Source organism: Eutrema salsugineum, unplaced genomic scaffold, assembly GCF_000478725.1.
Source record: "Eutrema salsugineum unplaced genomic scaffold, Eutsalg1_0 scaffold_11, whole genome shotgun sequence".
Taxonomy (NCBI): Eukaryota; Viridiplantae; Streptophyta; class Magnoliopsida; order Brassicales; family Brassicaceae; genus Eutrema; species Eutrema salsugineum.
Genome location: NW_006256901.1, coordinates 6,661,452 through 6,733,540, shown reverse-complemented (window position 1 = coordinate 6,733,540; position 72,089 = coordinate 6,661,452). Strand labels below are relative to the sequence as shown.

The following is a 72,089-nucleotide window of genomic DNA, read 5'->3' as shown; positions in this document are numbered from 1 at the left end:
GAAGCTTCCCGCAATCAACCTCGTATCGGGCCACAAAGGTATTGGAGTTAATACATGGAGACCTTTGCGGACCCATCCAACCACCCACAGCAGCACAGAAACGGTACATATTTGTACTAATCGACGATCATTCTCGGTACATGTGGAATATTTTGCTGAAGGAGAAAAGCGATGCGTTTGAAAGATTTAAAGGATTCAAAGCCGCTGTTGAGCAAGAAACAGGAACAAGCATCAAAACGTTTCGTACAGATAGAGGAGGAGAGTTTGTATCTCAGGAATTTCAAGCTTTTTGCAAAACTTCAGGCATCTAACTGCTCCTTATTCACCCCAACAGAACGGTGTGGTAGAAAAGAGAAATAGAACACTAATGGAGATGAGCAGAAGTATTCTAAAACACATGAGAGTACGGAATTACCTCTGGGGAGAAGCTGTTAGACATGCTACTTATTTAAGCACCATAGTTGCAACACGATCTTTGGAATCGCAAACTCCATACGAAGTCTATAAAGGGATGAAGCCTAATGTTGAGCACATGCGTGTATTCGGATGTGTGGCATACGCGAAGATAGAGGCTCCACATCTTAAGAAACTTGATGATAGATCTCGAAATCTTGTACACTTGGGAACAGAACCTGGAACAAAAGCTTATCGGCTTTTGGATCCAACTAATCGCATAGTCATAGTGAACAGGGATGTCATCTTCGACGAAAACAAAGTCTGGAAGTGGAATGCTTCAGGAGAAAATAATCGGGAACCAGGAATGTTCTCCTTTAGCCTTGGTAGGTTTGGAAATCATGGGATAAGCAACATTTATGATGACATAGAAACAGAGGAGAGCAGAACCCCTGATGAAAACAGAGTCGAAGAAGACGATACTGTAGCAGATGAAGGAACCGATGGGGAAGCAGAACATTTGTCATATTTTGAAACAGAGTCTCCCTCGGTTCATGATGTTGTGAGTCCAGAACAAGAACAAGTGGGTTCAGTTCCTCTGAGGAGATCTACTTGACGGGTCAAAAGACCAGGGTACTTGAAAGATTTCGTTTGTCTAGCAGAAGTGGATTATGAAGGAGAGTATCTGCTTCTAGCCATTAATGATGAACCGTGGGATTTTGAAGAAGCAAACAAAACAGAAGCCTGGAGAAAAGCTTGCAATGAAGAAATTTCATCAATTGTCAAGAACAAAACATGGAGCTTGGTTGATCTACCCATAGGAGCCAAACCAATCGGATTGAAGTGGGTTTTTAGACTCAAGCGCAATTCTGATGGAAGTATCAACAAGTACAAAGCGAGGCTATTTGCAAAAGGCTATGTACAAATACATGGGATAGATTTTGACGAAGTTTTTGCGTTTTTACATGGAGAATTAAGAGAAGAAGTGTATGTTACTCAGCCAGAGGGCTTTGTAATCAAAGAGAGTGAGGAGCAGGTGTATAAACTACACAAGGCACTCTATGGTCTGAGGCAAGCACCAAGGGCATGTAACAACAAGCTTAGCAAGATACTAAGAGAGTTAAGCTTTGTAAAGTGCTCAAAGGAACCCTCTTTATACTGGAAACGAGATAAAGGGGATCTTCTTCTTGTTGCTGTCTATGTCGATGATTTATTGGTTACAGGCTCTAGCTTGAGTACAATTCTTGAGTTTAAAAGGGGAATGGCGACTAAGTTCGAGATGAGTGATCTCGGCAAACTCACATATTATCTTGGAATAGAAGTACTGCAACATGAGAATGGCATTATGTTAAAGCAAGAGAGATACGCAAGAAAGATTCTTGAGGAAGCTGGAATGAACAACTGTAATGCAGCACAAGTGCCTATGGATCCAGGCCTTCGATTGTCTAAAGCTAAGGAAGAAAAGAATTTGATGAGTCGAATTACAGGAGGAACATTGGGTGTCTCAGATATCTGTTACAAACAAGGCCTGATCTCTCCTACAGCGTTTGTATATTGAGCAGATATATGACGGAGCCAAAAGAGTCCCATGGAGCAGCATTAAAACATGTTTTAAGGTATCTTAAGGGGACTTTGGCTCATGGTCTGTCGTTCAAGCGAGAGGCAAAACCGGGTTTGATAGGATACAGCGATAGTACTCTCGGTGTAGACTTAGACGATGGAAGGAGCACGTCAGGGAACATCTTTTACCTCAATGAATGCCCGATTACTTGGGCCTCACAGAAGCAAGAGACTATTGCTCTGTCATCATGTGAATCGGAGTTTATGGCGGCTACGGAAGCAGCAAAACAAGCAATCTGGTTGCAGGAATTGTTTAGTGAGATTTTTGGATCAACAAGTGAAAGAGTGATTCTTCGGGTTCACAACACATTCCATGATCACAGTAAACACATTCACCGGCGATACCGTTTTATACGAGAATGTGTTGAGAACGAGCTAATCGAAGTCGAACATATTCCGGGAACAGAGCAGAAAGCAGACATTCAAACCAAAGCACTTGGGAGGATCAAGTTCAAAGAAATGAGGGAGCTTATTGGGATTCAAGACTTGTCAAAAAAGGATTTCAAGCTTAAGGGGGAGAATGTTGGAATAAGCTTGATCAAAGCTTGAACAACAAGTTTTCTAAAGAGTTTAGGAAAAGAAAAGTTCTAGGAGTTATCTAGAATATTCTTAGGAGTTATCTAAGAAAAGGAAAAGTTGTTTATCTACTAGGTTTAGGAGTTGTGTCTTTAGTCTCTATATAAGAGTTGCCAAAGTTGTAGTAAACCTTATGAGTTGAGAGAGAGAGATTAAGGAGAGCTTTAGGTTTTGAGTGATTTTCCTAAAGATAATAAAAGAAGTTGCTTTTATTCAATCCTTGATCTGAGTTCTTGATTTAATACTTCCCACTATCAACAATCGGGGCCGCCTGTGGGATATAACAAGTTAAAATAACAAGTAACCTTAGGATCCGTAAACTAAAAAAGTTTGACGATGTCAGGGATACTCGACGATACCAATCCTCCGACCTCAACTTGGCTAGAACCAACACTGAGACTCATCACAACAACACCAACACCAGGGAACCACCGCCACCACCTGACACAACGGCAGCTACAAACACCGAAGAAGTGGGTCAGACCACAATCTTACAAGCAATATCCGCACAATTTTAGGAGCTCGTCAAAAATAACGATGAATGTTTCGTCACATAATAACACCGTATTTTGACCACTTTTATGGATCATAAGTATGTCTTATGCAGGTTTTTTAACTCTGTTTTCAATGGTTTTTAAAGTGTTTTCAATGTTTTAGATTTTCAAAAAACGTTTTACGAAACTTGGGCAAAAATATGCAATTTGGAACAAATGAGCAATTTTGGATAAATGCAGACCGTCATAAGTATACCAAGCGATGAAGACTTTCTCACCGTCTGATCACCTCCAAAATTTGTGACAACATAGAGGATACAACTAGCTTTCTAATGCACTTAATTTGGAGACAATCCAACGGTTAGATCTTCAGATATACTCGATGAAATAAAGTTAGAAAATGCAGTCTCGGAAGATGGCACAAGCCAAGACCGCGGCCAACGGCTATTTCCTCATGGGTAGAAGCACCGCGACCGCGGCCAGTAGTCGTTCACTTCCCAGACGACCTAATTAAAGCCCAAATCGATTCCTCTTATTATTTTTGAAGTCCTAAGTGTCCAGGACAACTCCAGAAGCTATAAATACCCTCTCTAGGTCATTCTAAGAGAGGAGATCGAAGGAGAGACAGACATAGGGAGAGATAGAGATTTTCGTGCCACACAAACCCTAGGAGGACGCCGTCTTTGAAGGAGGAGCCGCTGCTGGAGAGCATCATCGCACCTCCATCGTTGCCTCTGTTCTTCGTTCTTCTTCTTGTTTTCTTTAATTTCCTGAAACTTTCAATACTTTATGATGCTTTGTTACAATATGTTTGAGTAGTTTCCCAGTTGGGTTTAAAGGAATTTTTCAAAGGGAATTCCGTGTGTCTTATCTATGAATCGATAGATTTAGGATTTATAATCTTCTATATGCTCTTCGTTTGCCTTTGATTTTACTTTGTGATTCTTTGCTGGCCACTTAGAAGCCGATCTGATATGATATGTTGCAAAAGCTTTCATTGATTGTCTGAACTAGGGTGAAACGAGCAATGATTCTATAGGATTGGAAACCTACCTGTAGTTGAGCTGTGAATGTTGATGAGTCTTGTTCTGCTATTGCATCTACTCCTTTCCAGGATCAGAGTGGAAACCTACTGATCAGAGTTGCGAGAGACATTTGTTTAGTGCTGCGAAAGCAGGCTGTTCATACTTCCGTGCCTCGAGTTATAGAATATACTTAGTTGATTACCTTTATCGCTTATTTAAAATCAACATAGCCTAGTCCATAAATTCCTGAGATACCCTTGAGCCCAGCCTTTGTTTTTAATTGTTTAAAGCCTTATTTCCAATCGATTTTTACCTGCTTTCACTTGCTTTCATTTTCAATTGCTTTTTACTTGCTTTTTAGTTTAGATTTAGTGACAACCAAAACCCAAAACCAAAACCCAAACCTGTTTAGTTCTAGTCTGATTTAAGCATTGCTGTGAATTCGTACTGAAACAACTAAGTCTCTGTGGATCAATACCCTAAATACTATAGCGCACATCTGTGCACTTGCAGACATTTATGAGTTATAAATTTAAAACCTGAAGCTTAGTAAAACCGACCAACCCCGTTTACAATCGCATCAAGTTTTTGGCGCCGTTGTTGGGGACTTTGATTTGTTTCGTTACGAATCCCAGCATAAATCCGTTAGAGCAATTGTTTACTTTTACTTTTTCTTTTGAATTTTTCAGGTTCCTCAGCGATGGGAGACCAGGAACATGTTCCTGGGACTCTTGGTGAGCCACCATATCGTGTGGATGGTGATCCAAGCGACAATGACCTGACTGATGATGAGTTTGAAGAACCGATATATGATGACAATGAGCTAATCAGATCGGCAAAACATGAAGATGATGATGAACTGATTGGAAGTTTTGACTCACTTGAGAAGTTCTTAGGAGATCGAAGAGCTACTCAACCAGCCTTACCAGAGGATGGTAAAACCAAAATTAAGGTACCATACATCCACCTAGTTCAACAAAATCAATTATATGGTTATTCATCCGAACACCCGATGGACCATATCGAGACGTTCGAAGAATTTTGTGCAACCATTACAGCAAATGGGGATTACCACAAGTGTAGTCTTTTCCCTTTCTCTTTGAGAGACAATGCCAGAAAATGGCTAAAATCTTTAGAACTTGCTTCACTAAAAACGTGGGCAACATAAGAAAAAGGAATGAGATGCCTCAAAATTTTATTCACGAAGTCAAAATTTTTTGATGTCTGGGGAATAGATTTTATGGTACCGTTCCCAACTTCTTTTGGAAACCAATACATCTTAGTAGCAGTAGACTACGTCTCTAAGTGGGTTGAAGCAGTCGCTAGTCCCACCAACGATGCAATGAAGCTGTTTAAATCTGTAATATTCCCGTGTTTTGAAGTTCCAAGAATTGTAATATGCGATGGAGGATCACACTTCATCAACAAGGTTTTCAAAAATCTTCTAAGAAAAAATAGAGTTACGCATAAAATTGCTTCTCCATACCATCCCCAAACTAGCGTTCAGGTAGAAATCTCAAACAGAGAAATCAAGTCGATTTTACAGAAAACAACTGCAGTTCATCGCAAGGATTGGTCTACCAAGCTTGACGACGCACTATGGGCGTATCGAACAGCTTTCGAGACGCCATTAGGAACACCACCATTCAACCTAGTTTATGGAAAAGCATGTCACCTTCCAGTAGAACTTGAGTATAAAGTGCAATGGGCTATTAAGGAGATGAACATGAATTCGAAAACAGCTGGAGAAAGAAGACGACTTCAACTTCACGAGCTAGAAGAAATCCGACCTAATGCTTTGAAAACTTGAAGATCTACAAGGAGAAGACTAAAGCATATCATGATAAGAAGATAATTCATCGAACTTTTGCTCCTAATGATAAAGTTCTTCTTTTCAATTCTCGTCTTAATCTTTTTCCAGGAGAATTACGTTCAAGATGGTCAGGACCCTTCACGATAAAGGAAGTCAAGCCATATAGAGCCATTGTCCTCTGGGACAAAAACCGGAAACTCATTTACAGTGAATGGACAACGTGTCAAGCCATATCTGGCTGAAGAAAGAGAAGACGAGAGAGAACTGATGCTTTTTATTGATCCATCATCGGCCAATGATGAGATCAAGGAGTGTCACGACCCTGGATAAGTCTAATCGAGCAACAATGTCAAGCTAACGACTTGAAACAAGCGCTTAGTGGGAGGTAACCCACTTGGTATTTTATTTATTTCCCATTGACCTTTAATTTCTATTTCCATTGCTTTATTTTTGTTTCATTCCATTTCAGGTTTTTACTAAGGAAGAACAAATACAAAAGACAAGCAGCATTCTCCGGCACGATAAGTACACTTATACATTTCAATTTTCTATTTTCTTTACCATTTTTTCCAAGATTTATCACACTGAGGACAGTATGAAATAAGTCTGGGGGAGGATGTTCATCCGTTACTAATGAAATTTGATTTGTTTTGAGTTTGTTTTGGACACACATAAAATTTTTCAAAAAGTTTTTTCAAAATATTTTTCAAAAAAAAAAAGGTTTTTCAAAATGTTTTAAAGTTTTCAAACCAGGAACACAATAAACATTTCTATGATGAATTAGACCAGTGTGTTTCTACGTTATTTCCTCGGTTTTTGCTCTTTTTGTGATTTAGGCCTAGACTAGGTGGTAGCTAGAATACTTGGCACTACAAACTCCCACCAGAGGACTTCTATTCATGGAGATTCTTTCTGACAAGATATACTAGCTCATTTATCTGGACTTAATTTTGACTTAATTTTCTCACTAAAGCATTAGATCAGGGAAACGAATCATACATTCAGGACTCCTTTATCTGTTTTACCACTCTTTGTTGATCATGAATGGCTAGTTCATCTTTAGCTAGTTCCCCACCGAACCTAACCTCTTTCAAACCACATACACTCTTATTCTTCATATGTGCAAAAACGTTAGAGAGAAAGAGGATCAGCGCAGTTTTCCGTCACTGAAGACGGAGACCTGCGATTTTACTGGAATCATTCAACAAAAGGAGAAAACTCAGTTTTCCTCGGAAAAACTTCAAAATCTTGGTACAATTTTGTCCCTTAGACTCCCTCTCCTATAAAAGGTGTTTTCCCTTTCCAAATTAAAAAAAAAAAAAAAAAAAGAGGGGAAAGGAAATTTAAAACTTTAGAGAGTTTAGGAGGATCGAATTCTAGCACTGAGGCAACTTGATTTGAATTATATGGAGTTTTGGAGATTATCTTTCTGATTCCCGGAAAAGATCCAAGTCTGGGGGAATAGCTGTTTACAACAAAGGAGGAAGGATTATGCAACAACATTTAGCAAGGAGAAGTGACTGAAAATTGCGGACATCAACAGGTCCACTCTCTCTTGCGGATTTGCATAGTATCTTGCATCCTCCATATCTTCAGGTAACCCGAAACACTTTAACTCCAACACTTAAATAGCCTTAATGCCAAACACCGTCTACGCTGAGTAATGATTTTGATGAGAATTCACTATTAAACTTAAGGAATGTAGAGAGCTAGTTGACTGGAAGTTAGATCTAAGTGTGTAGATTTTCGCATGAGGGATTAACGGACTAGTTTGCTTGAATTTTGGTGAGAATTTTCTATAGATGTTTCACGATAAGTTACAGTTTAGAAGGACGGTCACTGAGATATTGTTTAGTTCGTGAGATTTTTAAAAAAATTCTTTCCTGACTTGATCTGCGTTTTTTTAGGACAAACAAAAAGGTAAGTCTGGGAGAGTTGAGAACACTATATTTTGACCACTTTTATGGATCATAATTATGTCTTATACAGGTTTTTTAACTCTGTTTTCAATGGTTTTTAAAGTGTTTTCAATTTTTTAGAGTATCAAACGACTTTTTAGGAAACTTGGGTAAAAAATATGCAATTTGGAACAAATGAGCAATTTTGGATAAATGCAGGCCGTCAGAAGTATGGCAAGCGATGAAGACCTTCTCACAGTCCGATCACCTCCAAAATTTGTGACAACAAAGAGGATACAACCAGCTTTCTAATGCACTTAGTTTGGAGACAATCCAACGGTTAGATCTTCAGATATAGTCGATGCAATAAAGACAGAAAATGTAGTCTCGTAAGATGGCACAAGCCGAGACCGCAGCCATAGGCTATTTCCCCACGGGTAGAAGCACCGCGACCGCGGCCAGTAGTCGTTCACTTCCCAGACGACCTAATTAAAGCTTAAGTCAATTCCTCTTATTCTTTTTGAAGCCTAAGTGTTCAGGACAACTCCAGAAGCTTTAAATACCCTCTTTAGGTCATTCTATAAGAGGAGATCGAAGGAGAGACAGACATAGAGAGAGATAGTGCCACACAAACCCTAGGAGGCCACCGTCTTTGAAGGAGGAGCTGCCTCTGGAGAGCATCATCGCGCCTCCATCGTCGCCTCTGTTCTTCGTTCTTCTTCCTTGTTTTCTTTAATTTCCTGCAACTTTCAATACTCTATGATGCTTTGTTACAATATGTTTGAGTAGTTTCCCAGTTGGGTTTAAAGGGATTTTTCAAAGGGAATTTCGTGTGTCTTATCAATGAATCAATAGATTTAGGATTTATAATCTTCTAGATGCTCTTCGTTTGCCTTTGATTTTACTGTGCGATTCTTTGCTGGCCACTTAGAAGCCGATCTGATATGATATGTTGCAAAAAGCTTTCATTGATTGTCTGAACTAGAGTGAAACGAACAATGATTCTATAGAAGTGGAAACCTACCTGTAGTTGAGTTGTGAATGTTGATGAGTCTTGTTCTGCTATTGCATCTACTTCCTTACAGGATCAGAGTGGAAACCTACTGATCAGGGTTGCGAGAGACATTTGTTTAGTTCTGCGAAAGTAGGCATTTCATACTTCCGTTCCTCGAGTTCTAGAACATACTTAGTTGATTACCTTTATCACTTGTTTAAAATCAACATAGCCTAGTCAATGAATTCATGAGATACCCTTGAGCCCAGCGTTTGTTTTTAATTGTTTACAGCCTTATATTTCCAATCGATTTTTACCTGCTTTCACTTGCTTTCATTTTCAATTGCTTTTACTTGCTTTTTAGTTTAGATTTAGTGAAAACCAAAACCCAAAACCAAAACCCAAACCTGTTTAGTTCTAGCCTGATTTTAAGCATTGCCGTGAATTCGTATTGAAACAACTAAGTCTCTATGGATCGATACCCTAAGTACTATAGCGCACATCTGTGCACTTGCAGACATTTATGAGTTATAAATTTAAAACCTGAAGCTTAGTAAAACCGACCAACCCCGTTTACAATCGCATCAAGTTTTTGGCGCCGTTGCCGGGGACTTTGATTTGTTTCGTTACGAATCCCAACTTAAATTTGTTAGAACAATTGTTTACTTTTACTTTTTTTTTTGAATTTTTCAGGTTTCTCAGCGATGGGAGAGGACTCTTGGTGATCCACCATATTGTGTGGATGGTGATCCAAGCGACGATGACCTGACTGATGATGAGTTTTAAGAACCGATCTATGATGACAATGAGCTAATTGGATCGGCAAAACATGAAGATGATGATGAACTGATTGGAAATTTCGACTCACTTGAGAAGTTCTTAGGAGATCGAAGAGCTATTCAACCAGCCTTACCAGAGGATGCTAAAACCGAAATTAAGGTACCATACATCCACCTAGTTCAAAAAAATCAATTCTATGGTTATTCATCCGAACACCCGATGGACCATATCGAGACGTTCAAAGAATTATGTGCAACCATTACAGCAAATGGGGATTACCACAAGTGTAGTCTTTTCCCATTCTCTTCGAGAGACAATGCCAGCAAATGGCTAAAATCTTTAGAACCTGCTTCACTAAAAACGTAGGCAGCGTGTAGGATGGCTTTCCTAAATCGCTTTTACACTAGAAATTATTCCAATCTCTTAAGGAACAAGATAAGAACTTTTATACAAAAAGAAGATGTAGATCTTTTAGATACTTGTGAGAGATTTAGGGAATACCAAAGAGATTGTCCACATCACGGATATACCGAGGAATACCTGATGGGTATCTTCTATCGAGGCATAACTCCAGAGTTACAACACTCTTTCGACACAGCAAGTAATGGAGACTTCTCAACTAGATCTGTAGAAGATGCTCGTGTTTTCATCAACAATCTTGCAAACAGCATCCGTAATCAAGCAACGTTTGGCAATTCCGCACTTCCTGAGAAAAAAAGAAGAGATTTCGGAAGTCATGAAGTGTCTCCATCACATAATAAGCTCCAAAATTCACCAGGCCACTAGTTCAGCACCTGAAATTGACTACAACATGCAGGCTATGTAGAAAATCCCGTTCACCCATTGCATAGAAAACACACCAGTTCGATATCTCGACAATGTGAAACTTAAGCCGTATGAGAGAAATTTCGACCCATGTCACTTCATGACCACCTTCGGCATCATAATCACCCGCTACACATTCAGCTCGGAACAGGAAAAGGACACGGTGAAATGTCAACTCTTCGTAGAAAACTTTGATGGCATCGCCCTCAATCGGTTATCTCGGCTAGAGGCGAACTCCATTGACAGCTACAACATGCTCTCTACGAAGTTCGTCAAACACTTTTCCATGTTGATCAGATAGAAGACAATAAATTCTGAACTTTGGGGAATTTTCCAAGATTTCATGCATAGGTTCAAAGCCATCACAACTCATTGCAAAATCAGCAATGATGCAGCCCTAGAAATTTCTCCATCAAGCAACATGGTATAAATCTGCCTATCACAAGGAAATAATTAATAACCGACCTCCCACCCTCGAAGATGCACTACACTAAACCAGTTCTTACATCGCAGATAATGAAGAGGAAGCAGAAAAAGATAGGCAGTACGCTCAGCTTAAGCAAGTCAACCCTGTGGAAAAACCTATAGTTGAGTACAACAAAAATCGCCAACAATTCGAACCTCCCATACCAAGACAGTACAGGCATCCTTCAAGCATCAACGTTATCCATCGACAGCGTATTTTTCCGCCGTTCTACAAATTCCACAACCGAGCAGGTCACAATACTTCTAAATGTCATCACCTGAAAGAAATACTGCTTGAACGGTTCTGCTAGGGAGAAATTCCGACTAAGGACATGAGACGATCGGTCAATTGATGCACCATCGGATGACCTAATTAATTGACAAGACAACAAAGAACAACGACAATCCAAGACTAAAGAGCTCGACAAACAGAATCTCGAAAAACCAGGCAAAAATCCGAAACGAGTTGAGAACGAGCAGACTCAAGCCCATAACGCCCAAAAGAGTAAATATGATTATGAGCACCCTTGAAAGCTGTAACTATTCTGTGCGAGCTCTCAAAAAGTACAGTACACAAACAATTACCGTACAACATCAAAATCGTGTTGTCAGCAGTGGAACACCTCATGTTTTCACTGAAGCCGACACAACCAGACTTTTCAAAATCGACAACACCATACCTATTCATGCGCTGGGCTATGGAAATCATCGGATCTCTTTGCCGATCTACCACGCAGAAGCAATACATCTTTGTCATGACCAATTATTTCACCAAGTGGGTAGAAGCTGAATCATACCCTGAAATCCACAGTCTCGGCTTTGGAAAATTTGTATGGATATACATCATATGCCGACATGGATATCCATAGGAGATTGTTATAGATAACGGCTCCCAGTTCGCTTCAACACTTTTCAGTGACTGATGCACAAAATGGAAAGTCTGTTGAAGTTTTCCGCGCCGAGGTTCCCACAAGGTAATGGATAGTCCAAAGCAACAAACAAAGCTATCATAGACGGTCTCAAGAAATGACTGGAATCCAAGAAAGGTAATTGAGCGGACGAGCTCGATACAGTTTTCTGGTCTCATCCCACTATACCACAATGATCTACCGGCCAGTCTCTTTTTTCCTCGCTTACGGTATGGAGGCACGATGTCCATCGAAATTAAGCATACCAAGCATACGGCATACTATGCTAACTCAGAACGCCGACCTCTACAAAGACATGCTCCTAGATAACCTCGACCATTAGTGCTACTCAGGATTCAGAACTACCAGCACCTCGCAGCACGTTACTACAATACAAAAGTATGAGGTCGACACTTTGAAGACGGTGACTTTGTCCTACGAAAAGTTTTCCAGAACACAGAAGAGACAAACTCCGGCAAACTAGATTCAAATTGAAAAGGACCTTATGAAGGTTGTTAAACCAAGAGTTTACCAGCTAATGGCCATGGATGGAACACATTTTCCCCGACCTTGGAAATCAATGAACCTAAAACGCTGGTGCTACTAGCTTAGCAACCAAAAAAAAAATGCTTCGAGCTCTTATGCTCGCCGAGCTCATTCCTTTTATACTCTAAACTATGATTAGATGGATCCCTTTTTATAAGTGTACTTAGGCAGCTCGTCTACGAGTCCAGCTATAACTTAAATAAAATTCCATTTTACAAATATTTAAAACCAAATTCTCGCATTCACAATCTCGTTCGAACTCATCGATAAACACATCGATTTCCTGACAAGTTGTTCGATAAGAATTCCACATGGATGTGACTTATCAAAGCCGACATCCGTCTTTCATACGCTCATATAGTGTCACTGAAACATCAGTGCAATTACAAGCCAAACCCAGTTTCGCAAACTACAAATTTATGTAAACCGAGCTCATCTAGCAAAATTCTGACCCGACCTTGGAAAGCCTTGAGTCTCTATCATGTAAAAACTAATCCACTACGAACTAAAACATGATATTTCTCACGGGTCTTAAGCTGAACTCATAAGTTCACACTCTAATCCGACATCAATCGCAGTTAAGCCAAATTCACAGTAAGCCAAATTCGGAGCATTCGCAAATGAACTCATAAAAAAAAAAGAATGTTTTGGTTCTTACCATCTCAGAGAAATAAACAAGCAAATCAAAATTCATTTTAAAGTAAAAAATTGTGCACAAAAGCCCTCTTAAGCGATAAATTCAAAATAGCACCCTCGAGCAAAGGTTCAAAACAAAGGAAAGAGCAAAGGAAAATTACAAGTACAGAGATATTATTGAGAAGCATGCGACCTAAGCTCATTTACGCGCTCCGAGGTCAGTGCAGGCGACATCGTCCCGAACATGCCAATGCCCAGAGGAACCTTGGTTCCAGCCGGAAGGGCAATGTCCGAATGAAGATTTCAATAAAAAAAAGGAATTAGAAATCTTCTTCCGTTAACACACACAGGGGAAGCATGTCAACCTCAGCCTTTTTTTTAACCCTTTTCTCCTTGACTTTACCGACACACTTCTCTGAAATAATGATCCCCTTTTTCTGCTCCAGAAAGTTGACGAATCCAAGCACACTAATCAACTGGTTAAGCTCCAGAAAGGGCCTCTTCTAAGCTCTCTCCTTGGCGAGATACTGGCGAACCTTTTCTGATATCACCTTGCTTTTTACGACAGCCTCCTTACGAGAAAGGATCTGCCGGAAGTGAGTACCCTGGAGATGAGCTTGTTCAGCCTTCGAGGCAGCTGAATCCTTCGCCAAAGTATTGTACAATCCACTTTAGCCTTTTCAGCTTTGGACGTGGCTAACTCCTTTTAAGCTCGGCAAGAGTGAACTTGGCCCACTCTCTTTGTACCTTCTCACTGGTCCGAAATGCATACAGTTTCTTCACCTTTTCCTCGAGAGTAAGCATCCTTTCTCGTTTCAGGCGGAGCACATGGTCGTAGTCCTAAATGAGTTTGTTGGACTTATTGAATAATAACAAGGGAAGAATAAAAAAATAAAAACACTTACATCGGCAGTAGAGGAGGTTTCTGATCTGGAAAGGAGGCCGGACGGCAATCTGGCTATAAAGCTCAGTACAAGCATCGACATTTTTGAACAAAGGCTCGTCTCGGTCGTAAGAAAAGCTGACCGAATGAACCGCAAGGCTTGGCGACCTTCGCCCCTTTGAAAATCCAGAGTGACCAGACTGCAAAAGCTCCAGCGCTCTCTCTGAAACATCAGCCTCTCCAGAATGGGGAATCAAAGGGTTCCCCCCTCCCCTCGGCGACCTACCTCAAGAGATGGATAGCTACATCCTGGTTTACGACTGTCTCACCCTGACCAGTCTCTTTTTTAGAGACCTTTCTCTTAAAATTCTTCTGATCAATCTCCTTCCCCTTCACCTACTGATGTCTCTCAGCTTTGGCGTCAACCAGTTTAGTAACCAGAGAGACCTCGTACGCAGCAGGGAGTGAGAGAGCGACCCCAAAGTCATCTATCTTGAAGAAAGGAATATCGTTTTTCTCCATATTTTTTTTCCTTTGGCGAGGTCCTTAAGAAGCAAAATTGAACAGTTAGTGAAAAAAATTAAAGGAATTAACGAGCATAGGAATTAGACGAGCTAGCTTTAGCAGCATGTTTGGCTCTTCTGTCAACTTTGTCTTGATAAGCCTCAGTCCAACGAAGTTTCTCTTCTTCACTAAGTCTTGTGGTGTATTTTTTTGTCGAGATTCAAGCAGAGGAGAAAGGCGGGAAGATGACGATCTGAAAACAAGGAAAAGGCAGAGTCAAAACCAAGAATAACTAGTTCAACACAAAGTATAAAAAAGATAGTCTACAAAACCGATCGCTCTATGTTATCCAAAAATAAATGTTCGGGTCTTCGAACGAGCAAAGTTAACCCTAAGGAAGAAGTATTTGGTTTCCCATTAGCTACATTTGTTAGGCTTTACGACTGTAACAGGTCAGCTGTTGGCTTGAATCTGGCCGACATAAACCAGGGCTTGTCCGCTGTAATATTTACCAAAAAAGTTTGCTAAATGACCTCGCAGGTCATTGGGATATTACACGCCCAACCTAAAGTTATCATCCCGAGAATGTTAACTATTGTATCCGGCTAAAACTAAGACAGAACAATCCCTCGTCAATTACAATACTCTATCAGCAAGGATGGGATCCGAAACTTCAGGCTGCAGTGCCAAAAGTAATCTTCATACACCACGATATAGCCATCAAATTTGGTCCAAGGTTTATTCTTCAGCCTTGGAACTACAAAATATATTTCTCCACCTCCTCCAGCCGACATCACAAGCAATCAATGATCAAATCCTTATCTGATCTATATCCAATCAAGGCTGGAGTGATCGATCTCCTCTTGACAAAAGAACAACAAGCAGAAGCAGCCTCGATTGAAGTCAACTCGTCTTTAGCCGTCTGAATAGTCATTTGTTCGTCAAACTCAGCATGTGCCTCTGTCTCACGACTATCGCGATTCATGAGCTCGAGGGAAGTGATCATGCCCAGAGGATTGCTAGGGCCAGCCTACTTGAGATTATCTTGGGCGGCCTCAGAATCGTGAACGGGAATTTCGACAAAATTTTCTCTGGCTGAGCTACTGACATTCGGACTCAATTCTAACAATCCAAAAACAGGGCCTGGAACTATACATGTTTGTGGGCTGGCCGGAATCCCATTAACTGATTCTGGAGAAGATAGGGTTGCCATTTTTAATCTAAAAGAAGTAGAACTCTGGAAACTGAAGAAGAACCGCCTAAAGATTATTTGAAGATTGATCAAATTTCTTTGAAGATCCTCAGTCGGAACAGATAAGTCGTGGCGGACCAGTGCACGAAGAGTTCATATATAAATAAAAACTAGAGAGCGAGTAAAAATCTAAGAGAGAATGGAGAGTGGAATACATTTTATAAGCAAAAGTGAAGTGAAGAATGAGGAGGTGTAATCGCATTTATAGAAGATAACTCCTCGGGTTTTGCATAGAAGGTTGACTTGTTCGATGCCACGTGGCATTGGGTTAATGAAAAAACATCTGCAAAGAAAACACAAACAACAAAAACAACAAAAGTATCAGGGTCAATATCAGCGACCTTGTTCAAACCGAGCCAAAGTTTTCAACAACTTTGGCGAACTCATTCTCAACAACTCCCTCGTCCAACTATGCGAAGGGAGCTTATATATGTCACACCTCGAGTTTAACTTGGTATTAATTGAGATCAGCCCAATTGATCCCAGTTTACGATGGTTCATTTCTGATGAAACCGTTAGGAAGTTCAGCCTCTGGATCCCACATAAATCTGGCCCATTTAGGTCGGCACTGACATCAACAAAAGTACTTTCCTTATCTCCACAGAAAAACGAAATTAGCTCGAGAAAAAAAGGAAAAAGCTCAATCAAGATTTCACCGACTTAAAAGCTTATAAACAGGAAGCTATCCTCCTCACTGGAATTTTGATTTATTCATTCAAAACCCAAGAGATTATTAGCTCCAATTATTACGGCTTTGATTTTTCTGTTCTTATTCTAGCTCGTCAATCTTTGATGACCTAATTTCCCTTGTACTTTTTCAAACTCATACTTAATTTAAACGATATTTCGATCCAAAGATCACTGTTTCAATCTCCTCTTTCATATACTGTCCAAAAATATTCTTATGAAGGAGTAAATACTATATCCGCTCTTCCTTTCATTTGCCATTGATTTAGGTAGAGTTTGCTTTGATAAGTGAAGTCTTTAGGATGTTTTGTCTTTGAAGAAGAAAAGAAAGTTTCAGCCAAATTTATTGTTCGTGCTGATCTTCACAAGGGAGCCTTTTGTGGTGACTGGAGGCGCAAAGTAAAGCCTTGCAATGCTCAGTGAAGCTTCGAGATGATTGGTTTCTATTAGTAATGGGCCTAACTCACACCCAAAAGCTAGCTCAAAGGTGGAGGATTGCAACACACTTATATATTGTTCACAAAACTCCTTATTACTCGTGTGGGACATTATAACACACCCCCTCACGCTCAAGATTGGATATTTGAAGCGTGAAATTTGTGGGACTGGACATCCACGGATATAGCCCACAATCAAGATATTAGAACCTTATTGGACTCTGATACCATATTAGTAATGGGCCTAATTCACATCCAAAAGCTAGCTCAAAGGTGGAGGATTGCAACAAACTTATATTTTGTCCACAAATCTCCTTAATACTCGATGTGGAACAATCTAACAGTTTTTTGGTGACGTAAACGCTCTATGATTCTAGCTGCGGTCATCTTTTTGGGAAATGCGTATGTGGATCCAGTTATTTTAAGGTGTCTAAAAATGAGAAGATGAATACCTTCAAGTTTATCTATTCATTTGGACTTTGTATTAGGATGCTGGTATGATTAATGAGTTCACCTTGTAATCGCTTGACTTGGGCTTTATCTTTTATGATCTATGAAATTTTGAGAAAAAAAAATATATTATAAAAAACTGATAATCGTGACATGTCTCAAGTTTTTACTATATAAAAGAAAATGATTCAAAGTTGCTAATTCACATGATCGTGACGTGTCTCAAGTTTTTTTTGTCAATTTTTTTTTTTTGTCAACAACATATGTCAAGTTAATTGATCAAATTTTGAAAAGTGTAAAAAAATAATAATTAGATTTTAATATATAATATTAATGATAAAAAGCAAAACTGATAATCGAATTCTAATCCTAAAAAGAAAAAAAAGTAAAAAGAAACAAAAAAAAAAAGAAAATATATAAATTGGTTCTAAAAACAAAAATTAATTATAAAACATAAAAAAACTAAATTTATAATTGATTCTTCATCTAAAAATGTAATATTACTAAGCAAACAAAAAAAAAGTAAATTTATCATAAAAACTACAGTTAATAAAAATAGAAAAATCAAATATTAATAATGGAAACAATAATTTTAAAAACCAATTAGTATAGAAAAGAAAACTTAAAATTTTGAAAAAATTACTAACTAGATCATAATAGTAAAAGGTAAAGTTTCTAAATAAAAAAATAAATACAGAATAGAAATTTATAATTTATCATAAATTTTATTTTTACAGGTATTTTTAATTTTTTTTCCACGGGCTATCAAATTTGAATTACAAACACATATTTTTTAATGGATTATCAAATGTTTAATTATAAACCCGTATATATCTGGGTTCTAATCTAGTTATAAATAAAATATAAAGTAAAAATGCTTAAAACAAGATGTAAACCTTGTCGACTCAAATGTAAATAGTTTTAAACAGGTCTGAAAATAAATAGAAACAAACAGCATACTTGTTAAGTGGGTGCGTTGAGCCTAAACTGGCATTTATAGATGCGTGTATCTATAATAATACAATTCAACCTAAATCGACACTTGTTTCATGTAACTGTTTTACTTTTTTTGAATCATCTAGTTATTACATTATCACAAATCACAAGTGTTTGTGCATAATGAACAAAGTAATTCCGAACGAGAAACATATTTTCTGCCAAGTAATATGTGAAAGAGCATATTTGTGGCCTAGCGTATGTGTAGTAGATGTAGCAAATATAACAAGCATATAAAGCATGTAAAGTAAAGAACACACACAGAATTTTTAACGAGGTTCGGTTTTCCTACATCCTCGGGACCAAGTCCAGAACAAATCCATTAGAACAAGATTGCAATTACAATTGCGGTGATATCCAACATTACAATGCCTACCACTCTTTTTTAGATGAAGAATCTGTAGACACGACATCTCTATAAAGAGTACCGTTCGGCTACAACCGATACAAACACCATCTCATAGATGTGTTTGTACTCTGTAAACCATCACCAACAAACTTACAATTCTCGTATGGTGGGACGACGCCACACACCTGTGTGCATCTCTCAGCAATATCCTAGGCGCGTCTGCTCTTTATGAGACGCCTTCTCGATATATATTATTGATCCTGAACCCTAGGATCTTCCACAGATTCGGATAGATACAACTTGCTCCCCAAGTTTATCTACTTACCAAATCTGTACACTAGACATACGTTCTAGTGATTTTATCCAGCTCAGCAAGTTACTTGCTACGTCAGCTTCTGCACCACGCCAAGTTATTGTCTCCTGATACGACAACTGATTCATCGACTGACTCATCGACTGACTCATCGTCTGATACATCCGCTGATGTATCCAACTGCAATATTCTTGATCACCACAATATTTTTCCATCATGTGTTGATCACTGATCATCACTCGCATACACCGCTGTCTTTGCATCTGCTCTATTAGCACCTGCATCACGTACTAACTCAACAACTGTGTCAGTTCTGCTTATGTTTCTGTCTGAACTGCCACACCTTGTATGTCGATTCTGTCCTAACATCTGAATCACATATTCATACTGTCTTAGCATCTATACCATGTCATGTTACCGCAGCTATGGTATGCTCTGTTCAAACAGTATCTCAAATCAGTCAGCACAACACTTAAGCCAAAGAAAAAAAAAAAGTATTGATTGAATTTATAGAAAGACAAGATACGAAAGTTTTCCTACATCTTAAATTCTATACCTTAGATTAGTTAGATTCTAAAATTTTTGAGGTGACATGTATATCTTGTAAGTGTTTCGAGTTATCAACTATATGATTCTACTGTGATTAATACTTAAATAAGTTTTGGCAAGAAAATACAAAAAAAAAAAAAATGCATGAGATATTCTTTGGTCAAATGATACAAAAATACAAATATATTAGTTATGCATTAATTAAAAAAATAGTACGCTCGAATTTTCCAATTACTGTTAGTTATGCTTTAACAAAAAAAAAAAAAAAATTCCAGTTACTGTTACTCGCATATCCAGCTGAATGCGCTGCAAAACCTTTTCACAGGATCTTGATAACCTTTACCAGGGACAATGTATTGTCCACCATTTTTTATTGGATCACAAATCATCTTGCAAGGATTGCCACATATCGCTTGAGTCGCTTTTTTTGATGCTTTCATACACTGATTTGTGACACAGTCTTTTATACACACATCTATCGTGTTGGAATGAGCGACTTGTGCAGAAAACATCATTGAAAATAAAATTACAATTATTAAAACACTGCAAAATTTCTTCGACACTTGAGCAGCCATCATATAAGTACTTTGATTATGGAAAGTTTAAAAAATTGTATTGTTTCTTTTTAGCCTGTTTGAAGCGAGATGATTTGGTGAGGATTTTTGATTGATGTCAGATAATTTATATAATAGAATGGTTTTAGGAGACTTTAGAAGTTTACTAATTATTAGGAGGTCAATTTTTTTTTTGTTTTCTGTTTCTTTTTCTTAATTAGGTAAGTATATCGATTGATTTTTGGACAACTCGATGTTTATTGGGCCTGACTGGTTATAGCTGTAGCTGTATATTTTTTGCTGTAGAATTTAGGCTGTTTTTGTTTTTGATGTGGCGGTGGATTTTAATGCTGTAGGATTTTGGCTGTAGATGAAAAAAAACCTAATGATTTTCATCTACAGTATATTATTGCTATAAGTATTTTGCTCTCCACGGCCAAAAAATAAGAAAAAAGGAAAGAAAAAATAGAGTTTTACACTCAATATCAATTTCACATTTTTTAATTACAGATACATTAATTTATGTTATTCTAACACTATATCAGCTTTTACATTATGTAAAAGACAAAATGATCATTTGTTTTCTTCTCTCTTATAAATATAAAAAATAAAAGAAAAGAAAATTGAAAAATCTTTCTCTTCTTTGTTTTATTCTTTCTTATCGATATTAAAATCATCATTTTCTTTCTTCTTTCTTCTTTCTTCTCTTTCCTCTATTTTTCCTAAACTTATATCTCACATATTTTTTTTTCCGCATATCTCACATATTTTATTTTGCTTATTTTTAAAGTAATTTAACAATTATTTTTATACTATCCGTTATATTTATTTTATGTCTATATTTTGATGCTCATTTCATAATAATTTATTTATATTAATTTACATAAATTGTATAAAAATGATATACATATCTACATGGTTACGTACATATGTATCCATATTTTCTTTCTTCTTTCTTTTTTTCTCTATTTTCCCCAAACTTCTATCTCACATATTTGATTTTACTTATTTTAAAAAAAAAATTTATCAGTTATATATATTTTATGTCTATATTTTGATGCCCAATTTATAATAGTTTACTTATATTAATTTACACAAATTATATAAAAGTAATATACATATCCATATAGTTGCGCACATGTGTATTATATTTACGTAAATACGCATGTATGCCTATCTAATTGAATCCACGTGTACCATATGTATGTGGATACGTTTATATATTCATATAATTACTTCCGCGTATAATATATGTGCGTCTACATATCTATGTAACTGTGTCTACGTGTACGCAATTTTATGGATACGTATACATTTTATCTATTTATGCAAATTATATATAAGTAAACTATTGTTACATATAAATTTTAGCATATGTATACTCCATCTCATTATAATTTATTTATTTATACTATTTAAACAAGAAAACATTTTTGTCAGAAATAGGAAAATTTTAATTCTAAGGTATTTCTTTTGTGGATAATTATTTTTATGTCCAAACAGTTTTTTTTTTAAAACAAATCTCCATGATATGTTTATTGTTAGATATAGATATTTTAATTAATTATTATTTGAAATTAAAATAATCTAACATAAAGATAATTAAAATAAAACAAGATTAGTTTAAAAAATATTCTAAAATACTTTTTTATATACAACATTCATAGTCTTTTATTGTGACTTCCTTTTTAGATTTATAATTAAAAAATTTTAAGTTTTTATTCAATGCTATCTTTAATTCTTCATTTTTCTTAACTAGAACTTTTTCACTGTTTAATAAGAATTAATTTTTTTTATTAGTTCTTATATTTCACAAAATCACATGCACGAAACAATAATATTATTGCGTAAACAATCCTTTAGATAGTTTTGATACCTTAATCTCTAAAGTAATTATTATTTGTATAAATTAAATTTACCCTATAATATTACTGCGTTGGTAGAAGTCATTATCTTTGTCTTCGTTCTCCGCTCTTTCTAATCTCTTTCATTCACTGACAGAGTTTTTCAGATCCAATTTCCGTTTTGCCTCTCTGGCGTCTGGCGCTCCTCGCTGGAGCCGTGAGAGGGCTTATCTTCTTTTTTTATCTGCCTTGGCTTTTCATCCAGGCGTTTGGCTTTTGTTTACAGCTGATTGGTGGCGATTGGTTTTTTTCTCCGATGAGATGGCAGCGATTTGGCGGCACTTGAAGGTGGATCCCTATGCAGATATGGATCTATTGAGGATAACATCTGGTGATGCTTCCTTAAGGGATGACGTTGAAGGCTATCAGCGGCTCCTCCTTCTGTTTCAGTCTCAGATCCGCCAGCATTTAAAGGAGAAGTTTCGAGCTGGAGTGGTGACACAAAGCGTTGTGGATTGTCTAGTAAGCTCTCCGCTCTTGAGGACGGTGGCGAGTCTGAAATGAATCTCGGATAAGGTGTTTTAGGTTGCGTGAACCACCAGCATTTGTCGAGTAAGCTCGGTAGAGGAGACGAGTATTGAAAGGCATCTCGACGGTTCAGCTTCTCTTTATCTCAGTTCAAGTTATCTCTCTCGTAAATTATCAATCCTGAGGTGTTTCGGTGGTCTCTGCTTTTCTCCAGGCGGTGGCGGTTTAGTTGGCGACCAACGGCCCGGATCTCGTTCATGAAGACGGTGGCAGCGGCTTCCAAGTTCCGAGATTGCAGAGTCATAGTCCTGCAATTAGGGTATCAGGCGCTCCCGGTTTAGTAGCTGGTTTTGGGCAATCGGTTTGTGATCAAATTCTAAACCGGGACCATTATGGGTATATTAGGAGTGGGCTTTGGTGTATTTGTTTGTGTGTTTTTTTTCTCTGCATTTTACATTTCATTTGTAAACTAAAACCCAAACAAAATTTCAATATGAAGACGCTTTAACAAAAAAAAAAGAGTGAATTTGGTAGAAATTCATAAAATGAGACGAAATTAGGGAAATGGTAAAAACAGTGAATGGAGGGAATTTAGAAATTTCGAAAAGGTGGTACATTACGTAAAAGCCCCGCTCGACAGGTTCTGCTAATTAGGGATGATTTTAATTTTTTTTTTAAATAGATATTATTTAGATATTAGAAGATATTATCAGCCGTAATAGAGTTCTGTAGCGGTTACTAGGCCTGGAACTAGGTACCTGCTGTCCACAGAAAATTCCCTCTCCCGAAGCTGAGCATTTAATAGCGTATCTGAAAGATTTCCTTATGTGGATGCGGCATGACATGTATGTATGTATGTTTATGGTATTAGGGTTTTTTACGCTCTATATAAATAGGTATCGGTCACATTTCTAGTTCCCCAGCCACCAGATAAAGAAAGAGTAATATAAAAGTTAAAGGTTGTCTTCTTGTTGATTAAGTCGAGAAAGATTTTCCGGTTTCGTTCGTTAAAGGTATGTCTCCAGTTATTGCAGTTGTCTCCAATTTATAATGTTTGTTGCATATTTAATGGTTCTGGTATAGTTGTAAAGTGTAGAATCTGTCGTATTGCGCAATAAATGATGAGAATTTATTGAAGTCGTTAAGATTACCCTGGGTAAAAAGGATATATTTAGATTTTTACAGTGTTTCCTGTTTTGGATTTACAGATGGTTGGAAGTTTGGTGATGCTTGTTCGCGGAAGCTGGCAAAGAACAGAGGGCGGCGCGTGGAACTTTGAAGTGGACAGTACTGGAAATAGCTTCTGCGTCATGATGGCGGAGAACTCGAGCTTCGATGAGCTGATGAACAGTGTGAGGGCGCGATGCTTGGTTGACGCGGCCACGGAGATTGCCTTAAGCTACCAGTTTCCAGACTGGATGTTGGTGCCAACCGGGCCGCCGACGCCGCCTATTGATGTGATGAACAGCTCAGATGTAGAAGTGTTCATGGCGGTTCGTCAGGAGGTTGCAGAACTACCGATGTATGTAACGGTGGGAGCGGATGAAGTTAACCGTTACAGGTTCCAGAAAAGTGCTACATATGATGTTGGAGGTCCATCAAGTCCCGTATCTGCACAACTTCCTAATATCCAGTTTGGAAGTTTTGACTACCAAAGTAATAGATTCTTTAGCGCTTTAATAAATATGAAAGCGGTTACAGTTTTCGAGATAAAGATGTTGATAGGTTTTTGCGTGTACAGGTCTTTTTAATAGAGACCGCATCCCTTGCAGCGTGAGTGTGTTAAAGAAGATCTGCACGGCAGAGGAGTTGGCAATCCTGGAAAAACATTCAGCAGAACTAGAAGCGCAGCTTTTGAAAGAGAGCACCAATATGACAACAAACCCTGTGATCGAGCTAAGTGACAAACCAGCGTCTGCGGGGTCAAGCAACAAACCTGGTGACGGAGGCAGTCCGCAGGAGGGAATCATCAGGTTGGCCGAAGAGGAGGATACAGGGATGGGACCTGCGAGCTTCGATGCTGCTCTAGCTAACCTGGCGTTGATGACTCCAATGAAAGGTATATCATAGATATTTGGAAACAACTGTAGTGGAGGTTGTTTTGTTCTAATGTAACGAATAACGCAGGTGGGACACGAAACTTCTCCGTTGCTGAGCAGGTGACTCCTAATACTCTGAAGTTCAGTGGTGGAAAAGGGAAACAAAAGGTGGCAGTCAATGACTCCGACGGAGACACTAATCTGGCGTTGACGCTGGCTTGTCCGAGTGGTTCAGATAACAATGATCGTATGAGTAGTGGTACTGAAGAGGAAGACATAGCACAGGAAGTCTTCGTTGGTAAGGCACATGATAGCTTCTAACGAATTTATTGACGTGTGACTTTGATAACTGTGAAATATGTTAAGTGTAAATAAAATAAGTTGTGAAGCGTAAGTTTTTTGAAACCATTCAGGTGATGGGTTAACTAGAAATGAGGAGGTGTATGTGGGGATGATGTTTAAAAATCGTGAAGCTTTCAAACTACACATGGCTATGTACGCACTTCATCACAAATTTCGGTTCACTCACAAGAGGTCAACACCAAACGTGATGGTCCTAGAGTGTGTTGGAAAAAGTTGTCCGTGGAGGGTTTATGCCGTAAAGATGGGTGAGTCGGAGTGGTATCAAGTAAGAAGGGTGAAAGCCGACCATTTATGCACGGTTGATGAAAGAGGAAACTTTCAAAGGCATGCAACATCGAGTGTGATAGGGGACATGCTGCGGGCAAGGTACGCAGGTCGGGGTGGGGGTCCAAGGCCTACTGAAGTAAGGGAGATGATGAGGGCAGATCACGATGTGCCAATATCGTACTGGAAGGTAAGCATATTTGTTAAGTATAAGATATGTGTTAACGTGATACTGGAATATGTAGACGGTATTTATTTTAATATAGGCATGGCGATCTCGACAGGTGGCCATGGACTATGCAAAAGGGACAAATGGAGGGTCTTACAAATTGTTGTCGGCGTACCTAAAGCAATTTGTAATCGCGAACCCTGGGTCGATTGTCAATCTTGAAACAGACATCGAAGAAGGAGTTGGACAGCGGTTCAAATACCTTTTTCTTTCGATTGGAGCTTGTGTGCAGGGTTTGAGATATATGTGAAGGGTGGTGGTAGTGGATGGGACCCATCTGAAGGGGAATTATGCAGGTTGTATGCTTACAGCAAGCGCGCAGGATGCCAATTATCAGATTTTTCCAGTGGCTTTTGCAATTGTCGATGGGGAGAATGACAATTCATGGACTTGGTTTTTTCAAAATCTGCTTAACATTGTGCCAGATGCAGAAGACGTCGTTTTTGTGTCTGACCGGCACAATTCCATCTACGCGGCACTGAGTAAGGTATGAAGGGTGATTCCCCTGTACTTCTGATAATGTATTAAGACTATATCGTAACAAAAAGTGTAATTTTTCATATATCTGTTACACTTGAAGGTGTATCCAAAAGCGATGCACGGAATCTGTGTGGTGCACTTACAAAGGAACGTACAAGCAATTTTTAAGAAGAGGCACCTGGGTTATCTCATATCCAAGGCAGCTAGAGCTTTTCACATCTCTGAATTCAACACACACTTCAACGAAATTGTGGAAATCGATCGAGCATGTGCTGAGTATCTTGCCGCCATAGGTTTTGAGCAATGGACACGTGCTCACTTCACAGGAGTGCGGTACAACGTCATGACTAGCAACATTGCTGAGTCATTAAACGCTACTATGGCAGAGGCCCGCGCTTTTCCTATCATTCCGCTGTTGGAGCATATCCGAACAACCCTAATGACTTGGTTTAGCACACGGAGAAACAAGGCCAACAATGAGTCGGGTGGGCTTACAAAGAGAGTTCAGGGAATTGTGGCTGCCAACTTCGAGAAAGGGACCGGGTATATCGTCAACCGCATTAACGAGAGTGAGTTCGAGGTGACAGACAAAAATGGGATAACAAATCGTGTGGATCTGTGTAAGAAAACTTGCACCTGTTGCGAGTTCCAGCTCCTGTCTATACCATGCTCTCATGCGATAACAGCGGCTGTACGGTCCAAAGCAAATGTTGAACAACTGGTCGGAGAGGAGTTAACGACTACCTATTGGAGGATGGCTTACTCGGAGAGTATTTACCCAGTTCCAGACTATCAATCCATGATAGAGACGGATGATGTGATTTCTAACTTTGCGCTAATGCCGCCGGCAACTAGACGACCGCCAGGCCGCCCGCGTAAGCAACGCATCTACTCTCGAGGAGAATACAGGGTAACTTCTAATTTAGTTTGTCAGTGAAATAGTTTATTATTAGAGTCTAAAGTTTATATTAACGATATAAGAAGTTGTTTAACGAAGTGTTTTTACCCGATAAGTTTGCAGGGAAGACTTGTGAGGCGTCTTACAATTTGTGGTCGGTGTGGTGGACGGGGACACAACAGAGCCACCTGTAAGAACCCAATATAAGGTGGCAAGAAGAGGGAGGACTAGGACGGAAGAATTTGGTTTTATTTTGGAATGAGCCGAACTAAGGGCCGGCCGAATTTTCAACTGGTGACTTTGTAGTATATTAGCGTAAGTCCCTTGATAGACTGTGTTATGTGCTTTACAGTCTCGGAAACTTTTTATGTCCGTTCTCCCTTTGTAATTTGTAATGCTGTTTCTTTCAAGGTTTGTAATATGGTACCTTCTGGCATGTATAATATTTGCTTCATGAACAATGTTAAGCTAAGGGTAAGAAATTTCTGGTATTAATGCACCGTAATTATCGCATTTATGAGGCAATGACAGAAAATATATCGTGACAAAAATAAAAATTAGACTATTGTATTTTTGGAAGAGGTAACATAACAAATTAATTAACAGAAATCGATAATGTTAGATGTTAAGTGAACTATTTCGCTATCTAGAATAGGAAACGATGGAAATAGTTAATATTATATGGAAACGAATAACGTAACAGTTTTCATTTATTGATTAGAGGGAATTTCGTTACTTAGATGCTAAACTGATGACAACACAATTTCTAAATCAAAATATAGGTGCTTCGAATATATATGTGCAGGGAACAAGTTGTTTCAACAACAATCGTAAACAATGTGTATCATAATCTACACGGATCTTTAAAGCCTACACATGTTATTAGATCGGTAATATTATTAATGGTTCTATGGTTACGGAGGAGATGTATAAATGGGAAACTAACTAGAGAGAGTGAAACGTTAACAAACCAACCGGGAGTACAGTTACAGATGAAAACATAAAGAGTCACAAACATAAATCCAATTGATAAACTAAGTATTAGGACCAAACTCATTGTAGAACATGACAGCTAACTTGTACGCCTCCGACGACACCAACTCTGGAGTTACCGAACGACAACCCTCCAAACCTACGCTTGCATGGGCCTGCATTAGCAACAAGGCAGTGACAGCAGAATCGGAGTTAATCTCGTTCTGTGGAATGCCCGTTACCCTTTCCAGAGCGTAGGGTTTCTCGTCGCGCAAAACTTTTGTGCTGGCAGCTCTGAGTAGAAAAGGAAATACATTACAAATCGGGATGAATTCTTTCTTAAGGGCGCTGTCCGAACGTAACGAGACATTGCAATCAAGCACGAAGATGGTTGCTTGGCAGATGTTGACACATACGCCAACCCAGTGTCGTTTGTCAAGATTGAAGGGGAAATACATTGACTCAGGTAAAGGCCGTCGGGGGTTCTCAGAGGAAAAGTACGACATCAACGAATCTTGAAATTTGAACTTGGAACGGTCTTTAACTGCGGTCCGCGTAAACTTGGCATACTGAGATTTGATTAACATTGGGAAGCTGGTATCGAAAAACTCGATCTTTGAGTAGTTGAGCGGATACTGTTGTGGGCCAGAGCAATTTCGGAGGTAGAACATTATAGGGTCTACGACCTATAGTGGAAGTAGAAGAAACGTATAATGTTAATATATCACACACCAAAAAAATGCCAAAACAAAAAATTAAGAATACTAAATTACCTTTGGTTGAAGCACCTGTATTCTCTCGCCGATGGCAATAACATCTTCGGATTCGAGAGTTACACCCGGGTAAATCTCAATAGGTCGCCTTAATAATAACAATTGTTCCCATTATTAATCAAGTTACCAGCTAAGAAAATGTATTGCGGTTACATCGTGTAATAGACTATAGACATGTTGTCATACCTGTCGTGTGAAATCTTGGCCTTTAATTCCGCAAAACGAGCACTGTAATTGATATTAGGATCGCAGGAGATAATAAATGTCATTTTTGGGGGGCCAGCCTTAGTTAAACCACATTGGTAGTCCTTGTAAACGACGGAAGAGGTCTTCAGTCTCTTGCTTTTCCGAGGGATAAAGGGGTTGTTATCAGTTACGTTGACATTGGAGATACCCGCCTCCGGATGCAGTAATAAATCATCTTGTGTCAGACCAAGTGAAAAGGAAGGAGACACCGATAGCAGCAAATCCATCTACGTATTAAAAACACTGTGGTTAGTATAGCAACATGTTTAAATAAAATTTGTAGCAAAGGTAATAAAACTTATACCGCTTTAGTGCTTCCAATGCCATTAACGGATTGGTGATTAGCCTGATTATCATAGAGTACAAGCTGATTCTGAGGAGAAGGCTGAAATGCGTAATTCTTATTGGTACGTTAAAAATTGATGTATTAAGTTCATTAAGGGTACATGAATCCGAATATCATCTAAACTTTATGTTAGACATCGAATAAAAACTTAACGACAAGCGAATACTCACCTCGGCAGTGACTGGATTTGTGGAAACTATAACTGTGCTACTAACCATGGGATTGGTTTGACATTGGGGTACGTTAATGCCTGCCAAACCGGTACTAAAGCGAGAAACATCCTGGCTCTGTATTACCAAAAATAACAACTACTTATATCAAGCGGTCAGAGATCCAAGCCAATAAATAAATCAATTACCTGGGCATTAATGGATTGGGTCAACTGCCGAAGAAACTCGTCGTTGCTCATAGCAAGTGGCGGGGGCTTGTTCAACGCGGAAGACCGATATGAAGCTGATTGAGTTTGGATAGTGGAAACCGATACAGACTGATGCCCTATGGATGTATCTATGAAAACATGTTCTGTGCCAGAATCTGCCACTGTTGCAGTCGGGGATACTGAAGAGGGAGGATGCTGAGTTACTGTGTTATCATCATCGAAATGTGTGGGGAAACCACGTTCTTCTGACACCCCATGTGTTACCCGGTGTTGCTGAGAAATACTACGCACAATAGAGTCGTGAAACGATTTAAAAGCAGCGGTAATAGCTTGAACAATCTTCCCATCCTGCAACAGAACTGATGCTTCCAGATCGCGTAACCTGTTGTTAAAAGATTGCAGTTCAGATTTCAATTTATCAACCACGAGGTCGGCAATTGCATCTTGATCGAGAGAAACTGATGTGGAAGAACTCTCAGCTGTCTTGTCTTTCTTCTTCTTGTCCTTGGTCTCTTTTTCTTTTAGGGCCTTCTCAGATCGCATACGGGCCAAATCAGCGGCAGAGAGACCACCGGAGAACATATCTTTGGTAAACCGAAAACCTTCACCGATCAATTTGACCATGATATCTACGGCCTCATCAGCAACTTCATCAGTCCATCGTAAGTCCATCCCCTCGATAGCTACATCGCCATCATTAGGGATAATGGAATGGACTATAGCCTGATATGTCAAAAGTTAGCATCTAAATGTTATGGAAGACTACATATTAATTAATAGTATTACAGCAGCAATTTGTCGAAAGCTTAACGGCTACCGATAATGTTAGCCCGCTACAGAATAATTTATCAATCTGTAATGGGAATAACATGTTAAAACTTAAAGTACCTGCTCCTCTTCATCAATCTCCCGAGCGTGGCTTGGGCTGAGCATCATCTTCACTGCTCCAGTTGCTGTTACGCCTTCGGTGTCCACAGTCCGATCGTGAGCACGATTCGCATTTAAAGAGCTAGCAACGTCAGTGGCTGTATCGGATTCATCATCACAATCACTGTCGGATTCTCCGGACGGATCTTGAACCACTTCAGTTAATGTGGGAACAGCGGCCATCATTACCAGCTGAATCGCATAGAAGAATCCTTTCACGGCGATGGTCTTCTGGGATAGCTCCAATTCGTCTTTGGATTTAATGCTAGAAACAAGGAGATCAAACCCAACCCTGCCCCAAGGGTAAGAAAGGAATACATCAATATCTCGAATGAGCTCAACATGTTCTGGAACAATCTTGGTAACATGAGAAGTTGGTACTAGAACAGCGGCGGTAACGGCAAGACAGGCACATTTAAATCTTTTCTCTCGGTCTGAAATTTTTTTCTTCAGCAACATGTTGACGACGGATATCCGATTCAACGGTACAAGATTTTAGCAACCCAAAAAGCTCAGGCCAGTAAGGCTTCTGTGCCACCAGATTTTTGAGTTTCCTAGTTTGAGCAAATTTTCCACATTCAAGCCCAGTAACAATAGCGAACTCGCGGAGAGAGAATCTAATCGGACGACCGGCGAACAGAAACCAAAGTTCGTGCTTTTTCTTCACACGGAGAAGTCGAGCTAGCATGTAAAATCCAAAACTTCCGGAGAAAGAAGGCATATCCATCGTCGCCAATAGCTTCCCCATTTGAGAGTCTCTGAGTCTTTTAACTTCGTCTTCGTCTAAGGCGTTGAGTATCGCTTGAACAGATTTGGACTTCTGGTACGAATTAACTCGTTCCCCCACGGGTTCTTGCCCAGCTGCGAACAATCGCTCGGGAAGCTTGATATTAGACATTCTGGGATCGCCGATTTCAAAACAGCTGAATCAAAGAAATAAATTAGATAGCGTTTATCAAATAATTTGATATGGGCTATAAATTTGGCCTGAATTTACCTTTACTTCGATGAATTTAGCTTCTGATTTGCCGGAAACTGCCCAAAATTGTGAAGATATATTGTTCAGACTCGTAATGTATCGAAACTGAAAACTTCTGTCCAAGAAATAACATACCCTAAACGATATAACCGAGGATGGTTTAATGTTGTGAATATACCAATAATCATGTATGTATCGGAACATGCACTACTTTATTTTAAATTTTGAAAAATTACCCAACTTATTATCACTCTACCATGTATTAAAATAATATTTCTGAACTGACAAAATATCTTCGCCATATCGTGCATGTTCGCTTAGTATTCCATAGGATTATAGGGAGTGATAGGGGTAAGGGTGCCATATTGGAAATGTGCACAGTGTCGAAATAGTTGCTTTATCGTTTCTGCAAATTATGAACAGGAATAGGGCTATGTAGTGCATTTACACAAAAAAAAAATTAAATTTTATTTATTTATTCTTTAACCTCAAATTTTTCATAGTTTTAACGGAATTGACTCTTTTTGCTGATTTTTATCTTTCTCGTAAGTGTGGATATGAAAACATTTTATCCGACCATATGTAATTAACTAATCTTTCTGCTAACTTTGATATAATGTTTAGTTTTATCTCTGAATTTGTCATTATATATATATATATACATTAAATTTAAAGAAAATATTAGCCTTTTATTCACCAGAACTTTCTCCTTATTTCACGAAAATTGTTTTTTCTGTCTATACTTATTTTTTAATGCAAGCGCGAACACAAAACTATTATATCAGAGCGTAGATAAATAATATTTGTTAGCTTTAATATTATGGTAAATTTCAAATCTGAATTAGCTAATATTTTTATACATTATTTAGGATGAGTTTATTTTTGTTCTCCGTAAACCAAACTCTTTTCCCATGGAAAGACGATTAAACCAATACTTAACAAAACTGCAGACTTTACAATAAAACGGACTAATAGCATTTAGAATAAAATGGATTTTAATGATCTAATTACAATAAAATTTGCCACATCATATTAAAGTACATGTAAGATTAATGAACGAATAATAAAAATCGATAAAAAATGTCATATAGGATGAATATAAACACATGATATGTCAACACAAAAATACACATAGAATAGTTCTGAGAACGACAAATAAAATTTTTGACTTCACAAAAAATAGTATAGATAATCAATCAGACTATAATTTCAAATATTCAAAATTAATAAATTTATTTATATTATATGTTAATATGATATTAAAGCACTATCGTGATCTTTTGTGGGTTAGTTGGTTAATTCAATGCATATAAAAATAGGTTAGCACACTTTAACACTCATAAAAATATAGAGTAGTTATATACTAATCCAATTTTACATAATAACAATGTTTACAAAATAGGTCAGTAAATTTGAATACTTAAAATTAATAATTTTGAATCATACATGTCATACAATAAATATATTTTTCATATAACATAAAAATATAAAGATAAACACAAATCAAATTCGTTGATCACCCTCAATGTGGATTAAAATATTAAAAATTTATATCCAAATAGATAGGTTTCTTATTCTTAAAAATTATATCTACATAATGAATTTTTATTTAAAATAAATAGTTTAATACAAAATTTCTATAAACAAAAAAAAAGGGACAATTTGCCCAAAAATCTTAAAACTGGTCAAAATTATGAAACTAGGAAAAACAGTAAAAAGAAAGAGAAATTTGAATTCGAATTGGCGTGTAGTTACGAAAAAGACCCTCAAACTGAGTTTCCCGATTTTAGACCCTATAATAATAATTTAAATAAATGATATTGATGCAGATAATATCTACTGGATCTATAGGATTGCTTAGGTCAGCTACTAGGCTTCTGCGGACCACAAAATTTTGGTGCTCACAAAGATACAATAGAATGACCAATGAACAAAAAAATTAGATCATGTCATCGGCATTACTCGGCGTTACTAGGAATGATAGAGTGAACAAAAACCTGTAAGTAATTTAAATGTTAGATGATATCACATTAGATACTCTACTAACTAAATATAAAAAACAGTGAACGAAATCTTCGTTTTTAGCAATTAACAAATGCGATAACATGATCTAATTGTTGTTATAGGTTACAAAACAAAATAACACATAACACTAGTTAAACCATTACCTTCTCTTTTTCATCAAGATCACGTTACTAGGAATGATAGAGTGATAATGGCATCAAGCTCGCGTTACTAGGAATGATAAAGTGATAATGGCATACTCGACGTTACTAGGAATGATAGAGTGAACAAAAACATGCAGGTAATTTAAATGTTAGATGATATCACATTAGGTACTCTGCTAACTAAATATAAAAAAAGTGAACGAAATCTTTGTTTTTAACAGTTAACAAATGAGATAACATGATCTAATTATTGTTATCGCTTACTAGGAATGATAAAGTGATAATGACATACTTGGCGTTGCTAGGAATGATAGAGTGAACACAAACCTGCAAGTAATTTAAATGTTAGATGATATCACATTAGGTACTCTGCTAACTAAATATGTAAAAGTTAACGAAATCTTCGTTTTTAGCAGTTAACAAATGCAATAAAATGATCTAATTGTTGTTATAGGTTACAAAACAAAAAACACATAACACTAGTTAAACCATAACTTTTTCTTCTTCATCGAGCTCGCTTACATCGTCGTGTACATCAGACTCATCTTCACCATAACTGTCAGAGTCCCTAAACAGAGCTTGAACAACTTCTGGATCTCGAATCCCACTCGCGGGCGCGTCAGATCTGATTTCAGATGCCTAGTCTCCTCCGGATCCAGCTCACGCGCCGACGTAGACGTCGCGATCACGCCGCGAAACGACGTCTTGTTCTTATTCCCGCTGAAGAACGCCGGGATGGTTCCGTTCCCGAGCATCGCGCCGGATTTCGCGGAGTTGACGGTGACGCTGAAGGGATCATAAGAGAAAGTGAGGTGCTGGTTGGGATTCTCCGAGAGTAAAGTGAAGTTGAAGAAAGACGAGAGGTGGGAGACGGAGGAATCTGATGCGGTGGTTAGGTTAACGCGGCCGATTCGAAGCGATGGAACGGAGAAAGACGGCGGACGCGGGTGGTAGATCACGTACATCGCGGTTGCGGCGATGGCGGCTATGAGAGCAAGGATCAAGAAGATCAGAATCGACCAGAAACAGCAACAACAGCAAATTCGCCGGCAGCTTGGTCGAGATTGGTAGTGATGGTGACGACTGTAAGGCTGTGGACGGTAAATTGGACGGTTAGCCGGAATATAGACTTGTGGTTTCTGATTAGCCATTCCGTTGGATGTTCCGTTACCGTTAACAGCCACCGGAGCTGGAGGAGGTGCTAAGGCACCACCTGAGGAAACTCCATTAGTGGCGGTTGCTGGCTTGGAAGCTGGGAAGACTCGATCAGTCATCTTCTTCTCCGATTCTTTCTCCTCTGGTCAGATCTGAGCACACAAAAGAGAGAGAGAAAGAGTGAGGTGGAGAGGGAGAGAGAGACAACACTGAGTTATAATTGAGGGGAAATAGGGGTAATTACGCCATATTGAAAAATGAACAGGACGTGAATAGTGTGGTTTTCCTATATGCCTAATTATGAACAGTCCCGTGATCATATGGCACAGTTACTTAAAAAAAAAACTTATCCCTCATGGGTGCGCATGTTTTCTGATCGTACTAGCTGATCTGACTAGGATCTGAAAACATTGCATTAAATTTCTAAAAAACTATATATATATATATATATATATATATATATATATTATTCAGACACGCAGATGAAAATCTAGAGAATATATAAAAGATGACATGTAAATGTTTTACAAAAAATGATCACTTTTTTAAATGACCTATAAATGAAAGGGTGATTTGCATAAATAATATCTTTTACACTGACATTAGGTGAATACCATACAAGAACAGTCAATTAGGTAAATAGCAATAGTCAACCGTCCAGAAGCTGGAGAAAATACAAAAAACCCCTTGCTTCCTTATCCAAAACAATGCTTTTTCCTGATATGAAAAGGACGTCTACTTTTTGTAAAGTTGAAGACGCTACCATCAACTTTCAGAACGATAGCAGTGACTACTTTTAAGCATCGATTGGAGTGTATATAACTATGATTAAAATATAGTCCAAGCGAAAAAAAAACTAAGGATTGTCTATGAATGAGAAAAAGCTGGGGGATCGTCTATTACTGGGTTCAATATCCCTTACAGTAGTCGATTATGATTAAAATATAGTTAACTACATACTGAACTGAGTATTGTAATATATATGTAAAATATGTAAACATATTGTATTACAATAAGAAATTCTGGATTACAGGTCTTACATAAATAGACGACTATAAGAAAATCGATTACATATCTGGTCTTAAGCAACTTCATAATTGGGATTAGAGAGGCCAACATTCACATCGGTTACCTGAATGATCAAAAGAAATGGAACACATAGTCGAATACATATATCAATTAGATAGACAACTATTAATAGATGGATATAAACTATAAAATAGAAAACATAGTCGAGTACATATATCAACTACATAGACAACTATTAATAGCTAAATATAAACCTTATGAATCTCAGAATTCAGGTCTGAGATGTCTGTATTTTCGAGGGTGAGCTAAACAGTAACACAAGATAAGTAAAAATAATCGATTATAAAGTAGTGTACTACAATAATAGACACTCGATTACATGTTTTACATAAATAGACGATTATTAAAGGTCGATTACATACCTGTTCTTTAGCTACTTCATAATTGGGATCAGGGAGGCCACATTCACATCTGTAACCTGAACGATCAAAAGAATAAGAGACATAGTCGAATACATATATATATCAATTAGATAAACGACTATTAATAATCGATATCAATTCTATCAATTCTAGGATATCTGCATTTTCGAAGGTGGACTAAACAGTAACACAAGATAAGTGAAAATAATCAATTATCAAATAGACTGTTACTAATAGGTGAATACGAACTTGATCTTTAGCAAGCTTGACATTCAGATCTGGGAGGTCTGAAATCTCCTTGGTTGCTTGAACATTAACACATCACCCATGAAATAAATTGATTATATAGTAGATGTCTACTAGTAGATGGTTATGAACTTTGACCTTTCCAAACTCACAATTCCGTTCTGGGAGGTCTGCAATATACTCGGTAACATGTAAAGTAATCTAACATGAATAAAAATATAAGATTACGACATATTGGATTTTCAATTATATGAATACGAACTTGATCAAAGGAGAAACCGTTATGTTACTGTTTCTGAAAGAGGCTAGTGTGAACAGTAGAATAGGGGGTATTTCTGATTTTCTGAGTAATGGTATATCTGAATAGTAATTACAAGTAGTCAGTTACACAAAATGCCGACTACAATTGAAAATTAAATTGAAACATAATCCATAGATAAATAGTTGGCTACAAATTCAAAAACGAATGTTCATAATAGTAGTTAACTGTAAAACATGTAAAAGATTCATAATTATAATGGAAAACATAGACATCTACCCATAGGTAGTCTACTAAAATAAGAGACAACAACTAAATTTGAAAGAACTGGTTTAACATGCTTTTTCCAGATAACAACCAAAAGAATCAGGATCGACCGCAGATTCTTTTCCTAGCCTTACAAAGACATCAAGCACTAGATCCCGAATCTGGAGAAGCACATTATTTGCCGAGACGTTGAGATGTTCAGAAGTGGATGTGTCTTTTTTTATTGTTGTCCATTCTGATAAATAAATATAAAGTAGACAACTATTAGTAGAAGGTTGTTCATTCTGATAAATAAATTGAAAGTAGACAACTATTAGTAGACAATAAATAACATAGAATTTGCTTCTTGGTTTCGCTATTGTAGTTGATTAGCAATGTTAACATAAAATGGACGGATATGACAGTTTGCATCACTACTCTGGGGAAGCACATTATTTGCAAACGGTGTGGGTTCGGATTGTCGAAAAGTACATATATCCCTTGAAACGAACAAAAGTCAAATAGTTAGCTATTGTAAACTGACTACCAATGTGACGTAAATAACAGACGCACATATATGAGTAGATGACTATTCCTGTCTAGTAGTTATGTAGACTAACTGAATATGTAGCTTTATATTGAATCGATTATAAACGTTGCGAGTAGACGATTACTAGCGACGATGTATATAGTTAACTACCGAAAGAAAAATATAAAAATCCTAGATCTATAAAATCCTAGATCTATAAAATCAAGAAACCCAGATGTGGATAACAGCGAAAATAGCCACCGTACTGAAGAAATACAGAGAACAATTTACAAAAATAGTAGAAAGTAAAAATCAGCAGAACAGAACCAGGTATCGAAGATATACGTTTCATAACTCACCACTGAAGAAAGAATCGGCTGTGTTACAGATTTTTCACCATGGTTTAAAGCTGATGAACCAGCGATAATGAGAGATGGTAGTGCCTCGCCGTAGAGAAAGAGAGGAGCAAGAAGAAAGACGAACGAGTAGTCACCGTAGAAAAAGAAAGAAGAGAATTTTTTGGATGTGGGAGAAATGATTTGAAATAAAAATAAAAAAGTGAAAAACGCCTCTTTTGAATCTTTGACGGAAGAAGGAGGATATAAGAGAGGATATAAAGAGAAGATTTGGAAATGAAAAACAGGATTTCAAATTTTAAAATCCTGAATATGAAAACAAGACGTAAATTATTATTTTTAAAAAGAAATCAATGAAACAAAAAAATAAATTGTGTCAGACCAAAAAAGTTTGTGTTGCTATGATACAGGTTTTATGTCATAAGGTTGGGAAGCTGAGGGTGTGTAGTGTCTTTGCACAGAAGTAAAAAATTTACTTTTCATTCGCAATTCTTGCAAATTGTTCTATGCAGAATGCTATCCCACCTATTTTCCCTAAATGAAAATTTCAACATAATAAAGTTTGTGCCTTTAAAATTGAAGGCCAAAATATAAGCACTTCACGCCTAGGATGAATTCATTAAGATGAAATAAAATGAAGAAAGTTGAAGAGAAAAAAACTAGAATCGAAGTTAGGGAACCACACATACCTTTTAGGCCTAGGATGACAATGGTGTAGGTCCAAAAAACAAGTAATAAGAAAGTAAAAATTAAAAAATATATATATATATATGACAATGGTGTACATATAGTCACAAATACCTTTCATAACTAATCTGAAATCCTTTTAGTTATTTAATTCTGAACCCATAGGGTAACCATAGTTGCATTTGCACATGTACACATTTAATACGAATATATATTATATATATAAAAATAATAATACGAATACAAATATTAGAGATACGGATACCATTACAACTACTTTAAGGTTTAAGTAATATTTACAAAACAAATACACAACTTGTGCTCGAGTTCTATTTAGTTTACCTATATTTTCCGCCTCAACTACTCTAATTGTGTCTCTATGACGTGTGAAGCAAAGGAAAATCAACCTCATCACACCACTCCACACATCTTGTCTCATAGAACGAAGTGTTCAACTTGTTTGGCCAATAAGTTAACCAAATTTTGCCACCCATTCTCCATTTCAACACACTCCCTTCCATCTCTCTCCCAACTCTCCACCCAACTTCATCTCCATACTCATCTCTTCCAAAAACCATCCCACCACTCTTCGTAAACACATTCTTAAAACCCTCAGGGTTCGGCTTCACGTTCGTCACTTCTTGGCCGCTCTCTCTATCGTACAACACAGCATCAAAAACCGCAGCGTTTCCTTCACTGTCCTGCTCGATTCTCCAATCTTTGATCTTCCTCCTCGTAGACATTCTTGCTCTTGCCTTCACTCTCGGAGCCACTTTCCCTTTCCCGAAATTTCCTTTTAGAACCCTCATCACCTCCACCTCTCTCTCCTCATTTTTCGTTGAACGTCCTAGGCTTAGTCCGGACACATGGCTTGACCCGATTTCTGGCCCGACCCAGACCCTAACCCGCGACGGGAAGTACTTCTCCTCCGAGTAACAATCTGCTATCTGATTCTCCATGCCCCCTCCCTTATGAAGCCCTAGCTTTGACACGTGGATGCGTATGTTATCCACACGAGCATTCACTTTTATGTAGTTCTCGTGAAACCTAACGGAGTAATCGTACTGCACGATTATTTCAACTTGCTGGTGCGACAAAGCGTAACGTAGGACAGCTTCTTTAGGCTCTACGATGGGAAACTTGATGATATTGTTGTGAACCTCGTTAGAGCTATTATTACCTGTGACGTTCATCGACAAGATAGGGTAATAGCCTTTCAAGATCCAAAGCCCATGGGCTTCTGTTGCATATGAAAACCCCAATGGATGACGTGGCAATGAGCTTCTGAGCTGTTTCAACCCGAGATTCTCAAGTCCCACTTCCTTGGAGATCATCCATTTGGATAAGGCGTAAGAAGCGGCGCGTACGATACACAGCTCGGGGTCTACACCGACTGAGACGAGAAACTTTTTCAGCACAGGTGCGTGTTGACAGGTAAGCGAGTTCACGTGAGGACCTAGTAAGTGCTGGAAGAAGAAAGAGCCAACTTCGCTAGGCGCGTCGAACGCACATAGCCGAAAAAGGCGCGTGAGGAGGATTAGATTAAAGACTGATGAGAAGGATTCCGGCGAGTGAGAGTCCATGACCCAGTTAACCGGACCCGGTTTAACTTCAAGTAGGTCAGACTTTGTGCACGCGCTGTCACGTGTGGTAGGGGAGTGGGAGATTAGTTCTCGGAGGAGCTGGAGAACTAGAGGGAGGAACGGTTTCTCCGACGACAAGAGACACGTGTCGGAGACCCATATGGTCGATGATTTAAGGCGGTGGAAACCCTTTACTATCACTTTGAAAATGAGTGAGAGAGATTCTTGGTCAGACCCTGAAGCTCGTTCAACCGTGAGTTGGATTGAACGAGTCAAGTCCCCTGCGAGCTGAAACACTGCGGGTGAATCAGATTCGGCAAACTCAGAAGATTCAGGAAGCTCGCATATCCACGACCACGGGTCCATTTTTCTTGAGCTTATTTTATTTTTCTCGGGAAAATATATGTGTGTTTTGGTAGATGTGAAAAAGGGGAGAATAAAATTCTTCTAGCGAGAAACGGAGGTAAAGAATTTTATAGAGACATCGTGTGGTGGTGGAGAAGCCATGAAGGATATTGAACTTATCGATCAGAGACTCTTCAACGAAGCAATCACGGATCAAAAATATATCTGTGGCTTTACAATATCCTCATTAATGACATACTCTTGTTTTCTTGTTTGGGTATTTGGCTTATAAAGGACCACGACCACTTCTTTTTTGCATGGCGGAAGGTTAAGGCAGGGACGTGGAGTTTTAACGTTTTCTCGCGTGTGGATATAGCTACGTGTTGCATGAACTAGAGCGAATACGTACATTCATTTTTCGATCACAGATAAATAGTGAAGATAAATAATAATATAAATGATATATTTGATTGAAAACAATAGAGTAAGCAATCTTAAGGATTTGTTAACCTTATCCAGAGAGCTTGAGTTCTTTTTTGTTATGAGTGTAAATTTTATTATTGAGAGTGAACTAGCCTCTTATAAGAGGTTTGATAGATTCATATAATATATATGATATATACTTTAAAATCTTACCATCTCTACAATAAATAGATAAATTTATAATTTTGTTACCTATGAACTATATTTACTTTGTATTATTTTTATGGTGAAATATACTTTTAAAATCTTATCATATGCTACAAATAGAGAAATTTCTTTTCTTTTTTTGGTTTAAATATTAAATTTTACTTCAGTTTTAAGATTTGCGACAGTGTTACAGAAATAACTGAGAACATCTGAGAACATCTGCATTGGTGAGAGACCCATCTGCATTGGTGAGAGACTCATTGAATCTCTCATCATTATATTATTATTATTTTAAATATAGTTTAATTTGATAACTTTTTGTTGGTTTTTAGTCTAAGTTCACTAAATTTCTAAAATAATATAATATTAATATTTTTATTATAGTTTAATTTAAGTAATTATTATTACTAATTATTATAATATTTATATATAATTTAAAATTTATGTATAATGGATTTTATTATAATTTACAAAAAAATGAAAAATTATAATATATATATGATTTATTTAACATCCTAAACTATGAAGAATTTAAGTTATTATAATTAAATCTGGACCACTTATAAAGATACATGTGTCCTATGTGAGAGAGTTTTAAGAGATTTTCAGAGTCTCTCAAACATACAAGTAAGTTAAGCAAACATCTCAAGATACAAGAGGATCCTCCATAAAGAAACACTGATTCCTAACATAAAAGCTCAGAATTTTTTTTTCCCCATCTATGAACTATATTTATTTTGTATTAATTTTGTGTTTTTGTATGCCTAGTATAGTTGTTACAAATGATCAATTATTCTTTTGCGTATTATTCTTAGTACAGTAAAACTTCGATAAATTAATACTCTATAAATTAATAATTACTATAAAATAATAAATTTTACTATGCAATTAATTTTACTCTTTTGCACAATCAATTCTTTATATTCATGGATTACAACTTTGGATCAATATCTATGCAATTTTTTCCATTACACCTCTAAAGCATCAATTATATATTTTATATTATATAAACAATATAATACAATCCGTGCATCGCGTGTACCATCATCTAGTATCATATAAAATGAAAGTTTGGTCTTACAGAAGCATGACCCCTATACATAGCACCTTGCAAAAAGAATATAAAAACCAAAGTGCCAGAAGATTATGAAACACTGAGAATACAACTTAATATATCCAAAGTAACATTAAGTTGGTGAACCGTTTCTATTCTAAAAATTCAATTTAATACTGTTCTAAAAACTCAGTTTTATTCAATCAGGTTGCTTTGATACCCGCTTGAAACCGCCCCTCCAATCCCTCCCAAATTCTGATCCATCACCGGTAAAATCGAAGTATGATGGCTGCCGCTCCTTCCTCCCCTCATGACAAGGCCCTGACTGAGCCGATTGCTTCTGTATCTGTTGCTCCACCTGGTTCTCTTTTGACAGTAGAGGCGGCTGTTAGAGATGAGAAATCCGAGGAATCTGGTGGTTAGGGCAATGCTGGAAAGAAACCAGTTGAATAGCCCGTCTAATGGGGATTCTGAGGTCGGACCCATCATGGGAGCTTTGTTGTGGCCTGCTCTTTCTGAGACTGAGACCACCAAAGCACCTTTAAACAAGTCTTCTTCTGATTCATTAAACAGTCTCGGCAATGTATCATTATAATCGTCTGTCCTTGTTTCTCAGGTCTAATGGATTGCATAGTGATTAGTTTATTTTCTAGTTAATTATTATCCCTTCAAGGTGAGTGGTTTTAGGATCGTCTCGAACTCTTGTGACAATACGTTGTTTTGCTCTTGATTTACGGTGAAAGTTTGAATTTTGTGACAAATCTTGTGAATTCAGTTTATAGACCTTCTAATTTTGTTATTTAATTGAATCTTGAGCTATTCATATTCTTTGAGCCACAGAGTAATCTATTTTGAGCCTAGCTAGTTTCTATAATCTTTTTAAGTTATAAGAGAAAGAGATATATTCCATTTGTCATTTAGAAATGAAAAATCAACTTGAGCTGTTTTTTATCAATGTGAATTTTCAGCTTTATATCCAGCCACCAAAAAGAACCGGTACAATAACTCTTGCATCAGGTAAATTTAAAATGATGTCAATATTACACTTATTGGTTTATTTTTATTGTTTTCCAGTGTATTGCAAATGATATTGTTATATAGCCGAATTTGGCTTTAACAAAAGAATAATTGTACTAAATGACCAAGTCTACACTCAAATTTGTAGAATGATAAAGCAATATTAAGTGCACTGTACATTTTTTTTAAATACCATAGCACCCCTACAGCCCTACCCATGTCTATCATCTCCCTTTCTCTTCTCTCTCCTTCATCTCCATTTCTTATGTCTCTATTGTAATCTTCTTCACCTTTATCTTCGAGATTGTCTCTTCGAAAACAATATTTCCCAACAATATCAAATCACCATCACCGGATCTGCTTATTGAAAACCCTAGATCTGAAATTTATTGTATATGATCAAAGCTGGTGAAATTCTAACTTCAATCTGAACCTTCAATAAAAAAATTAACATTGGTTTGGTTGCACACCAGTATACTCACCCTGACTTCTCCATCGTTGATCAAATTAAGTTTTTTTCTGGCTTTCTTTGTAAGGAAAAATAACTTTGTATTCTAACTGCTAGAACAACCGATGATCCTATCAAATTGATGCTAACATATATAATAGTATGTATCTAGCTGAATTACTCTTATAATTTTATTGTCAGAGTGCTGACATATCTAATAGAGTGTTATATGTATTTGTAGTGCACTAACTACAAAAACAACACCTTTAACAATCTAGATAATTTATTATTGTTATCAATCTAATATAAATTTTACCTAGTTAGTTATTATGCTAGACGTTAATTTATATGTAATGTGATAATTATATTAATAAAATCTTTAATCATCTATATAACTCATTATTGTTATCAATCCAACATATTTTTACCTAGTAAATTATAATGTTAGACGTTAATCTATGTGTAACATGCTAAGTATATCAATAATATCTTTAATCATCTATATAACTCATTATTGTTATCAATCTAACATTATCTTTATCGTGTACAACATAACGTTATATTTATGTGTTTATATATGATATAATAATTGTTAATCTATAACAAAATATATAACTTGTTATTATAATATATTGCTTGTCTAGCGGTAACAATTTGTGTGGCTATGATTAACAGAAGAAGATAATTCCCTACTCTACATAATCCTCCCAGCCACTATAAAATCACCATATCTCTTGTCAGAACTCAACAAAGGACGTGGCATAATTTTAGGGTAATATGGTATTTGTTGATAACCATCTCCACAGTACCAATAGTTTTCGGTGGGATCTTGGTCATTTTTACAAATTCGACTTGGCTTGTGATTATTGAGCTAATTTAGTCCAAAAAAACCTGAATTTTGTTGTGTTTTATTTTTTCTGCTACGTTCATTGCTGGATTTGCGAGCTAGATAGCATCTATCAAATTTTTTAATTCACTATTTTTTTCTGATAATCGGTAAGAGCTGATCAGAAATTTTAATGATTTCATGTAATTTTCGTATGTTTGGCATTAGTTTTTACTTTTGAGTCATTTAGAAGTTATCTGAGTAGTAAATTTGGTATGTTTAGGATGAGTTTTGAGTCATTTTGGTGTGATTTAATTTTTGGTTTGCACAAAGATATTCTGGAATAAGTCTGCTTGCAGTTACATATCAAGTTATCGACATGCCTTATCTTACACTGGCAGATGTAAAAGACGATGGTGATAAATTTCTTAATGGGGGAACCTCCTCTCAAAGAAGAAGAGAGCCCAAGTTGAGACTAGGTAATAAAAATGTAGGAGATAGGAATGATCTTAAAAGGTGTAATTAAGCGGAGAGGTAAAAAAGGAAGCAAGGCTAATGAGAATTGGTAGACTGCGAGAAATGAAGTTTTTTTTATGAATTGTTGGTTATTTAAATTTTTGCAAGAGTGTGAATTACTTTAAGTCAATAGCTCAAAAGCACAAGTAAATTCGGAAAGCCATGAGAAAGTGGAAGCTACGAAGACAAAGACCAAAAAGTGTCAGTTAGAGATGGGAAATTGGTATCTAATAAAAATAGATTGAGTTATCCTGAGTCTGCTGTTTCATACTGTTAAAACTCAAAGTCAGAAGAAGGGTTGAGAAAAAAGGTAGGAACTACAGATGGAAATGACAAAGCAAGCCAAAACATTATACAAAAAGAATAATTATATCTTTCTTCCTTCAAATTAATTTTCTGTTCTTAGTTTAAATTTTAAAGAAATGTAATAATTGACTATTTATAGGTAGTTTTTCATATAAGTAGTTTAAATTCTATCTTTGACTCCTTAATTTGTAAAACTCTCATTACTTAGAAAATAACAACATTAGGGTTTGGCACGCATTTGACTTATTTTATTTATTTTCCACATTTATGTCTTATTAAACTATCCACACTCTTATCTGAAATGTAATAAATGGCAAGATCCTTACATGGAAACTCTCAAATTCAATCTTTTTAAATGACACCAAAAAACAAACACAATTTCTAGAAAGCACTAGCAACCATAATAAATATGATGAAAGGTCAACTCCATGTGGATCAGATGATGTGTACATATAGTAGTTTCCACAATAACTTGTGTTTTGAGTTCGCACCGGTGCATTTTGACAACCATATGATGACATATAAGGTGATGCTATGTAATATGTTCTGGTCATGAATAAACTTAGATTAGATAGTGTGTAGACTCTATTATATGTATGTTTAAATTCTGAAAAATTACTAATAAGCATAATACAAATATTTAGTATATATTTTTTTTATTTTACAATTTTAGCATTTGACATAGATTGTGAAAAATGTTTATAGGTGATGTATTTTTTTGGTAATATTTTGGTTTTATGAATGATGTTTAGATATAATGCTTAACCCTGATGATATTGATGTTGTGAAATTCTGATCAAGGTAAATATTTTTTTTTATTTATCGATTACTTATATTATAATAAATCAAAAATATTCAGCATTATTGTTTTTTTTTGTTTATAGGTTCCTGTACAAAATTAAATAATATTTTATGTTAGCAGACTTGCTTTGGTTTTAAATTTTTATGTAATAAGTTTATAACTGTTATTGTTTAATTTTTTGAAAGTGTATAAATTTGTCTTTCTACTATTTTGAATATTAGTTTAAATTATCTTGGATTTTTGTACAAAGAGTTTTTTTTTACGAATAAATTTTACATTCTTCAAAAAAATTCCTTAAATGTGATATGTTTTTATTTTGTATTTTAAAAAAAAATATTTTTTAATTTTATACTTCAATGTAATCATACTTACAATAATTAGTCATATAATCAATTTAAAAATTATAATGTAATACTAATATATATTAAAATAAAAATCCTCTGACATGACACTATAAGAAAACATGTCTTATTCCTACCAAACTTCCTACAAAATTTTTGGTAAGATTATTTTTTCACCAATTTTCTTCGAACTAGCGACGTAAAAGAGAAGTTAAAAGAAATTGGTAGGAATTTTCCTACCAAAATATAACGTCAAAAATATGGTAGGAAATAACCTTCCAATAACCTACCAAACAGAACGTCGTAGGAATTCCGGTCGGATTTTGTAAGAGAAATCGTAGGTTATATGTGACCATTAGGTTTGTAGGTATTTCGTAGGAAATTTCCTACGCACTTGTGACGAAATATTTTCTGTAGGAAAATATCGTAGAAAATTTATAGGAATATTTCAGACCATTTCAAAAATTAATAACTCTGCTTTGTCCCACATCAGACAGCTGAGCAAATTTATTTGGATTGTGTGCAACATAAATAAGATGTTTCTCTTCTCTTCATTAAGTACTCACTTTGTTAAGTATAAGACCCATAGTATTAAATATACTTAATTTGGGCCTATTTTCAAACATGGAAAATAGTCATCCACGCTCGCGGATGTATAATGATAGGTGGGATTCAACTACCGGAAAAATTACAAATGAGTTTGCCATAGGGTTCACTAGTTTATGCGTTTCCCTACAAACCAGGAGACATGCTTAAACAGCGGTAAAATAGTTTGTCCTTGTCCACGTTGTGATAATAATAAATTCATCACTGTAGATAAAGCATGGAATCATTTATATAGTCGAGGGTTAACGCCGAATTATAAAATCTGGTATTAGCATGGAGAAAGAGATGTTGTGTTTGAAGATAATACTAGTAGACAAGACATTGAAACAGAGAGATTAGAAGAACCTAGGATGCAAGAACAAAGCATAAGTACGGTCCAGATGGTTAATGATGCGTTCATGAAAGATGGAAATAGAGTAGAAGATCCAAATTTAGAAAGAAGGCAATTTTTCGATATGTTAGATGCAACAAAGCATCCCTTATACGAAGGTTGTAAAGAAGGTCATTTTCCTCTGTCAACTGCAACAAGGATGATGAATATCAAAACGGACTACAATTTGTCTGAGGATTGTGTAGATGCTATTGCTGATTTTGTGAAAGATCTGTTGCCAGAAAATAATCATGCACCAGCCTCATATTATGCGATTGAGAAGCTGGTTTCTGGTCTTGGTTTGCCCTATCAAATGATCGACGTTTGCATTGACAATTGTATGATTTATTGGAAATCTATTGTAAACTGCATGGCGTGTAAATTTTGTGGAAAACCTCGATTTCAGAATAGTAGTAGAAGGGTTAGAGTACCGTTTAAGCGTATTTGGTATTGTCCATTATCAGATCGGTTAAAAAGTTTATACCAGTCAAAGCGCACAACTGGGCCTATGAGATGGCATCAAGAGCATTTGGACGAAGGAGAAATAGTGCATTCGTCAGACGCAGAGGCATAGAAACATTTTCAAACAGTTTATCCATTGTTTGCATCGGAGAGCAGGAATGTATATCTTGGTCTATGTACGGATGGTTTCAACCCTTTTGGGAAGCATGGGAGAAAATATTCTTTGTGGCCCATCATTGTGACTCCTTAAAATTTGCCTCCATCACTGTGCATGAAGCGAGAGTTTCTTTTCCTAACCATACTTATTCCTGGTCCTGAACACCCAAAGCGGTCCCTTGATGTATTCTTATAGCCATTAATTCAAGAATTGCAAGACTTATGGGAGCATGGGATTCAAGCCTATGATGTGTCACACCAACAAAATTTTATAATGCGTGCGGTTCTAATGTGGATCATAGGAGATTTCCTGCGTATGGAATATTATCAGGATGGACAACGTATAGAAGATTATCATGTCCGTATTGTCAGGACAATACGAATGCTTTCCAATTGAAAAATGGATGGAAAACTTGTTGGTTTGACTGTCATAGACATTATCTACCAACCTTGCATCCTTATCGCCGGAACATGAGTTTATTTAGAAAAAACAGAGTTGTTCTTGAACCTCCTCCGTCTGAGATTGATGGTAATCAGCTATGGAAGAAATTTTGAGATTTTGATATTGATACGACATCAGAGTGCGGTGGTAATGGACATGTCATGGTGAGGGGTTATGGAGAATTTCACAACTGGCACAAAAAGAGTATTTCTGGAGTTTACCATACTGGAAGGATCATTTGTTAAGACATAATCTTGATGTAATGCATATTGAGAAAAACTTCTTCGACAACATCATGAATACCGTTCTAAACTAGAACGTTCCAGGGAAAACAAAAGATAATTTGAAGTCAATGTTAGACTTACCACATTTATGTGCCCGTGATGCTCTACATGTTTTAGCAAATGGAAAGGCTCTAATCCCGAGTTTTAGATTAGATGGAGAATCGAGAGATGCATTTTTTTTTATTGGATTGTCAATAACGTGAAATTTCCAGACGGTTATGCTTCCAACCTACACAACTGTGTGGACAGCGATGAAGTTAAATTATATGGGATGAAGAGTCATGATTGTCATGTTTTTATGTAACACCTGCTACCATTCGCATTTGCTGAACTTTTACCAAAGTCTGTGCATGAAGCTATTGCAGGTACAATCTAATTTTTAATTTTTTACTTTTTTTTTATAAAATAATTGCTTATCGGTTTTTGTATGACTGTAGGAGTAAGTGCTTTTTTTTAGAGATCTATGCACTCGATCACTTACAGCTGATGGGCATTTGCATTTGTCTGAAAATATACCAGTTCTCATTTGCAATCTTGAGAAGATTTTCCCTCCATTCTTCTTTGATGTAATGGAGCATCTTTCAATACATCTCCCTCGGGAAGCAGCTCTTGGTGGCCCGGTCCAGTACAGATGGATATACCCGTTTGAGCAATTCATGTTCCACCTTAAGAAGAAAGTAAAAAACTTAAGCAAAGTGGAAGGATCTATTGTTTCTCAGAGCATAAATGAAAAAACATCCAATTTCTCTGCGTACTACTTCGCACCAAGTGTACAAACAAAAAGCAGAAAACCAAGTCGAAATGATGATGGAGGAGAGAAGCTTAGATACTTAACCCATGTACCAGATATTTTCTCACAAGTTGGGTGATTAAGTGGAGTAGTTAAGAAGAGGTGGCTTACTGAGGAAGAACACCACCACTTGCATACTTATATTCTTCTTATAATTTTACATATAATAATAATTAAATTGTTTTGTGATCTCGATGCGACAATTGAAGTTGTAAGAGAAGCGTTACCTCTAAAAGTTAAAATAGTAGATGATGAAAATAACTGATCCAAATATATTCTACTTGATATAGATAAATCAAATACAAAGAAACTTATTTCTTATATCAAAACATATTAATTCATCATTTATAAGAGAAGTAGACTAATAGTAATGTTTAGAAAATGTATTAGTTTTTCATTTTTTAATAATGTTTTGTAATAAAATCTTATTTTTATTATAAACGTTTGATATTAGTAAAATCTTAATATTAACTAAGTGGTGGTAGTAGGGTGGTTTCCTTCCTTGGTGAGAGTTGCCCTGTTGGTCTAGGCCAGGGATTAACTTCCCATGGAAGTAGAATTGCAACATTTAATCCATTTGGCCACCAGGGCATTCACATGGTCTCTCCGGACCCCAGGATTAGTCGATGTTTGAGGGATGATGCACTGGCCTACAATCAGAATTTGCGATCCGTAACTGCGCCGCCGGCGGTCCCCTAATTCAACCAGATTACATGAGTTATTAAAAAAAAATCATAATGTTATTGAATTATTGCTAAAAACATAAAATTAAGGAGAAACATTTGAATGTTTCAAAGATAATAATTTTGTAAAAAAATTATAATCAAATAAATGTAACTCTTTATTCTGTTCCAGAATACTCATCTACTTAATTACTTCTCACTCAAACCAATAGTTTTGAAAAAAAAAAAGTAGCCGCATATAACATGTTCTAACCTGTCATATAGCTTGACCATTTAGCCTGTAATCGCACCCTAGAGTTTCAGATTTAACCTTAAAATTAAAGTCAAACACCAAAATAACCTCTTTTTTTTTCTCTCTCCAACTTTTGCCATTTTGTCACAATTCTATCCTTCTTACTTAAAATATTAACCAAAATACCATTATAAACCTATTATTTCGATTTTTTTAAATATTCGATAAAGTCTCTTTGGACCTCCTAAAACCTTTTTTATTACAATAATGTCATCTTCTTCAATACCTTCAACCACCATGAACAACCCCAAAAACAGTATAAATGCTTCTCAACCAATTTTAAAGCTGTAATAAGTTAATATGAAAGCTCATACACTCATATATAACCTTCCATATTCTTTCCTAATTTCTTCTCTAAAACTTATGGGCTGAGTTACAATGTCAAAGGTTATGCATTTTTGGTGATTTCAGCTTAATCAAGACCTGGGTTGTTTTTTTGGGTCAAATTCAGAGTTTTAGGTGCATTAGAGACCTAAAAACAAACTCAAAACTGATATAGGTAATGATACACTTCAATTTTGGTAATATCTATATCTGTATCGCGAAAGTAGACTTCAAAATGAAGTCTACTAGTCAACATAAGGTTATTTTTGCAATTGACTTTCTAAAAGTAGACTTCATTAAACTTCACAAGAAGTCTACTCGATATCCTTCGAAAACAAAAAAAAAAGCCTAGTAGACTTTGTTTGAAGGCTTAAGAAGTCTACGAAAGAAAATAGGTTATTTTTGTAGTTGATTGTATTTTGACTTTTTAATATAGACTTCTGTATGAAGTCTACTGTTTACTCTACATAAGAAGTCTACGTTAAAGTTAATTTTGTAGTTTGACCAAAAACGTATAGGTCATTTTAGTGTTTGACTACAGTTTTAAAAAAACTAAAAAATTCAAAAAATTCCGAAAAACTTCAGTAGACTTCCCAAAGAAGTCTAAAACCTGTAGACTTCTTTGGGAAGTCTACTTATATTTTTCGGTCAAACTTAGAAGGAATCTTTTTTTGAGAGACTTCACAGTGAAGTCTACTCAAAAAATTCAATTGCAAAAATAACCTATTTTTTTTTCCGTAGACTTCTATTGAAAAAGTAAACTTCAAAAGTAGATTGTCAGAGAAGTCTACTCTTGCATGAAGTCTACAACAGAAGTCTACTTTGTTAGTCAATGGCTCAGTCAAATGCTAAAGTAACCTTTTTGGCTGGAAGTCTACTTTTGAAGTCTACCGAAGGAAAAGTCAACGAATTGGTCAATTGCAAAAATAACCTGTTTTTTAGTAGACTTCTTTAGTAGACTTCACTATGAAAAAGTAGACTTCTCAAAGAAGTCTACGTTTGAAGTCTGCTGTAGAAATCTACGTATTGCAGTTTTTTTAAAAACGCATTTTAGGCAAATTTGTAAAGTATTTTTTTAGTTTTTTGGATTAGAAATGTTTTTTAGTAAGTGATTGAACTACCCAGTGAATTTCATTTCATTTCATTCGATATTTATTGCTGAATCAGAAGTTTTGATTTTTAAGCTACTTAGCTTATCAAAGTAGACTTCAGTAGACTTCTCCGGAAGTCTACTAAGGAAGTCTAATTAGGAAGTCTACTTTTTGTATTTATTTTAAAAACGCATATCTTAAATATTTATAACATTTTTTAAAAAATTTTAGGTTTTGACATGCGTGTTAGCAATTGATTGAATTACTCAATGGCTTTCATTTGATTTAAATCGATATTTATTGTGGAATCGAATTTTTTTATTTATAAGCTAGTTAGCTTGTGAAAGTAGACTTCATTTGCAATCTACGAAGTCTTCGAATGAAGTCTTTTGTGTAAAAAAAATGATACTTATGTATTTGTTATAATATAATTTTTGTAATTATGTTTGCTAATGTCATTTTTTATGTTTTCTTACAAAACTACCAATTAAATATGTTTGTGTTATATTTATGCTTTAATTTTTCTTGTGTTATTAGACTTACAAAAATTTCCAACCCTATCATCTAATACATATTATACTACAACACTTGATTATAAAGTGACTGCAAGCTCAAAAAAGGCACATAGTAAAAGAAGCAAACTTTGCAAACATAAATTGTTTGTTTCCTTCGGGTACAAAGGCTTTGTAATTGAATTAGCAAAATCATTTCCTCCAATTTCAATCATGGCGTCAACTTCCTCATTTTAAACAAATTATATATCAAAATATCAAGCATGTAATCAGAAGAGAATTAGATAAATACAAATAACATACATATATATGTTCATGACCATTACAAGTTGTTAAAGATACAATACAGTTTTATGATCATTACATACAAAACAGTTTTATAATCATAACTGGTTTCATCACGGGTAACCATGGAAGCTTCTTCTCAGTTTTTGTGCAAGAGAAGGTAAGGTTCCACTGAAGCTTCTAGTTGTTGCGTTACCAAGCCCCAATGTTGCCTATACCAAAAAAAGATCAAAGATCAGCCAAATAACCCAAAATCAACAGAAGATGGAAAATTCAGTTACCACACATGTAGAATCTACGATTAGTTACCACACAATGGATCTAATTTACCTCGTCAACAATGGATCTAATTTTCCCTTCATCCAAGAGATTTCCGGAGATCTGAAATACAGTGACAGGTTATAAGATACCAGTTTTCCAATGCTACAATTTACTCTTAGAGGCCCGTAGTAAAGATTTATTCAAAATAAGCTCTTTATTACATACCCTAAACCTAAGGTCTAAGGACAGCATGAAAATAAGGCCACCTGAAAAGTAACCTACTCTACGCTAATAACAAAAACCAGTAAGATTACCAAAGTAAATGCAGCACTGTCAAATGGAAATGCTGAGACAGACTCAAAAAAGATGCACAACAAAAGGATAGTTCAAAACAAGCTTTTTTATTACATACCACAAGTTTAACCAAAATTGATAATGAAAAGTTACCTGCAAGCACTCGTTGATAGCTTCCAACATACTCACACAGATCTCTGTATCAGGTTACTACATAAAATCTGATCATCAGCGCCATGAAAAAAGGATCAAAGCCAATAAATAATCAACATAACACAGACTAACTTTATGCAAAGCTTCTAGCATGGCCGGAATAATGTAGTCCGAAAGCTGCTTCAGATAGGATAGATCGAGCCCTTGAGATATTCCTTTCTGCATCAAAAGATGGAATTAGTACAAATTACCACACATCCATACGCGATGAACTCATAATCCCTCTGTTTTACCATAGGTTATGCTATTTATTATTTGAGACATCATAATCAGAGGAAGTGTAAAGACGAAGGAAACCTATATCAGTTTATAAATAAAATATAGGCCTAGCATGTTGTAATCAGAATTCACCTGTAACATGTAACTCGTTATTGGATCATCTGCCTCCATCTCAGACCCTTGCAATGACATAAGCACTTCCATGACCTAGCGTGGACATGTAAAAGAATTATCATGCGAGAGATGAAAAGAAGGAAAATAATATAGAAAGCTTGCCGGCATTGATCTCTAGTACGAAACAGGATTGCTGCATAAAGCATCAATTTTCAAAGAAAGTGCATATCGATTAGACCCATGCATATCGATAAAACATACCTGCCTCACATATCGATTAAAGTCATTGCAAATATTGAGACAGAAAGTGAAAAATAAGAAACTAGGCAGATCTGGTTAGCGCCTAGGACGAAAAATAAGAAGCAAGCTGAGACATCATTTCTTCGTCTTCCTCGGACTTCAGATCTGATTAGCGCCTTGGACCTCAGATCTGATTCGCGAGTCGGTCGGAGAATGGTGAGAGAGGCAGCAGTGGGTAACTTGAGCAGAGCGCCGTTTGAAAGAGAGAGTCATGAGTTTTTTTGTACTAAAAATTAGGTTATTGTGTTTACATATGAGGATAAAATTTCCGGTTAGGTTAATAAATTTTTTGTTCAATTTCGATTTAAATTTTAGTTATGTTAATTTATTCGGTTTAGCAGATTTCAATATTGAAGTCTATTAAGTTTAAATTCTAAAATAATAGATTTTCTTCTTCCTAATTTAAAAACATAAATTTAAATTTATCAATATAAAAAAACATTTTATATACATTTGGATTACAATTACGGAATTTATGAATGTAATTTTGATACCAAAATAATTTTTTATAAATTTTAAAATTAAATTTTCTGATTTAATTATTTAGTAGACTTCATTTCGTTTGAACAAAGTCTACTAGTAGACTTCTTCCACTCTTTAGTAATTTCGTCAGAGTTTAAATGGTAATTAGGACATCCATTTTTTGTTTGGTCATACAGGATTAAATGTTCTTTTCACTACTCTTTTAGGTTATTTTTGCCAAATATTTTTTTAGGGATCTACTTTTGTATTCAAAATTAAGTTTTAGGTTATTTTTAGTAAAAACCCCTTCTTAGTAACATGCTTTTATGTCTAATTGTCAATGACTAATCTACTATACATTGCTTCACGGGATTCGCCTTCTCAATAGAATTATTTATCCCGATGGAAAATTACTGGAGCCAACATTTTCTCTATTTTTGAAAAAGATATTTCTATAATAAAGTAGAGTAAATCATAGAGTAATTCTAATTCTATACTAATAAAAACAGAATAAAACCATTAAAAACATCGATCAGCAATAACCAAACAGGTGAATGAGATTTTAATCCCTTCAGTAAATGTTATTGAAAGCTGTGCCGTGTCCCGGGCATGTAGGAGGCTCCATTTTTTCTGGATTATAGCACTTGAAAGACTTAAAATCTTATGATTTTAATAGGTTTGACCTTTTACTATGCTTTTGTTATCTCTTTTTTTTTTCTTTTTTTTCTTTTAATCAGACGTCACACCTCATTACTTTATCAACATAAATTAATGAGCATTATTGGCAGCAAATAAAGTTAATTTTTTCCGTAATTAGATCATCTCCTATACATGAAATTATTAGAATAATAAAATATCTTCATGTGTAATAAGGGTTAAACATTTTCTTAAAGTTATTTGTACTTTATAGAAAACTGGTATGATTAGCTTAAAGATGTTAGAAAAACAAATTATAAACACTAAATTCATATTAATCGTGATAGCGTTTGAAAGAAGTAAATATTATAACTGATTAAAGCATTCATCATAGTTAATTATGAATAAAATCCTAGTAAAAGTACTTGAATTTTGGTTTTGTTTTCACATAGTAAATCATTGGTATATGTTATAATTTAAAAAGTATAAAATGTTGAATGATTCAAGTAAAAATTTTGATTTCTTTTATTTTGGAAAATTTCATCCTTTTTGGCACTTTAAGATTTCATATGAGATTTATAATCGATAGTCCAATTAGTTCTTTCGATAACTGTAACACCCCGACCCTGGGTTCCGAAGGAAACCAGGCTAAACTGATGGTATTAGCTATTTTAAACCAATAAATTCTGAATAACATCTTATTCTTATTCCAAAACCCAAACTCAAATCCAAGTCTTACAATTAAAAATGAAATACTGAAAATGAATTCGAATAAAATAGAAAACATTGTCTTAAAAGAAAATATGAAATAGTTCTTAAAACAAATAAAACTTCCTCCATCTCTGAAGACACACCACACTAGAGCTACTCGTCTAGTTCTTCCCAAACATCATCACAATCACATTCATTAGACTCACCTGCAATATGGATTTAGAAGAGAGGGGTGAGTAATATGGGGAAATTACTCGGTGAGAACCAAACCAGGCACTCTTCCCACTCGATCATTTCCAACCAATATGACAAGTATAAACCCAATAAGCAACAAACAAGCACTCTAGAAGTGCACAAACAACTATCAAAGAGGCGTGTCCAATCTTGCCAGGTCACACGGACAGGCTCCGCCAGATCACACAGACAGGCTCTACATCGCCAGGTCACAAAGACAGGCACCAGGTCACACAGACAGACTCAACATTGCTAGGTCATACAGACAGGCTATGCCAGGTCACAAAGACAGGCATGGTTGTTCGTCTAACCACCTGACGATGAATTAATGCCACAGTCACACAGACGGCACTAATCTAGCAATCAATCCGTACCTCGGCACACCTCCACCGAGACGAACACCTGATCTAGCTATTTTTACCAAACACTAACCACAAAGCAGGATGAACAATTAGGTATGCTGGTGCTTCCTCTAATGAGAGTCCTAATTCATATTAATTATATATATATATACATGGATCTATCTAGATGCACATGAAAACAACCTAGACTTATCAGATCTAGACTTCCCACACCAGAAGAAGATAAAAGAATAAGAAGAAGAACCTAGATCTAATCCTCACCTTAGCAACAAAGCAGATCTTGACACCCGACACGGAAACAGCGATATCTCCCGGCACAGATCTCCGATCCGGATGAACTTAGTCTCTATAGAAAGAAGACAATCGGGGCTTCACTTTGATAGGTTGTACGTCGTGTGGTTCCTTACGGATCGCCAGGAAATTGTCACACAAAACAGCGGCGGTTTCCCCTTTTTCTCTTTTTCTCTCTTTTCTTTAGGTGGTTAGGGTTTTTAGAAGACAAATGAGACTCCTTCTCATTTATTCCTATTTATACTAAGGTTATTAGAATGGGCTTGGCATTGATGGGCTTTCCCCAATTGAACCGAAATTGGGATGTTACAATAACACTATAATCACCGTGGCTATGGTCTGCCAAGCGTCTAAGTACTTGGCCGACTTTAGAACAGGAGGTTGATGTAATTGAACTGGATAGGATTTTGAACTCATTAAAAATAATATATATCTACGTATAGATGATATGTATAGATGATATGTGTAATCAAATAAACACAGTTGATTTTGAATATGTTTAAATTGACAGTTAGTGTGAGTTTAAAACCATTGAGTATAAAATGCATGTTCAGAATTTAAAAAAAGAAAAAGTAAATGCATCACCGAAAGTTTTACAAACAGAAATTATTTTATAATGTCGTGACAAACCTTCATCTGTGTTTTTTTTCGTGGCTAATTAGCCAGCCATAAACAACCACTTCTACATCGGTTGTTACTTAGACATGAAAATTTCATGACTATTAATTCGATGGCTACAAACACTAATAATTACGGATAAATTGTGATTACCCACTTAAAATTATGGATAAGTTGTATAATTAAAGATCAGCGCAGTATGTGGTTATTAGCCACGACACAACTGTGGCTCTTCGGTGGCTAACTAGCAAGTAGCAACATATAATTTCTGACTAATTTATTGATTTAGCCACATATAGCCATAGAAAGTTATGAAATCCAGATTATTGAATCTGTGGCTAATTGAAAATGTCCACGGATTGTCCGATGCCAAAGTTTTAATTATGTATATAAAATTTTGAAATATTTTTACCTTGATGATTATTGTATCTTTTTCGTTTCAACCTTTGTTCTACACATCAATAACAAATTGTCTGTATCTATAATGAAATATTCTGTATTTTTCATACTGGATCACCGATCACATACGTATCTTTTAACAAAAAAAATAATCGCATATGTATCTTGATCATAATTTATAATGTACGAAAATGGTTATTTTTCTACAAAAGCAACTACTTCTCCCCAACAATATTACTTACGTATATGGGCATCGAGATCTACCCGTGCCTAGCGCCCATTCATCTCATCGATTATCTTGGAACAAAAAAAGGTTGATAGAATAACTTATTTTTTATGCATCCATACTTTATGGCACTTTATTAAAGATAATATTTTGAGCTACTTTTGCGAGACTTAGCTTAAAAGGTGAAATTGTATTTAATTCAGAGTTGATTGTATGGGTTTGTTATAGAGATTATTAATTGCTTCGGTTTCATTAGTTTAGTCGGTATATATATATATATATATATTTGTGTAGTGATTTACTTACGTGTCGTGCTCATAATGATTTTCATAGTGTTTTGCTTACGTGTTAATTTCTGAATAAGTTGTGGCTGCAAAAATGCATTTTTACTCTATTTATCGATTATATATCATTTTTTATTGGTTCTTATATGAAGATGTGTTAAAAATAACTTATAACAAACCGTTTTAAATTATTGTGGTTTAATGTTTTATTTCTCTGTCAAATCAAACCGTTTCTAAAATTTTATAAAACCAAAATTTATTAGAAATTTAACAAAAATTAATAAATTAATAAATAAAATAGCTAATGAAATGATGGTATTTGTGATGTCTAGATTAATGTATTCGACTTCAAATATTTTAATGTAAATATATACATGATTTTTCTCTAATTCTCTCATATCCTTTCTAAATTGTTTCATTCTTCTTTCTTCTTCAAATGAATTCGTACGATACTTCAAAAAACTACGTCTTAAATATATAGAACATTGATCAAAGATTTTAAACTATTTAAACTAAATTATTTGGATACTAATATATTTTTATCTACATTCTTCTATATTAATTGTTTCACGATCATGTCTTCAAACATTAAAATGTAAGGAAATCTAATAAACAAATATACTCAATAATTGAAAAAACAAAAACAAATGACTTCAAACTACTATTAAATTTTCAAATAACAAAATGGAAAATTTAATCAGCCCATGCAAGGCGTGGACAAGTTCACTAGTATAAACCATTAATCCTTAATCATATTTTGTGAATTTATGAAACTGAAACCAAAAGGTCTAAACCCATTATATTTAGGGATAATTAGCAAAATATACTATTTAGATTTCTAAATTAGTAAAATACACTTTTTAAATTTTCTTGCAAACTACACTTTTGGTATATGTAAAAAGATTTTTGACCAAAGTTAATTAGAAATTATATATTTTAATAAATAAAAAGAAAAATTCGAAAATATTAATGTTATGATTATTTTATGTTTGAGGTAAGGATATCTAGTTTTCTGATATATTTAAAAATTTATAATTGGATAAATCCTTCAAATATTTTAAAATGTATATCTACAAAAAAAAATATGTTATTAGTGTTATATAAAGATGATTCGTTAAATGCGTTAATCAACAATTCAGTTTTTTGAAAGAGCAAAACATAAATTAGAGCAAGAGAACTTCCTTCGGTACGTAAATACTCTTGTGTTATTTTTTTCTATACCCAAATGTAAATTTTGATTCTTCAAACAAAATATCGTTCTTAGTATATAGTTTTGAAATTAAAAGAATTTCAAATTCTTGTCTTTTTAATTTGTGAGTCTCGTTTATAGATGAGAGTATGTGTTTTTCTTACTTAGGATAACAAAACCCACCTCACAAAGCCACATTAACCCTTAAAAAAAAACTAAAGAAAATTACATCCTAAATCAATATCAGAAGGCAGGCGAATATATAATGGACCGTTTGATTGATTTCTTCCTTTTATTTTAACCTCCTATTTATAAAAAAATTCCCCTAAAGGTGAAAAGGCCATGTTACCTTGTAATGGCATGTTCATGAATTCTGAAGCAGATATTTGTAAATACAAAGACAGTAGATAAAACATCAAAGAGGTAGTTGCTCGTTTCTTCACTCCTATTTATTACTCATGAATGTGGGTAGTTACTCCATAAATATAGCATTATCTATACACATTCACTTTTTCTTTGGTAATAATTGAAAGAAACACGACAAATAATAGGTGCGCGGCTTGTTTATTTCATACATGAATTATTTTTGGCTATAAATATATAAGCATATATATGAGGATTGTCAACGTTTATTTGTCCGAGAAAAGAATAATTTCAAGAACAAAAAAAAAGCAATTAATTTATTTGAAGTGTAATATTCAAAGAACAAGAAGTATTCTATGTATTTTCAAGTTTCAAGTCTAATCTTCGTCGATTATATTCTTTTCTCCGATTTGATATTTTTCGTACTTGTAAAGAACCAATTAAAAAAAATATATATATAATAACAATCTTGGTTCATTATACAAAAACAGAAAGCTAAATTAATTCGTTTGGCCATCACTTGCTCGATTTACTCTCCATTTTCTATAAATGTAAACAGAGGCAGCTTGAACGAAAGACCACAACACAGCTTAAAGTAGAAACCAAAGTGTCAACACTTAACAATACTTTTTATCCTCTCGTTTCTCCTCTTAGGTTATCTCCAATGAGGAACATTAAGATGGTTTTCTTCAAGATCTTCTTCATCTCCTTAATGGTAGCATTAGCAATGAAAGGATCTCAGATCAACATACAAGATCTCCAAAACTTCTGCCTTCAAGATACCGTAACCCTTCTTTCATTTCCTCTACTTTTCTTGTTGACAATCTACATGTTAACCCGTCCCAAACCCGTTTATCTTGTTGATTTCTCCTGTTACCTTCCACCGTCGCATCTCAAGGTCAGTGTCAAAACGCTGATGGAACACGCAAGACGTGCAAGAGAAGCAGGCGTGTGTTGGAAGAACAAAGAGAACGACTATTTGATTGAGTTTCAGCAGAAGATTCTTGAACGTTCCGGCCTCGGTCAAGAAACCTACATCCCCGACGGTCTCCAGTGCTTCCCGCTTCAGCAGGACATGGCGGCTTCGCGTAAAGAGACAGAGCAAGTCATATTCGGAGCTCTCGACAATCTTTTTCGCAACACAGGCGTAAAACCTGGCGAGATCGGTATCTTGGTGGTGAACTCTAGCACGTTTAATCCAACGCCATCACTTGCTTCCATGATTGTGAACAAATACAAACTCAGAGACAACATAAAGAGTCTGAACCTTGGAGGAATGGGTTGCAGTGCTGGAGTTATAGCCATTGATGTAGCAAAGGGATTATTACAAGTTCATAGGAACACTTACGCTATTGTAGTAAGCACAGAGAACATCACTCAGAATTTATACTTGGGAAAAAACAAATCAATGCTAGTCACCAACTGTTTGTTCAGGGTTGGTGGTGCAGCGGTTCTGCTTTCCAACAGATCTAGAGACCGTAGGCGTGCAAAATACGAGCTTGTTCATACCGTAAGGATCCATACCGGATCAGATGATAGGTCTTTCGAGTGTGCAACACAAGAAGAAGATGAAGATGGTATAATCGGAGTTACCTTGACAAAAAATCTACCAATGGTGGCTGCAAGGACTCTTAAGATCAATATCGCGACTTTGGGTCCTCTTGTTCTTCCAATGAAAGAGAAGCTTGCCTTCTTTGTGACTTTCGTAAAGAAGAAGTATTTTAAACCAGAGTTGAAGAATTATACACCGGATTTCAAGCTTGCCTTTGAGCATTTCTGCATCCACGCTGGTGGAAGAGCTCTAATAGATGAGCTAGAGAAGAATCTTAAGCTGTCGCCATTACATGTAGAGGCATCAAGAATGACACTACACAGGTTTGGTAACACTTCGTCCAGCTCGATTTGGTATGAGATGGCTTATACGGAAGCTAAAGGAAGGATGAAGGAAGGAGATAGGATTTGGCAGATTGCTTTGGGTTCAGGTTTTAAGTGTAACAGTTCAGTTTGGGTGGCTCTGCGCAATGTTAAGCCTTCGGTTAACAATCCATGGGAAGATTGTATGGACAGATATCCGGTTGAGATTGATATTTGATTTTATGGTTAAGGCCCTTTTGGTTAATAAACCAAACTATCGAGTATCGACGGTATCTTTTTTTTTTTTTTGTGGACCATTTTCTTATGTTTGTCCTTTAAAGAGATTGCCTCTTATGTTGCTATTTCTGGTAGTTCTTTTTTGGTACTTGTATTAAGTAAGAATTGATGGATGTGTTTTTTTTTTGGGGGGGTCTAAAATGATGGATGTGTTTGAATCATTAAATTCTTTACATAACCGTCAGTACAAGAAAATACAGAAACCTTTAAAAAAAAAAAAAACAGCCATAATTTTTTTTTGTTATAACCTGAAATCTGTGGCTAAATTTAGTTCAGCCATAGATGACCACAAATTTGGCCAATTTCCAATGGCAATATGTGGCTAACTTGACTGCAAAATAGCTACAAAATTATATTAACCCATAGCTTTAGCACTGATGTAGCCACAAAAATTACAGTAGTCGAGTTTCTACTGATATCTAAGAAACAATAGTGGTTAAAACACTACTGACAGTCGATGGAAGCTAATTTGCAAGTGGTTTTAGATGTAGCTATGTCCATGCCCACGGATTAGCTACCAATATGCATATATAAGAAGGGAGAGTTTCAGATTTGACCCATATTTCAAAGTCAAACACAAAACTAACTTCTTTTTTTTCTCTCTCCAACTTTTGCCATTTTCTCACAATTTTATCCTTCCCACTTAAATTATTAACGAAAATGCCATTATACATCTAATAAATCGATTTTTCTTTAATTGGCTAAAGTCTTCTTGGACCTTCTAAAGACTTTTTAATTACGAGAATGCCATCGTCTTCAATACCTTCAACCACCATGAACAACCATGAAATTGGGATAAATGCTTATCAACCTGTTTTAAAGCTGTAATAAAACAAATATCTAAGCTCATTCACTCATAACCTTGCTCATTCTTTCGTAATTTCTTCTCCAAAACATCTGGGCATAGTTGCATTGCTTCGCGCCATCATTTTGCGGTGAATTCTGGTTTACTCGACACCTGGGTTGTTTAATTTCATTGAAATCCTAAGTTCTGGGTAGATAAGAGAAACTTAGGGGAGCTCAATTTTGTCAAAGGTAATCCTCGCACTTCAATTTCTCCACATTTCAGTTTTTATATCGTGAAAGTAGACTTCTCGTGAACTATAGTGAAGTCTATGAGTCAACAAAAGGTTATTTTTGCAATTGACTTTGAAAAAGTAGACTTCTTGAAACCTCAGGAGAAGTCTACTCGATATCCTTTGAAAACAAAAAAAATCATAGTAGACTTCATCTGACGGCTTAAGAAGTCTACGAAAGAAAAGAGGTTATTTTTGCAATTGACCGTATTTTGACTTTTTAATGTAGACTTCTAACCGAAGTCTACTGTTTACGTCTGCACACGAAGTCTACATTTAGGTTACTTTTGCATTTGACCAAAAACGTATAGGTCATTTTTGTATTTGACTTATGTTTTTCAAAAATTAAAAAATTAAAAAAATTTCTAAAAGCTATAGTAGACTTCACAAAGAAGTCTACTGACAGTAGACTTCTATGTGAAGTCTACTTATTGTGTTCGGTCAAACTTAGAAGGAATATTTTTTTAGTAGACTTCATTGTGAACATGAGCGACATTGTCGTCTTCAGGTTGGTTTGCTATTCTCCAACATTCTGCTTCCACCTTTGCGTGGCTCAAGGTGTCTTTTGGGGAAATTTCTTTTCCGTTGAAGATTTTCTCGTTCCTTGCCTTCTAAATAAACTATAAGATCCAAGGATATACATCCTTTTGGGGATCTGACATAAGAAAGCTCATATTTTGATAAATAGAGGTACTCGGGAAGAGACCCGGAAGGGACGGAAAGTCCGATAACGCCCAGACTTGTAAGGCCGGGGGACATAAAAATAGTAGGTGGTTTATAGATTCCTAAGGATCCCCACATCAGGGGCAGCGTTTGCCAGAGCTCATATGTCGGTAGGTAAGATTCTGGCATGTAGCGACGCACCCTCATAAAGATTGCCACATAAAGTGTTTCATCTTTCCAAATGTACGGACTTTCCAAATATGTCGTTGGAGGGCCGTGATACTCGGTTTCCTCATCGCTCCAGCTTCCCGTTCTATCTACGTTCTTCTAATTAGATCATATCCCGACTAACTGAGTAAAGAACAGATTTAGAGTGATTCCATGCATATCCATCTAAGGTACGAATACGGCTAAGTCTCAACCCGAGGATAAAGGAGACATCTTCAGGATGGAAAAATTCTCTAAGCAAGGGAACATCCCATTGCTTCATATCTTGATGGATGAAGGAGTATACCAAAATTCTCGGGTCCTGGAATCCGATCTGCGGGGCAGCTCTAGGCGGCCGAGCTCTAAGATCCGGAATCCATGGTTCGCTCAAATTCTTGTATTTAGGGCTGATCCAATCGTCTTCCTCAATCCCATCTTCAGAAACGGTTTTGCGGCTATTATACTCCGCCATCCATAGGATGGTGAGTAGACGTTTCGATCCTCAAGAGGATCAGATTGTCTGAAGTATCTACCTCTTAAGACCCGAGCCAAGAGGGATGAATGGTATTGAATAAGACGCCATAGCTTCTTAGCTAGAAGGGCTAAGTTAAAGTCTTGTAAGTCTCTAAATCCAAGGCCTCCTATATCTTGAGGAACGCAAATCTTATCCCAAGCGATCAAGTGTATCCCGCTACTATTCTGTTTTGAGTTCCACGAGAAGTTGGCAATGGCACTCCGCAATTTGTCTGTCACTCCTTGTGGCAATAGAAAACATGAGATGACATACGTCGGAACGGCTTGTGCAACAGATTTTATTTGATTTCTTTTCCACCTTTGGCAATTATTGACTTGGTTGCTCAAACGATCGTGGTCATAAGAGAAAAGTTTCTTCTTTGATCCACATATTTGCTCTGGAAGACCCAGATATTCCGATGGCATTCTTGATACCTTGCTTTAAATACGGGTCCACTCTATTCCCGAACATGATGGATGATTTGCCCATGTTAAGTTGTTGTCCCAAAGCCGATCCATATGTATTAAATATCCTGAAAATCTCGGCTCCCTGTTGGATTTTCGCTCTACAAAAGAAAATACTATCATCGGCAAAAAGAAGGTGTGAAACCGGTGGACTCGCTTGAGCTACCTTCAGCACAGAAATACGATTTTTCTCCTCTGCTCTATTGAGTAGTGCGATAAGAGCCTCAGTACACATGATAAAGAGAAAGGGAGAAAGAGTATCTCATTGCCGCAGTCCTCTCGATAAGATGATTTCCAATCCTACCCCATTTTCACCTGCAAAATGGAGGAATGCTATTTTTTCCTCCAAATATGGAGTAACTCCATTTTCAACTCCATTTTGCAGGTGAACTTTTTTATTTACAAGATAGTCTTTTACTTTTCATTAACTCTTAAAACTATATTTTTATTTATAATTTAATCCTTTATATTATATATATTTAATTTAAAATTAAAGATAGATAGATTTAAAATTTGAGAATAGAAAATAAAAAATATAAGAAGATTAACTGAAACTAAAAATATTGTCCAAACGAACCAGATTGAGGCGGATTTTGTTGATATTGTTGTTGTTCAGCTCTTTTCTGTAAAATCCGTGTTTGTTCACTTTGAACATAAGCACGAAGATTCGGATCTTGTATCGAGTTTAAGTCTTGGAACAAAAACTTGTTTTCTTCCTTAAATTCTTTCAAGGCATAATTCTTACTTTGAATATCCAAATGTTGTTGTCTTTGGGCACTTGTCTTCTTTAACTGTTCCAAAAGTTGCTTATTTTCTTCTTCTAAAGAACTGATAACAGCTGATGTTCCATCATCGATTTTTCAAAGATAAAAACGCTCATTTTTTACTTCGAAATGCGGTTCCAAAATTTTCTTGCTCGATTCAGAGAAATCAAAGATAAAAACACTCATTTTTCACTTCAAAATGCTTTAATTGATCATTTGTGGGAAAAATATTCAAATGGTGATATTTAAATTAAAATGTACTTTGTTTTCTTATTTTAAATGGTGTGTAATGTTATTTTTATATTATAGTGGTTGAATTTAAAATAATATTATAATTTATGAAAGTTTTAAGAGAAAAAAAATAAATGGGTTCATTTGTAATTTTTATAAATAGAGTGCATTATTAGTAATTAACAATAAAATAAAAATGAAGAATATACTTAGAATATTCTTTTTGGAGTTCAAAATGGAGGAATACATTGGAGAGAAATCCAACTCCATTTTGCAGTTCTCCCATTTTGGAGATAAAAATGGGGGAATACATTGGAGATACATTATAAGGACTTGGTATGAGACATCGGTCATACAGAACATCAAGAGTCTGACCCATCTCTCAGAGAATCCTACCTTGATCATTAGGGCTTCAAGGAAGCTCCATTCTACCCGATCATATGCTCTACTCATGTCTGTCTTGATGGCCATGAAGTTTTTTCTACAAATGGTGTTGGTACGGAGGGCATGAAAATTTTCTTGTGCTAACAGAATGTTGTCTTTAATAAGACGCCTAGCCGTGAAGGCCGATTGAGTTTCCGAAATTAGATTTGGTAATGTCTTCTTTAGTCTTTTACACATAAGCTTAGAGATAGTTTTATAGGTTACGTTGCATAGACTAATCGGGCGGAATTCCGTCATTGCTCTTGGCTTTTCTTTTTTGGGAATAAGACATATGTTAGTCTGATTAAATCTAGGATCAAAAGATCTCGAAACGAAAAAATCTTTAACCAATTTAACTATGTCATGGCGGAAATTTTGCCAGAATTTTTGGTAGAATTTACTCGTCATCCCATCTGGTCCGGGGACTTTATCCGGATTAATATCAAATAGGGCTTCTCTAATCTCTGCTTCCGAAGGATCCATTTGCAGGAGCTGATTAGAGATATTTGTAACTTTCTCGGTAATAAACCGGAGTGCATATTTTGAATACTTTAAATATCTATATTATTAAAACAGAGATATATTTTGTGTCTACACAATAAATCATATATTTTAGGCTATTCTGTTTCTGGATAGTTAATAATCATGTTGTTAAACAGGTCTATTTCTATTTGGTTTAATATTCTAAAAATTGTATTTTAATTTATATTAAAAAACAATTCCAAAAATTCAGATTTTAATTTAGAGTAGTTTAGATTTCCTTAAATATATAATAATTAAAAATTACAAAAATCAATTATTATTATATGTCTAAAAAATAATAATAAATTTTTAATTTAGATTTGATTCAAATATTGAAATTTTAATAATATTTTTATACTGACAGAAATAAAAAATGATATGTTATTATATATTTCTATTATAATCAATCAACCTTAGATTTTAAACATTCGAAAGTAGTAGATATTTATATTATATGGTTATAACAATTGACAAATTAGAATTATTATTAGAAAAATAAATAATTATTATATTATATGTGTTTTTATAATCTTAATTATTTTGGATTGATATGCTTTATGTTGTATTAAATCTGCTTAATAATATTGTGTTATATTTATGTGTTTTAAATTCACTTTGTGTAATGTTATGTGAAATTTTAACTTTAAATTTTCTTAATTTTTTTTAATCTTGTATGTGAAAACTATAATTATAAACATATATGTGAAATAATTATAAGATATAAAATTATTAAATTAAAATGATAAACAAGCATAACTAATAACATTATTTTAAAAGAGATAAGTGTTATGACTAAAATGCAAAAAAAAAAAGATGAAAACTTCAAATTTGAAGATTTGAATAATAAAACTTCAATTATAGAGTATCACTGTTCAAATCTTCAATATTTGAAGATATAAAGTTTCTTTTGGAGTGTAAAAATCTTCAAATTTGAAGATATGAAGTCTCTCTTGGAGATAGTTTTATAATAGTTCTAATAGATTGTTCAAATGTTGATTATTTAGATTTTTTAATTTGAAAAAACTAGAAAACAGTTAATTAAAAAAATAATAGCTAACTATGTATTAAAAATAAGAAATAACTTACATGTATGTATAAGGATCTCTTCCACTTGTTTCAGTTGGTAATTGGTTCGTTTCAAGGTTTTTGTCAGCGATTAGGACTCTACACTAGGTAGGATCCGCGACAGGAGCAGTGTTGATGAGGTGGAGCAACCGAAGTGTTTTGTTCCAAGGCTATTTTCGATCATCGGTTCACTCCATTTTTTATAATTTTTTACATTTTCTGTTTATTTCCTTAATCAGATCTGATTGGGGCTGTTCTCACAAAAAAAAAAAAACAGACCCGATTGGGCGTCTTGGTTAAGGTTAACGCAAATTTAATTACAAATTTTAACAAAAGAAAAAAGAAAAAAAAATCAATAAGCAACCAAATTGAAGCTTCTGTCATGTTGACGATCTCTCCCCTACCGTGTGACTCACATTTATTGATTGGGCCATTATACCTTTGAATTATGCCGTGAATTCAACTTCCCTTGTTTACAGAGTCGTTCAAGTTGACGACAAAAGAAAAAAAAAAAGAGTCCTCCAAGTTAGGTCAGCTGTTGAACACTGAAGATGAAAGTATTAGCTTTTGAAAATATAAAAGAAAAGTATTTCGAACAAAAAAGAGAAAAGTAGTATTTCGAACAAAAGAAAAAGAAAAGTAGTAGAAGTAGTCGTGGTGATACGATTAGTTTTTTGTTACCAACCTCTATTAAAAATCACGCGGTATTTACGAAAATATCATCCCATAATTTGGTAAGTATTGCCCGAAACTAAGTTATTTGAAGCAAAGAATCTCTATTAACAATTTTAAATCTCAATCATGTGACAATGGGACACTGGTTCTCACTTGTTGAAGAGTTGGTTTAAGCCAAAAATCGATTCCCCACAAACATAGAATTAGCTAATCACTCCGATTACACCCTTTAGAAAATCCGGTAGATAGGCTACTTGATAGCTACACTCACCCTAGGAAGGTCAGATCAGCGAAGTTCAAAACCGAACAAAAGATCCAAATCCAAGAGTAAGAAAGGGTGTTGGATCTGCGGTGAGGAAGGGCATTTCAGAAGCTCATGTCCGAGCAAACATAAGTCTCAGAACAAGTGAAAGGATCAAAGTAAAGGGGAAGCTGCAATGGTAAAAGGGAGTAAGAGTGACTCTACAGGGTTATATGTATCAGAAGCTCTACACTCTACGGATATAAGTCTAGAAGATGTGTGGGTTATGGATACAGGTTGCAGCTACTACATGACTCACAAAAGAGAGTGGTTTGAAGATCTTAAAGAGAACAGTGGAGGCTCAGTCAGAATGGGAAACAAAACAACATCAAAGGTCAGAGGTATTGGGAATATCAGAATCAGAAATGAAGATGGAACAACAGTGCTGCTGTCTCAGGTTCGATATATCCCTTATATGGACAGAAATCTGCTCTCAATGGGAACATTGGAGGAGCAAGGATGTAGTTTTGAATCAAGGGACGGAACTCTTATTGTCAAAGACAAAACCAGAACTCTTTTGGTGGGGAAAAGGCATGAGAAACTTTACATACTTCAGGGTAGCTCAGAATGTGGTCAATCGCTAGTTGCAGAAAGGAAAGCAAATGACACTGTCCTGTGGCATAGAAGGCTGGGTCACATAAGTCAGAAGAATATGGACATTATGGTAAAGAAAGGACTTCTAGACAGGAAGAAGGTGTCAACACTGGGAATGTGTGAGGACTGTGTCTACGGAAAGACAAAGAGGGTCATCTCTGTTGCTACTCATGATACAAAAGAGAAGTTGGATTATATCCATTCCGATCTGTGGGGAGCTCCGAGTGTTCCATTGTCTTCGGGAAAATGTCAGTATTTCATATCGTTCATCGATGACTATACTAGAAAGGCATGGGTCTACTTCCTAAAGCACAAAGATGAAGCCTTTGGAACCTTTGTTGAATGGAGCATCATGGTAGATAATCAAACCGAGAGGAAGATCAAAATATTGAGAACTGACAATGGCCTGTAATTCTGCAACCATGAGTTCAATGACTACTGCAAACAAAAGGGTATTGTTCGACACAGGACGTGTGCTTACACACCCCAACAAAATGGCATCGCAGAAAGGATGAACAGGACCATAATGGAAAGAGTGAGAAGTATGTTAAGTGACTCGGGGTTGCCTAAATCATTTTGGGCTGAAGCAACCTGCACTGCAGTGATTCTCATCAACAAAACACCAACATCTGCTATAAACCACGAGATCCCTATTAGCTTGTTTCTGGTTTTGCTGAGCAAGCCTCTCGTTCCTTTGAGCCTGTTGTTGGTTAACATAGGCTTGTTGTTCATTTCTTCCTGCCTGCGCCTGATTAGCCTGAGCCTGGTGCTCGGCTTCCTGAGCCTGTTGCTCGATCCTTTGCTGTTCTGCCATTCCAAGTCTTTCAAAGTGCCGTTCTCTCTCGCGAGCTCGCCTCTCAATCCTGTTGATGTTATTGTCGTACGGTAAAGGCGGTTCTGTGCTACGAGACCTGGTTTTCATGCACCTGAAATCAACACAAGAACTTGCAAAAGAGTCAGTAAAACAAAAGAAAGTAAAGTCGTGATCTTAAGAACAAACAAGAGAATAATGCTCCCACAAGTTGGCAACGGCGCCAATTGATAACTTATGTTTTTAAGCCTTAATAAGGGTCATCAATTCCCTGTCAGAGTAGTATAAAGGGGTGTCAATCCAAGCTTGTAAACGAGACACTATCTATGTCATTTGTTCTTTAAGTCAAGAGAGAATAGTAAAGGTTTTACTAAGCTAAGTAACAAGCGAATGAGCATAAAAGTAAAGCAAATGATGAGATTTGAACAAAGCTAAGATGCAAATGACAAATAAACGATTCAGATGATTATAATGAATGATAAAGGCAGAGACTTTAGACAAGATAATCGACTCGGGGGCTTCCAAGCTAAACTAATGGGTTAATGAATCATTTTATCAAGCGGTTTCATTTAACTTTGAACTCAAGGCATGTTAATCTTCTCATGAAAGTATTAAACATCTAAACTGATCCTCCTTCATACCAAAATGTCTTTTGAGAAGCACAAATCAATCAGCAATAAGATTCAGTTCAAATATGTCATTTAAGAGAACAAACTATCACTCTCGCGATAAAAGACTCTTAAACCTTTAACCGAGTGGTTCAGACATTTCTACAAACACTTTTGATGCGAGATATGTCTCAGATCTGAACCTCAAGTGATGTGCTTGGATCCAGCCTAGAGATCTCGTCGGTTAAAGAATGAAACATGCAAGACTAGACACTTAAACCCACTAATCTACCTTGAAAGAACCCTAATCTACTTATCTAAAGCCGCTTAAACAACTACTCACTGATCATAACTAGCTCACTAAGTCTTTTGCAAGACGTGGAGCTGGTCATGATAAGGAGTTTGATGTCAGATGATAAAAGAAATAAAGAAAGAACAAGATTCTGATGCAAAAACGAGATATCGGATTAGATTAATCAAGTTTCACGAAAGAGGCAAGTTCTTAGAGTTAAAAACAGATAAGAGATAAGATGATTAGGTTTTTGGTCCTAAAATGTATTTATAGCAAAGGGAAAGTGTCGCGGGTCAGCCCGGAACAAACCGGGTACTGAACCGCTTTCTTGGGTTGATGGGTGAGTGCCACGGTGTGTCGGAGAGTGAAGCCGAGGTCTTTATGTCGAGGAGTGCACGTGAGTCCGGATCCAAATGAAGATCTCGTGAAGAACACGTCAAGAACATGCATGAACCCTAGTCTTTGATCCATCTTCACGTGTGTGTTCTTGAGCCATCTCGTTCTTGATTCTGGGTTCGTGACAAGGGACCTCGGCATAAAATGCCGAGGTGCTTGGTGGTCGAGGGGTTCGGGAGAACAGAGTCCGGCATGAACGCCGAGGTCATTACACCGAGGTGCACATTCAACACTTAGTCGTTTCCAGCTTCATTTCCTACGTGTGCTTGCCTTGATCCCAACATGCCGAGGCATCGGCACGAGGTCTAGTTCAGAATACTCCCAAAATATGAGCCTTGACTTGGCCGATGCCGAGGTAATGATGCCGAGGCCCGAGAAAATACTTAGCGCGTATCGCAACTCATTTAGGCTCGTATCGACCATATTGCCTTCCGGAAACAGTAACTTTCAACACACGACTCCAAATGCTATGAAACCAGTTCCATAGTTAAGATGACTCAATACGCTCGAACTTTGGTGAAGACCGGGCAGGCTAATTCGGTCCGGAAAGGCTCCGTCCGCCGTGATCTTTGGACTCCATTGGTCGGTTCTCGGATGCGCGTAATGCTGGTGCATCTTCCGGAAGCTGTATCTTTCTCCCCACTGGTCCGAATTGGATGATTCCGATCATTCTGGGATCT

At 36.1% G+C, this 72,089-nt stretch overlaps 5 protein-coding genes, 1 long non-coding RNA gene and 1 other non-coding gene across 7 annotated transcripts; 2 read left to right on the top strand and 5 right to left on the bottom strand.

Annotated features, from left to right (window-relative positions):
* Positions 1-10,012: 10,012 nt before the first annotated feature.
* LOC112090145 lies at positions 10,013-10,120 on the bottom strand. The gene has a single exon (XR_002901495.1). It is a non-coding gene; the product is annotated as a small nucleolar RNA R71 (small nucleolar RNA).
* A 9,554-nt stretch (positions 10,121-19,674) lies between these two features.
* Positions 19,675-19,968, bottom strand: LOC18026140. Its single transcript, XM_024160545.1, has one exon. It carries the CDS (start codon positions 19,966-19,968, stop codon positions 19,675-19,677), a length of 294 nt encoding a protein of 97 aa, XP_024016313.1.
* Positions 19,969-21,907: 1,939 nt separating this feature from the next.
* On the top strand, positions 21,908-22,827 carry LOC18026139. The gene is made up of 2 exons (XR_002901336.1): positions 21,908-22,446; positions 22,534-22,827. It is a non-coding gene; the product is annotated as an uncharacterized LOC18026139 (long non-coding RNA).
* A 4,799-nt stretch (positions 22,828-27,626) lies between these two features.
* LOC112089787 lies at positions 27,627-31,133 on the bottom strand. The gene is made up of 8 exons (XM_024160544.1): positions 30,739-31,133; positions 30,197-30,527; positions 29,288-30,031; positions 29,100-29,216; positions 28,888-28,983; positions 28,524-28,810; positions 28,338-28,425; positions 27,627-28,250 (listed from the first exon to the last, which is right to left on the bottom strand). Exons 1-8 carry the CDS (start codon positions 31,131-31,133, stop codon positions 27,627-27,629), a joined length of 2,682 nt encoding a protein of 893 aa, XP_024016312.1.
* Positions 31,134-33,900: 2,767 nt separating this feature from the next.
* On the bottom strand, positions 33,901-34,656 carry LOC18026138 (NDR1/HIN1-like protein 6). The gene has a single exon (XM_006409541.1). It carries the CDS (start codon positions 34,654-34,656, stop codon positions 33,901-33,903), a length of 756 nt encoding a protein of 251 aa, XP_006409604.1.
* A 3,852-nt stretch (positions 34,657-38,508) lies between these two features.
* LOC18026137 lies at positions 38,509-40,317 on the bottom strand. Its single transcript, XM_006409540.2, has one exon. It carries the CDS (start codon positions 40,258-40,260, stop codon positions 38,689-38,691), a length of 1,572 nt encoding a protein of 523 aa, XP_006409603.1. The 5' UTR covers positions 40,261-40,317; the 3' UTR covers positions 38,509-38,688.
* Positions 40,318-60,253: 19,936 nt separating this feature from the next.
* Positions 60,254-61,929, top strand: LOC18026136 (3-ketoacyl-CoA synthase 8). The gene has a single exon (XM_006409539.2). The coding sequence runs from the start codon at positions 60,317-60,319 to the stop codon at positions 61,742-61,744; it is 1,428 nt and encodes a 475-aa protein (XP_006409602.1). The 5' UTR covers positions 60,254-60,316; the 3' UTR covers positions 61,745-61,929.
* The last annotated feature ends 10,160 nt before the right edge of the window (positions 61,930-72,089 follow it).

What these genes read in the sequence shown, in the direction of transcription:
- LOC18026140 (XM_024160545.1), bottom strand. Translation starts at nt 19,968, where the DNA reads ATGGCTGCTCAAGTGTCGAAGAAATTTTGCAGTGTTTTAATAATTGTA.
- LOC112089787 (XM_024160544.1), bottom strand. Translation starts at nt 31,133, where the DNA reads ATGTCTAATATCAAGCTTCCCGAGCGATTGTTCGCAGCTGGGCAAGAA. An exon ending in GCCAAGATTTCACACGACAG is followed by an intron (nt 28,426 to 28,523) that starts GTATGACAACAT and finishes GTTATTATTAAG; the next exon opens with GCGACCTATTGAGATTTACC. An exon ending in TACAGGTGCTTCAACCAAAG is followed by an intron (nt 28,251 to 28,337) that starts GTAATTTAGTAT and finishes CTTCCACTATAG; the next exon opens with GTCGTAGACCCTATAATGTT.
- LOC18026138 (XM_006409541.1), bottom strand. Translation starts at nt 34,656, where the DNA reads ATGACTGATCGAGTCTTCCCAGCTTCCAAGCCAGCAACCGCCACTAAT.
- LOC18026137 (XM_006409540.2), bottom strand. Translation starts at nt 40,260, where the DNA reads ATGGACCCGTGGTCGTGGATATGCGAGCTTCCTGAATCTTCTGAGTTT.
- LOC18026136 (XM_006409539.2), top strand. Translation starts at nt 60,317, where the DNA reads ATGAGGAACATTAAGATGGTTTTCTTCAAGATCTTCTTCATCTCCTTA.